Source organism: Lathamus discolor, chromosome 5 (genome assembly GCF_037157495.1).
Source record: "Lathamus discolor isolate bLatDis1 chromosome 5, bLatDis1.hap1, whole genome shotgun sequence".
In the NCBI taxonomy this organism is placed as follows: Eukaryota; Metazoa; Chordata; class Aves; order Psittaciformes; family Psittacidae; genus Lathamus; species Lathamus discolor.
The window spans coordinates 79635481-79707569 of NC_088888.1; positions in this window are offsets into that span (position 1 = coordinate 79635481).

The following is a 72089-nucleotide window of genomic DNA, read 5'->3' on the forward strand; positions in this document are numbered from 1 at the left end:
GCTTGTGGAGTATTACTTTTTCAGTACAGATTTGATAAAGCCTTTAGGGAGAGCTGCAAAAGACCTGTGGAGATAGATCTTTTCATCAGCAGACTGCCTGAACTGTCATTTCATGGACTGCAGCCTGAGGGATGTGTTCATCTGCTTCTCCAGGCACAGGCAGTGACACTGAAGGAGCAGGTTCCACCTTGCTCTCTCTTGAATCACGTCATGTGTTTTCTGAATTCTGGCTTGGAGTTCCATGCTCAGCTGCTATCATACAACTGAAGATTTCCTCAAATCTTCCTGCAAATTTTCATCAACACTCCATCACCATATGCCTCATCAGCACCGAGACTACCACAGATCCATTGTGGGAGACCCAGAATCTCCCCCAGGGCAATTTTATCTCACAATGTTAAATATATAGAAGCTGAGATGTCCATATTGACACTTCTTGTGTGAAATGTCCAGAGGCCTGTGATCATCAGCAAATTCAGTAGCTTTCTGCCCATCTCCTCTGAGTCACTGGGCTGGCGACAACGTCATTCCTACATACTCTGTAGCACAAGGAATTATAACCACTTCTAGACTCAGGCTGCAGCAACTCTCAGTTCTTTTTAAAATAAGTATAAAATGTGCCTGTGTAGTTATTGCACCTTCTGGTGGAAAGGTAGGTTGCATTATATTTTATGTTTCATATTTAGCTTTTAAGTTTACAAAATTAAGCTCCCTTCCCCATTGTGCCTCACCCTGTCCTTTCTTTTTATTCTCTCTTTGTTTTTTTGGCAAAGAAGCTCCAGATCATGTTGAACTCAAAGGATGGAAACCACAAGAATGTAAGAAAATCATGACAATCTTTGTTTAAATCACAGCTGTATGATGCCAAAAATATTTGCTGCTGGTATTTATTCCTGATTGTCAAAATCATTGCAAATAGCAGTCCATATAAAACACATATGACATAGATTTAGTCACTGGCAGAAAGTAAAGCAAGAGTCCTGTGGGCTGTATGAAGCGTGCCACACCAATACCGGAGATTTTCCACTTGCATTACCTCAAAAATTATTTATATTCATCTCTGCTTCAAAGAAACAAGACAAGATGCTGTTAACCTGAATAACAATTATCTAACCTGCTATGCAAACAATACGAGTGACTCATTTAAACAAACATTTAAGATTGGCTCCACTAGCTATTTGTTTTGGCAGCACTCAACCACAGATGAAACTGAAGTGAAATTGATTGAAGACAGATATTGATTACTCTGCTTTTCACCATTATTTGCTCTGGAATCCCACAGTCAACAAGAAATTAAATACCTGCTTGTTGTTTGTTTCCTTACTCTGAATCAGAAACTGATGTAACTCTGAAAAAAATTATTATAGGTAAAGATTTTGGTATATTTAACATTGAAAATAGACTCACCATTAAGGCAACCTCAAATGATCATGGTGAAATCAAGCAAAAAAATACAGACAAAACTAAGTGGATGAACTATCCAGAACATTCATTCTATAGGTGTACTTTCAAGGAGACTCTTCTGATCAGTGCAGAGAGAAAAAGGATCATCTTTACTTTTGCATTGTGTGAGCTCAGGCTACAGCACACTTTGCCCCCTTACTGAACCCAGGTGCAGTGTTTCAGGAGCTTGGCTTGCACATGTAGAACCTATCAGTCCTAAAATTTTGAGTGTTAATTCTTGAACTGCATCACCTGTTGCTATTCTGCAACAGGAAAACACAGAGGTATTCATCTATAAGTGCCTATACAGGTTTCAGAGCCTTAAGTTAGACTATTTGTGTAGGTGGAGTTAATTATATGCCTAAAAACTGCTCTAAAGAGATGGATTTAGATATATAAGCACTGTAGTAAGAGTCCCTGTATCCTATCTGATTGCCTTCAGATCATCAATATTTTGCATGCGTGTTTTTAATGTTTGAGAATAACCTAACATGTGGTTTATATAAATACAGAGAAGCTGTACTGCACAACATAGCAACTCTGTTTTTCTACGCAAGTGACCAGTTGAAATGGGTGAACCTGCACTACTTTTTGCATGAACTTTTGTCATGAAGCTGGATCTCCAAGACTACAGAGAACTCTGAATACAATGAAAAAAAATGTTTTCTACACTTCCTTTTACCCTTTCAGTGCTGTTCTGAAAACTATATTCTTCTAATAAATAAAACTCTATTCCTCCACTGTGAAAATACTACCACAACAGTCAAGTAGCTTTTATTGTGCTATGTATTCTCAAGTAAACAGAACCATAACAAAAGATGAAATTCTCCCATCAACTGTCTGGATTTGCTCAATTAAGGTTTGAAATATATTGTCATAAGCTGGTTTGCTTTGCTTTGTTTTATTGGGTTTTATTTTGCAAGCATTCCTGTATCAGAACTGAAAAACATTCTAAAGATGAAAAGATGAAAAGGGATTAAAAGTACTAATATCACCTCCTTTCTCGACTGCAAAACCACAGCATGCAAAAGAGGAAATTTAGTTATTAATAATGACCAAATCAAGCAAAAAGAATCAACTCTGATTTTGTGTCAGCAAGTCCTTTCTCACTGGAGATCAATATTGTCATATATTTGGCAATATTGATCTCCAACGTCCTGAAGGAGCTGCAAATGAAGTTGCTAAGCCACTGGCCATCATATTTGAAAAATCATGGCAGTCAGGTGAAGTTCCCGACGACTGGAAAAAGGGAAATATAACCCCCATTTTCAAGAAGGGGAAAATGGAAGACCCGGGAAATTACAGACCAGTCAGTCTCACCTCTGTGCCTGGCAAAATCTTGGAGCACATTCTCCTGGAAGGCATGCTAAGGCACATGAAAAACAAGGTGCTTGGTGACAGCCAGCATGGCTTCACTAAGGGGAAATCCTGCCTGACCAATTTGGTGGCCTTCTATGATGGGGCTACAGAACTGATGGACAGGGGTAGAGCAGTTGATGTCATCTACCTGGACTTGTGCAAAGCGTTCAACACTGTCCTGCATGGCATCCTTGTCTCTAAATTGGAGAGACATCAATTTGATGGATGGACCACTTGACGGATAAGGAACTGGCTGGATGGCTGCACACAAAGAGTTGTGGTCAATGGCTCAGTGTCCGGCTGGAGACCAGTAATGAGTGGTGTCCCTCAGGGATCGGTGTTGGGACCGGTCTTGTTCAACATCTTTTTTGGTGACATGGACAGTGGGATTGCCCTCAGCAAGTTTGCCGATGACACCAAGCTGTGTGGTTCGGTTGATACACTGCAGGGAAGGGATGCCATGCAGAGGGACCTCGACATGCTTGTAAGGTGGGCTGATGCCAACCCTATGAAGTTTAACCATGCCAGGTGCAAAGTCCTACACCTGGGTCAGAGCAATCCCAGGCACATTTTGTGTGCTTAACTTTCAAACACTTGCTGCAAACTTGTTTCAGCTTTCAGGTTTTTTGACCGATTAAACCAATTCAGTTGCATGCAGTTAATTTCTAGTGAAGTGTGACTAATCAATCATATACTATATCATAGAATCATAGAATAGTTAGGGTTGGAAAGGACCTCAAGATCATCTAGTTCCAACCCCCCTGCCATGGACAGGGACACCTCACACTAAACCATCCCACACAAGGCTTCATCCAACCTGGCTTTGAACACCGCCAGGTATGGAGCACTCACAACCTCCCTGGGCAACCCATTCCAGTGTCTCACCACCCTCACAGGAAAGAATTTCCTCCTTATATCCAATCTAAACTTCCCCTGTTTAAGTTTTAACCTGTTACTCTTTGTCCTGTCACTACAGTCCCTGACGAAGAGTCCCTCCCCAGCATGCCTATAGGCCCCCTTCAGGTACTGGAAGGCTGCTATGAGGTCTCCAGGCAGCCTTCTCTTCTCCAGGCTGAACAGCCCCAACTTCCTCAGCCTGTCTTCATACGGGAGGTGCTCCAGTCCTCTGATCATCCTCGTGGCCCTCCTCTGGACTTGTTCCAGCAGTTCCATGTCCTTTTTATGTTGAGGACACCAGAACGGTCCTTTCCAACCCTAACTATTCTATGATTCTATGATTCTATATATTACTCCTTTTGCTTTTTGAGTGAATAGGTAAGAATGTTTACTGAAAAAAATACAAATTGTAAAAATGATTTCTGGGATAAATTTTCTTTATAAGACTATATAAGATTTTACGTGTGAAAAATCAGTATTCTTGTGAACAACAATTTGAGAACACTGGAGATTAACAAATGATGGGCTGTTGTAAAGGTGCTGTAAGTTTTTCATGTTTATTCAGATAAAGATCTTCAATTCATTGTCGCTGCTTAATCTCCTCGGTGGTACTGTTTTGCAATAAATCAATACTCTTTCTATGAATTAGAATGCCATTTTGACATATTTGACATTGAAAGGCAATAAGAAAAAAGCTAATAATAAAAATATAATTTAAAAAAATCATAAGCTTGTACTTATTTTATGTGTCCCTATTTTGTTGTTCAAATTTTGAAGTAGGAATGTTTTATATAAATACTTATATTTTTTTATTTTCCTGGTTCTGTAATACAGGAGCAATACATAGTCTGTGGATAAAGGATAAGAACCAAGTCCTTGATCCTTGCTGTCCTAGAACAGAATACAAAACCAGGATTCGAGTCCATTTGCAAGGACATACTGCAGACCTTCTACGTCACCATTTTGAGGCAGAGCACAGCCTAAAAGCCATAAAATAAGTTTAGGCAAAGCTACAGTCACATCACCTCCTAGCGACTACTTCACCTATTTCTTTTTACTTCCTCCATAAACAAATACTCAGCATGTGTATCACAAGAAATGCAATGGCAGTGGCAGAGGGAGAAAAGGCACAAATCTGAAATACGGGAAGATTCACTACCCTCATTCTCAGGAAAAACAGAATGTAAAAGTAGTTGGTGGCTTCCCCCTGCTGGCAATGAAGAGACTCATCTGTCTCCCAGCTCTGATTATTGCTATCCAAAATGTTATTGACAGTTTGAAGAGGCACATCTGGGCTCTTGGTACATATTCTCTTTCATAGAAAGAAAAATGCTTCAGCCAGAATGAGCCTAAGCAGACCACACGTGACTGCAGTGCTCTGGCAGTGGCAAGGGTTACTCTCATCAGTCCTCGCAGGAAAAAATCCAGAGTTCAAACTGGGACAAGCATAGCCTGAGGGTGAATATGGCTATTCCAGTAATGTCAGCAGCAGGGCTTTGCTGTCCTTAATCATGGAGTCACGTTCTGTGAACTGAGGAGTGAGGATGGTCTGCCCCAACAGAAGATGAGGAAGAGTAACTTTTCACACGTGCAAATGCAATGAGGAATGTTTTAAATTAGGATTGAGGGGAGAGGAAGCAAATTACTCCAGGTAAGTATAAACAGGGCATAAACTTAAAAGTTTTGCACAACAGAATCACAAAAACAGTCAGAAGAGGGAAACTGTGATAGTGCATCAGCTGCTAATCAAAAATTACTTTATTCAAATGCAAGACACATACAAAGTAAACATCAGAAGCAGAAAGTCCTAATACATAACCCAAAACAGTATTTAACTGGCAGAGAGAATTTTAAGGGCTAATTTTTTATGCCAGGAATATTAATATGAAAGAGACAACACAAATTCCTTTAAACATGTTTGTTGGCTACTAACAAATAGTCGTAAGAAGTAATGGTCTTAAGATGCAACAAGAAAAATGGGGTTTAAGAGCATAACAAAAAAACTTGGGCATGCTGTGGGCTTTTTAGCATTAGGCATGTTTGGGAACATTCAAACATCTGTCAGGAGTAGCAAAGGCAAAACTGTCAGAGGCAGTGAGATCAGATGACGTCCTGAGGTCTCTTCCAGCCAAGAGTTCTGTGATTTCTGATCTCCATGTAAACCTAAAGTGTGATTAAATCACACAGGGAAGCACCAGAAGTACTCATTTAATCTGGTGGAGAAATTCCAGGTCTGGTATTTTTTGTTTTCCTATCAGAAGGAAGCCAAATTCACAAGACAAAAAGAGTCACTTCATTCATGAGCTGATCACACAGCAGGTGGGTGACTTGCAGAAGGCTACGTGCAGCTCAGGACAAGGCTCTGCTTTGTCTGGGTTGGCGCTATGGTTTCTTGTCTTGATTAGATCATCCTACTTTATTAAAAGACCAAAGAACCCCTACCTGCCCTTCACTCTCCCATATTGTGTCTGTTTTCAGATGGATTATTCAACTAGATATCCTGTCTACGACCTGAAGACAACTATTTCAGCTTCTGTTATTTTGCCATCTACATAGATGCAGTGCATTCGAAGTTCTGGTTTCTCTCAATTCATGTTTTCTGATATATAAAGTTTCATTTGAGAGTTTCTGTTCCACTCCAGAAGTAGGATAATATGCTCTTTCAAGTCTCTTCCTATGTCTTGTGCTTGTAGTGTCATATTATGGTGTATAGACTAAAATGTAATACTCTGCTTTCATCATTTTCTCACCAGCAAAAAGATTTCTTTGCAGCTCAGATTGGTTTAGTACTAAGGAAGCTCAAATTTTGCCCCCAGATCTTCAAAAGAAAATACAGTTTCTACAGACTCTGAGTATTTGACTTTCACAGTTTGCATTCTGCAGGACGTTAATTTCTATGGAAATGTGATAATCAGCCCCTGACGCTTGCATGTAATGACTACCAAGTTGTATGTTTGTAACATGAATAAAGAGAAATGATTCATGTGTGTGTGAGTTCCTAAAAAAGCACACAAGATCAATCAATCTTCTCGATTAATCTGTTATCCATAATAGGATTCATGGTGCAATACTTAAACTTGTTGGTCTTTTGGTTTCTGAAAACATAATTAAATAATTAAACCTCTGCTTTTTTTTTTTTTTTTTTAATAATGCTTAAATTCCTTCTGTGCTCAGTATGAAAAAATATTTTTATTTTAATTTACATTCTCTCATACCAATTTAAAAATATCTCAATATGATGGTGACATGTATTCCTATGTTGCTATTTCTCTGACCCCAAAGCACTTTGCAAACTATTGAGGTGCTGGATGTTACTGGAATTGACTTCATCAGTATATTAAAGAGACCTTGTGATCGGTGGCAACTTAGATGGTGGCTGCATTGTGATGCACAATACAATTGCTCATCACCCACTGACCAATACCCAGCCTGACCTGAGCAGTGACCTCTCCCTTCCGGGTAACTTCTCCCAGTTTATATACTGGCTTTACAATGGTGTTGTGGAGGAAAATGTTCCAAGTAAAAAAATTAACTCAAACAGTAACAATTTAGAAAATAATTTTCCCATTTTATTGCTGAATCTAATATGGTCTATGGAGGCACTTATAGCTGCTAGTTACTTCGGAAGACATATGTTTTAGTATGATGTGCTTTGACAGCCATTTGATTCTTGACATAACTTTCTTTCTTGGGCTAGGCTGGAAAATACATGCAAGGGTTTAAGTCCTCAGTATGTAAGGAAAAGTGTATACTCATGATTCCACAAAATTCACAGCATTACGCGTAACATGCACCCACTGCCAAGGTTTGAATTTTGCTTGGACATAAGATGGAGGAGACACCTATCACCAGTGTTTCATATTAAAGTTTCTTGGCTTTACTATCCCATTAGAAGAACCAAAATATAAGCATAGTTTTCAGGGACAGTGTCTTCACTGCAGACAGGATGCTGGCAGATGGTAGAGAAGGAGGAGATGCAGAATATCAGCCTGGGAACTCATGTCCTAGGCAGGCTTTTGCCATAGAACTATTTTCCACGCTTGTTCCCACACTGCCATGGGAACTCCTTCTGCTTGAAACATAACTGATCAGAGACATTTGCGACTGTCATCAGTCACCAGAAACCAAATACATTTTATTCAGGAGAGACATTCAGTATAACCATACTTTGTCCATCTCACCAATCTCCTAATCCTGCATATATCTGCATGTATCCAAATACACACCTATGAATTACCAACCAATTCATGGCCACCATGACCCTGGCAAGAGCCTCCAAAGCTGTCTTACTCCCACAGTCTGAGCAGCACTCTTATCTAAAATCTCCATTCCTCTGCTCTGTTTCTCTTCACTATTTGCCTTTTATAGCTTTTATCTTTCAAGAAGTCCTTACTAAAAAGTCATTGGCTTAAGCTTCCAGTTAAAGACCCAGGAAATTAATTCATCTGGATACTCAGTGAGGCACTGAGTTCAGCAGATGAACTTAAACAAGAGTTCACTGGGTCTACAGAGGGCAGAAGGGAAGGGGAAAAAGAAGCCCAACAGTAACAATTAATCCACAAGTGGTAAATTACCATTAACCTCAGCAAAACTCTGTGGTAGCTGTCCAAAGCCAAGTACTTCTCTGGAAACTGCGACTAGGCAGCTGTTTGCTCCTCCCTTTCCTTCTTACAGCTCGCACTCTACAGGCTACCCCGAGGAAAGGAAGAGACCAAGTTTAGAGCCATCATCAGTCTGTCCCATTTGAGGCAGAGAGGCATTGAGAGGAGAGCCCTACTGCTTGGCTCCCATCCCGATAAACTCTGCTCCTCAGCAGATGCTGCTGCTGGTTGCTCCCTTTCTCAGTTCTCCACCAATCATCTCTAGCTGAGTTTTCTTCACTGCCCATGGTCTTTTACAGCCATTTAAATTAGCTGTGTTCATCACACTGCTATAACATCCACTCCATTGGCTGGACTCCTGCTCTGCTGCTACCATTCCTTGCACAGATGCCTCTGGCACTATTTCAGCTCCTGAGAAAGGAAGCACTGATAGGCACGATTCATTCAGCATTCATGACACAGCTGACATGTTCAGCTTGGAGTATTTCCCCTTTTTTTCCGAAAATAAGAATTCCCAGACTTTGTGCAGTTTTTCCTCAGGCCAGCCTCCAGGATGCAGCTGTGGATCACGCTGCAAACCGTCACCCCAGGCTCTCTGGAAATTGTTTGCCTATGCTTTTCACAACCTGATTATGAATGATACCATATCATTATTTCAGCTTTACAACAGGGTGGTTTTTTTTTTTAATAGAAGTGTCACATGCCATTGCCAAGCTGTGTGAAAGCTGGATTTGTTTCTGCCTGTGTTGGCCTGCTCCAGCCACCACCCTGCTCTGTTTTTCACCAGTGCCTTCAGCACCCTGGGAAGACTGGTTTTTCAGCCTCCAGGGTGCAACAGCTCTTCTTGCTTGGAGTTTCAGTCCATCAGCCTGCATAGTTACATGATATAATACGAGTAACTCCACTATTGTTGCTACAATTAATTAAGACTTTCACCAGTGCATTGAAAAAACTAAAAACTGATCTAGAGAGTTTGAAACGCTGGGTTATACCTGCACTGCCAGCCTAATATAAAGACTAATTAAGGTTCGGTTTGCTACGCTCCAGGTTTGGAATAAAAGGAAACTTGATCTACGTTCTACTACCTCTGTAAATCGCACAGAAGAGCTTACTGACCCATAGACAGTGAATTTAATGGATTACAGGACTGGCTCTTAATGCCTGATGTAAGCAATATGCAGATCGTGCTCCCACTGTGAGACAAAATAGTTAGGGAACTTCAGTGGTTAAAGGTTCAGGCCCATGCAAATCCCCCTTTAGACTGCCCTTCTAGCAGTCTAAAATTAGAAATGAGATTGGTGTTTTGTAATGTTTCTAAGTTGTAAATATATGGAACATGTAAATGCACAGAGGGGAAAAACATCTATGCCCTCTGCCTGCCTCTATTTTTCTTCTGTCTTCTATTTGCATGCATTTGTTCTTTGATTCTTTATATATTAAATGGAACACCAAACGAGTTCCCAAACAAATTTTATGAAGCTTTTGAAATCTATATACATAAAATTAGAGATTTATGGTTTGACACTCTAGGAGACTTATCTGAAAATGGTTTCTATTAAATGAAAATTTATGTTACCAAAAATAAGTCTCTTCTGAAATTAGCTAACAAAAGAGTTGATGAGGGAGGGAAAAAAAAAGCAAACAACAAAAGGAAATTAAAGTCTGGGAAAATAAAACAAATTAAACCAAAATAATCAGTTTCAAGTTTCCAGAGTTGCAGTCTGTATTATTGCTATTGTTGTTCTTGAATTTCAGTTTCAGGAATGTTTGACTGGTAAAGTGGTTTCTGCATTTCCCCTCATTAGCTTGATTTTTACAGTCTTCATGAGACCATCTGTCTTTGTGTGGGTGTTTGTGTGTGGAGAGAGGTGTTGAAATGTGAAATTAAAACAAAAAAAAAAGGGGGGGGGGGAAGCATGCACATATAAATGCTTGTTGCTATACATAACATGCAATGTGTCATTCCAAATAGCAAAGATACAGAACAAAACAAAGCACAAGGTTCAGATACACTTATAAGCATATATCCAGGAATCCAAGCACTACACTTTGCATGTCAGATAGATTTGTTTGCATGGGTCACAGAAAGAAGAAAACAGGGCTGGAGCAGTGGGAGGAGATGTTTAAGTGAAAAGATGATAAAGAGGTGGGAAAAAGAAAAGGACAGAGACTGCTGCAATGCAATGGATGTGATGATTCTATGACTCTATGGATAATACAACTGTATATCCCATTCTAGTTTTGTGCCTCAAATCCAAAGGTTTTGTGGGGCAGCAAGTGGGGGATAGGGTTTATTTATGTAACAATCTCTCAGACTGTTGTACTTTCAAAATTTCCCCCATTTGGTGGATATTTCAAGTCTCTAATCTCAAGGTTCTAATTTCAAGTCACACCTCAGTGCCCCAGGCACCCTCAATTTATACAGCTCTTCCTAGGGACCAGGCAACATCTGGGCACCCAAAGGACCTGGAGGGAGCTGGAACAAAGCATTCAGGTGTTCGCTGTTGCCCAAACAAGGAACACTCCAGAACTGCATTCTTTTCTCTGCAGCAACCTTCAACATTTTCAGGATCCATCAGTCTTAATTCTGCATCTCTTAGGCCTGGGAAAATGAGTAGAAGACACTGAATAATACTGATGAGACAGAAGATCAGAAGACTTCACTCCTGTAGAAAAAAAAAAAAAAAAGACAAAAAAACCCCACAAACAAAACAATAAATAAATAAATGAATAAATAAATTAATTAATAGCTGAAAATAAATTGAGGGTATTAAAAGAAAAAATCCAACAGAAAACAGGGACTTGTGCCAGTAAGAAAATGAGTTAAAAGTTTTTCACAGTAGTAAAGGCTCAGACATCATTCCAGCTGCCTATCAACAAGTTTACGAGCCGAAAAGATGTGCCCTATAACACAAGAATGAAAAGATTATTTTTAATTTTTTTCCTTATGAAAACAAAGTTCTGAATGCTACAGTTTCAATTGTTCCTCATACTGAATGAGCTAGAGGGGAAAATACACAGGAAAAAGTCTATTATGCACTCAGGAAAGGGTAGGCAAACAATGGTTATTTTTAGTCAGCACCTTCAAGAACAAGAAGGCATTGCACATAAAATCTAGTTTCTATTCAATCTATTGAAAGATGCTCCTGCAATTTGAAACAATGTTGAGAAAAATTCTGTTAACAGGCTGTTTCTAAATCTAGACTTTGCCTTAAAAGTGAATTCTGCTTATCCCCACCAGAAGTCATCAGTTCATTTGGAGTACCACACTTCGTTGCCATGGAGCCATCTATGATGTCGCAGAAATGAATTTGAGATTGTGATGGGCTGACTACAGAAAGTTCCACCCTTTAATTTAGTTTGGATAAATATGAACATTCAGATATTAAATTATGCAAATCTTTTCCCAATTAACTAACCTTTTGGAAATTGCTTGCTCTTTCTCTTTGACCCTTCATCAGTTTCTCCTTCATTGCAATCATGGAGTCATGCCAGCAACCTGTAACACCATAGCATGCTGCAGGACCTCCTCCCTAATTTGTCATCTTACCACATACTGCCCACACTTGGATGGCTCACAAAAGCTCTGTAAGCCATGACAGCCCGCTGCAGCTCTGCTAGGCCCTTTCTTCTTTCACTGCTCTGATCCTGTACAATGCTAAGAATTTTATGTATGTAGAACTATCTTACTGTAGTTATAGTTAGATACAATTTTTCTTATTGGAGACATACACAGCATCATGAGCACTGACAATTTAATCATGACTTTCACGGCATTTACTGTCACTAAAGACCCTTGAGTGCAATGACTGCAAATGAGTCTCTATGTCATTGAGAGGTCACTGCACTTCTAATTCTATGGTTTCAAAAACAAACTAAGTTATAAGCTCTCTGAAAGGCTCAGCAGCCAAAAATATTTTTTAATATAATCCAAGATAACTTTCATTTTAAAAGCCCCTTGGTTTCAGGGTCATGCGTCCCAATATTATTTTTAATCTCCAATACTGAACATACTATAGTCAGGTTTGTATCACACAGAGGCTAGCAGCAGCACCACTACTTACATTTAATATTCCCAAGAATGTTGCGAAAGATGAAAAAGCAGCCGACAGCAGTGCAATGTAGAGTGGGCATAGGGCTGTGTTGGATTAGTTAGGCTGCATAGTTGACTAGAAAGCTAGGCAAAGGAATGAGTTAAACAAAAATAGACCCTGCTGGAACCAGAAAAAGCCAAGAGCAGAAAGATGCGCTTTTCCAAATACTTATCTGATATTTAATTAAGATGTAAATTATACTGAAGTTTTTATGTAAAGATCAATGACATCAGCAGATGAATACTGAAAACAATAAAGATCTTAGATAATTTTTTGTGCTTGAGTATTATTTATAGCTCATGCCATCTTGCCAAAATCATCAGCAGGTTCAGGTGGATGTTTGGCAAAAATTTTACAAAAATATCACCACGAAATGCAACAATGGTCAGGGCCAACGCTGATCAATATAAATGGAACAGAAAGGAAGAGTCCCAAATGTCAGTGCATTTCAGTGACTCCAGACTACTTACAAAAGTGGAAGTAGCACACTGCTTTGTTTCCCATGGATGGTGTTTGGGCTTTTTTTCTTTTTTCTTTTCTTAACAAAATCATTCAACACTATACAACTTCTGAAATAAAGTTTCATTAAATACTTTATGACACATAGTACAAAAATCAACCTGATTTTCCTCAGACACATGCTGTCGCACTTTTGAAGGGTGATGTTTTGCTTTTGTCAATAACTAGGAACAGCATTATGGATTAAAAAAAGTAGGTTTTAATATTTTCTTGCTAACATTCATATATATCTGATGCATATCAAGGGAAAATAGCTCTAAAGAACGTTTGATTTTCTTTATTCACAAAACAGACATTTTCTCATCAAGTCTGTAACATATGCATTCTGTGCCAACAAGTTTAGATGTATATTAATGGTAAATCTTGCTCTCTGCCAACGGCAGTAAGATCAAGCTAGGCTTAAAGGAAATGCGTGGGCAAACCAGGAAATGTAAAGATAATGCTGTAACACATATGGCTCAGCTCCACAAGCCAGAAATCTCAACTTTTTTCATCTTTTTAGCTGAACTATTATTTTATTTAAAGACAGTTGAAGAGATTTCAACTTCATATTATACATGGTGGACATTTGTGTCAATATGAGACAAGAATTTGGTTTCAAGACTATTATTTTCAGGACGTGGAATAATTCCTTACTGTACTTTTGGGGACAAAAAGTGAACATACAGAACAAGACACTGCCATGAACAGTGTTTTTTATTAAAAAAAACTTGTACTTAATTCCACAGGCTTTTTGTTTTTACTAATAACTTTCACCAGATTAATGTTTTCCCAGCTTTTCATCCCCAGTGTTGACATCTTTCACATCTGTGAGCAGTCCTTTTTAACCCATCTTCACTTCTTATCATATATTACACTCGTATTTTCCCAAAAGCTAACTTGTGTCTGAATTGTGGTTTCTTTCAAAATAATCTGGTCTTGCTTTAATACTTACAGATGCTATTATTTCATTATTTTGAACCATACTCACTACACTGTAAAAAGACAAATGTATCTGTAGGTATATCAGAAAGACTTCACTGAAATTCAAAAAATATTTTAAAATTGTTATTGAAAAATGTGGAAATCCTCACGCAAAACACACTTTTGCAGTTTCTTTAAAACTGGTTGTTAGATTTGGACTTGTCATCATTTAGACCCAGCCAGTAGCTAAGTACTACACAGTCGCCCACTCAGCCCCCCTTTATCTTCTCCAGGTGGGGTGGGGAGGAGAATCGGAAGAATGTAAAACCCACAGGTTGAGATAAGAACAGTTTAATAACTAAAGTACAATATACTAATACCACTACTAATAATAATAATGATAAGGGAAATAACAAGGAGAGAGAATATAAAACTAAAATGGTAGAGGAAAAATGAATAAAACCCAAGTGATGCACAATACAATTGTTCACCATCTGCCAACCAAAACCCAGCACAACCCAACCAGCAATTTGGGCCTTCTAGGTAACTCCCCCCAATTTATATACTGGGCATGATGTGCTGTGGTATGGCTAAATTGGGCCAGGTGTCCCGTCTCTGGTTCCTCCCAGCTTCCTGTGCCTTCCTCACTGGCAGAGTATGACAGATTAAAAAGTCCTTGATCAGGACTAGCAACAACTAAAACATTGGTGTGTTATCAGCATTATTCTCAGACTAAAAGGAATAAAAAAATAACTGTTACACCTGAAACCAGGCCAGGACTATATTGACAAAGTCTAACTATACAGAACGAACTACTCCATATGTATCCATTACCATTATCATTTAAAGTTCTTCAGCACTTTGACACTCACAGTTACTTTATTCTGAGTTCATATATTTTCTCTTTCATATACTTCATCTGTAGTTTCACGAACTCTCCCCTTCCCCCCCTATTTTTCCACACCTGTCACTCTCCAAGTCACCTAAACCTATCTCTTACCTACCTAAACATCCCATGGTCCTGTATGACCCTCAAGTGCTCTTTCCCTGCACCCCAGGATGTGTAGCATACAAGAGCAACCCCTCAATCCAAAAGCTGTTCTGTTGTTAAGCCACTGTAATGCACGTCACACTGGGACACTTGTGATCCTGAGACTGCTCTGGGAAGGGCCTGAACAGTATGTCCCTTATTCTGGGATCTTACTGTGGTTGTCCCCTCCAGCTCCACCAGATGGCTCCTGTGATTGATGGGCCTGGGAGCAGCGCGGAGGGTAATATTTTGGTTCCCATTCCTGCCATTGCGCTCCTGGGCACCTTTGCAGGTGTGCAGTAGAGCTTTTATCACACGACCTAAGAGCGTCTATTTCTCATAATCCTTGAAAAACTTTCCAGTCTGGAAGCTGACGTTCCCTGTTGCATCTCTAGTGACAAAAGAACAAAATGAACTTGTCTGATGTTAAAAAGTGAAGAGAAATTGAAAAGGAAATTGGACTGGATGATATGTGAGCATGTTTTATTGCAATTTCTGATTGCTGACACTGCTTTGATTCGAAATTACAGTAACCAAAGCATTTCACTATTTCTGGAACACTGAGTTAGAGTCTAAACACAGTTAAATCAAAAGGTTAGCTATTGTTTGGTCTCTTGGATTTAGAAAGCAAAATAAAGCCTAGATGCAGATGGTGTATTATAATTCAAGTCATGAAAAGAATTGGTTTATCTCCATTTTTTAAGAATGATAATTGCAGTGACAACAGAAAACTGTTACACTGCTGTGTTGTGGAATAAACTTCAGATTTTTGGCATAAACATATATATGCAGGATTTAGAACAGAACATTCCAAAAGGGTGCCTTAAACTGATAACTAGTGTGTATCAATATATTGCTTATTTTTCTTTTCTCATTCTCCATTCCTCAGTGTTTACCCTTATCATGTTTATAAAAACTGACATCTGTTCTGAAACTTTATTTTGACCTGTTAAAGAACACCAAATGTTTTTTCTCCATTTGCTCTCTACTCCGTATTTGTTAAATGATCCACCAACCCATTCTACAAATATTCAGTTTCTAGGATGAATGTGTGAGGTAAAAAAGTGTTTCCAGATGTTCAGAGGAAAATTCATGTGTGTGTTTGTGCCCACTGCCTCTGGTCCTGTCACTGGGCACCACTGAAAAGAGCCTGACTCCATCCTCTTTGCACTCACCCATCAGCTATTTATAAACATTGATGAGATCCCCCTGAGCCTTTTCTTCAATCCTTCTTTCTTTTTCTGTGGATAACTGACAATTTGAAATGGATATTCCTGCTGTATTAAAATTGTGAATGATTTGTGAAATAGGCAAAAGCAGCTGTTTCTGCTCCTTATAAAATGTGCATATTTACTTGTTGCTCTTAGGTATTAATTTTTAAATATGTGCTGATTTCTGCCTATACTGCAGATTTACAGAATGTAATTGTCAACTGAATTATGACCTCAAAAATTGAAGTGTATTAATTTCTCTCATTTGAATGATAGTCTTGGTTCCTGTATCATTTAAACATATACATTTTTTGCCTCAGGAGACCTGCTGATTCCAAAACACCAAAATAGCCTCTCTGGGGGGGCTTGTTTGCGATTGATATGTGTGTATGTAACCTATAGCTTTTCTAAGAAACATATAAACAGCATTATTAAAAAAAAAAAAAAAAAAACCACCTTTTTGGTCATTCTCAAAACAGTTAAGAAAACTGGAATATATAACTGGAGGTTAGTTAGTGCCAACTCAAAATGCTGACACATATAAGTGCAGATAATTCATCATTAAATCAAATGACCTATTGGCCATTAGGATTAGGGTTCAAATCCTAAGATATAAGAGAGCACTTCACACTTGCAAGAGCCAAACACAAAGATGCTGTGCCCATTCAGTACCATCCAGCTTGAAAACAGACAATTTTGTATAAGGGTCAAGTGTAGCAGTAAAGTCAGGCACCTGTCAGGAACTGAGGATCCCACCAGTAAACGAAGGATGGAAAGGATGCCAAGTCTGAGGAGCAAGAGAAGAGAGGAGCTTTCTGCTAAACCAAGCACATTTAGCTTGATTCTGGAAAAGTGGCAGGAGCAATGAGGAACAGGGCATGAGTGGACTTGTAAGAAAGTATTTGAGAACTAGCTGTGATTTCAACATCCAGTTTCAGAAATTGGAGCAAACCATCTTCAGCACAGCCTGGGTCAGAAGCGAATTGCTATGTGGACAGGGTTTTTAATAGACTTGCTTGCTTTTCCAATGAGCCCTATCTCAGCGAGCAAGAGGGTTTGGAAGCAAGTATATTCTGGAGATTCTGCAAGAAGAAATCACAGTAAAAAAATGCAGTTCGGTATAGTTTCCAGCATTGCCTTTGACACCCTGCTTTTTAAAAGACCTTTAGCTTTAAGTAAATCACAGACTTTGCAAAATATCTCGCAAACAAACACACAAAAAAACCCCAAACAACCAAAAACCTGTTCAAACACAAAAATTAAACCCAGCTAGGATAGATAGCTCTGCTGTTTATTCCATTCCAAGTTTTCTTTGGTTTTTAATATAAAAGACCCTATTAAAGTGTAGAGGCCAGCACATCTTTTATTTAATTCAGAAGCTAAATTTTCCTCTTCTTTCTGAAAATCATATTTCTGCTTAGTATAAGTGGGGCAATGATTCTTCCTGAAAATCATATTTCTGCTTAGTATAAGTGGGACAATGATTCTTCTAGAACTCTTCAGTCATGTCTGTTTGCTATGGCAGAGAACCAGACACTGGAACTCAACTTCACTACAGTCTTAAAATGTAATAATCTGTTGGATTGATTTTTTTTAATATATCTTTTATTTTTTTCCTTGGGACATATAATAACTATTCCCTAAATCAGATCAGGAGTTAGAATGGGCCACAGCCCATTCCAGAAAGGTAATTTAGACGTGATTTGGAATGCAAGGGAGTTTAATAGTATGGTCAGACTGTGCCAGTTGGCCTCAGGGCCAGAAAATGGGCACCAGAACAGTTAAACTAATTAGCAGGGAGTCTAACATAAGCAACAATAAAATACAGAGGAGTGTATATATAAATAATACTTCAAGATGCTAAATACAGGCAAGAACTCTTTACTGATTTTTTTAATACTAAGCAATTACTCTATATGTTAGTTTTCAAAAAAGGTTGTCCAACAGATCAGTTGGATGGAAGGATTGACTTCAGGAAGACTGAATGACTGTAGATATTGCAATTTCAGTACTGCCTTATTTAGAATGCCTCTAGTCCCCTTATTAATTCAGAATGCAATAAAGAATTTTATCATGCCTTCTTTGTTTCAACTGTATGCTTATTTATTTTTTTGTTTGGTTTGTCTTAGGAACAATTTTTTTGAAAGTTATTTAGTAATAAGTAATTGAAATCCACTTTGGGCAATATATTCTTTGTGTTCCATCTATTCACTTGCCCCAAATCAGTACATCACTCTAGACCTAAGACAGCTACAACCTGAGTGAAAATAAGAGTTTAATTAAGCGGACATCATGTTTTGTCTTCTTTCCCAGCCTGATAACTTCAAATCAAAATTTTGAGTGATTTATCTTAGTGTATCTGGAAGAATTTAAACACATTAATTCTGAGCCAAGAAAAGGTCTCCTAATGTTTAGGTTTACCTATACCTCAAGGAGACTTATGCGATATAAATTAATTTTAGGCAATAGATCTGCATATGTCAGATATAAGCAGAATGCAAGTAGGGTTATTCGCTCTTTAGGACAAAATTCAGTTATGTGGGATGGTTTCAATTTAAAAAGACTTACTGTCGACATTCAGAAAATGAGGATTTAACTACCCAGTGCATTACTATTACACGCACATTAACTAGCTGCTGGCCACAAGGTGGGATAGGGAAAAAAATGTCTGTAGCTGAATAAAAAAGTATTTCTGTAGCCTCATATTTTATTGTATGAAACAGGATTATGGGATAAGGACCTTGGACTTGAAGGATAAAACAACCTCTACAATAACGTATCTGAAGAATTATATATGGAAGGAGACTGTACTCTGGGGAAGTAGAGGAAGCAAAAAGAGGAGGAGAAGCCTAAAGGCACACATGAAGATTAAAGGACACAAGCGGGAAAAGAAGGGAGAAGCAAACTGAATAATCTTCTGCAAGAAAAATCCATGCCATTTACAACTTCGTGTATTTATTGGGAAAGCAATATATGAGCAGCCCATACAATTTCAGTTTTTTCTTTCCTTTTCTCTTTCCCTTTTTATTTTCTTTTTCCACATTTAACTGGTATTTCTTAATTTTCTTCCTTTCCAACTTTCACACCTTTCCCCCTCTGTAGATTCATCTGAGGGTTGTTTGTTCCATGGATACAAGTTAGATTTCCCTGACCTTGAATACTGCTATCTAGCATGTTTATATTTCTTATGTTTATGAACACTAGAAACAATCCTGGGGAACAACGAATTTCTCTTGTCTGACAGAACCGGCTAGGCACAAAGCTGCCAGAGAAGCCCTCTTATTCCATAACAAAACTATTTATCCCCAGTCTGCAGTACTACTTGGTCATATGTGACTTGTAAAAAATTAGGAGTCTGACAGAAGTTGGGAAACAGATTATAAGCATGTGTTTTTACTGACTATATTCAAGCAAGTACTCAAGAACATGGTCATTTATTACCTTTCCTCTAGAGTACTTTCTACTAAATAATAATTTGAAAACAATTATAAGAAAAAAAGAACAACAAACCAGCCTATGCTATCTGATACCATTTCTATTAGATCACTGGACAATGGAAAATGAACGCTGATTATGCAATTTTTATTAGCTGCCAAGCACAGTATTACCGGTAACTTGCTTTCCAAACTGTTTTGACAGTTAATATGGGATTGAGAAATGTCTAATCTAAAATGGACACGGTACATTTAACCCAAGTAACAAATGTCTCATGGAATGTATCTAGGACGAAGGAATATGATCTTAGAGTGCAAAAGTAGGCTGTATTTCAAGTTTTACTAATGATAGCCTAATTGACGAAAGCATAGGAGAATAGTCATAACGTCAGAAATTTAAAAACCTAAATGAAGATTTTATATATATATCTACAGTTCATTATTATTTCAAGCTAATGTTAAAATGATCCTATTAGTACTAGTTTATACTCAGCCCTAAAGTATTACCTAAACTGAATTAGACACTCATCTTTAATCAGCTTCCATAAAACAAAATTATTTTCAGCTCGTGTCACTTTCCCCAGGCATCACCACATTCTTTAGCACGTACATAAACAGTTCTTTGCAGGAATAACCATGTCAAGAGGGAGAAATAGTTTCCCCCCATGCACATACTTAAAAATAAGTATAATACAATAGTCCGCATAATGGGCTTCTACATGAACACATTTATATATTTTTCACAAGTGAAAAAGACTGGTAGAAAAACAATAAAAGACAGAATCTGATGGAGCAGTGAAATTGACTGAAGCGTATAACAACAGTAATGATATGAGTGATGTCAAGTATAGTGAACATCTGAAAAGTACCATCAGGTTTTAGTCAAAGTTAAAAGAATGAATGTGGAAAAGTAGACAGGAAGTTTCGATACACACAGCTTAATTTCCCAAAGTTATTTTTTCAGGAAAGGGTGGGGTTTTTTTGCTAGTGTGCTTTTGATTATTTCACCTGACTACTTTTATTTTAAGTCATTAAAAATAAAAAAAAAAAAAAAACTTGTTTGCCTGTTTTTTTTATCTCTTCCTTGGGATACACAGAATGTCTCAGGGTATTTTCTGGTGAATCTGTGTTATAGTAATGATATAACCAGGAATTGATATGAGAGTACAGTACTATGACAACTAAGTAGTTTTTCCAATCAGAGTGAAAGTATGACTGAAAGTATTTTCGTGGGAAAATTATAATATTTTCTCTATAATTCTACCCTACAACATTAAATATTGAATATATATTTGTCTTATTCACATTTTTGTACAACTGTGAATTAGGCTAGTTCAAGAAATAATCCTAGAATTCATAAATTCTCCATCAGCTTTCCAAAATTCTAATTCTGATCTGAATTAAGATAAGTCAAGAAACATGTCATGTCACAGAATAGATCTCAACCAAATGATTTAATTTAGCAACAGGTTAAGTTTATCATCACCTAAAGTCCTTAGTTCTGTGAGCTCTTGACGAGTTTGAAGTGCCTTGCGTTGTGCATCTCCTTCATGTCATGGGCAAGTTCTTTCCACAGAAGGGAAGTCTGAGTACAGTTGTTAGGGTTAATATTCAACCCCACATATTTAATCAGGAATTTAATTATCTGGAAGGGAATTCTGAGACAGTATTTCCTAGTGCTCTGTTAAAAACAAACCTTTCAGGCTCCCCTTCTGGCCTACTTTTATCATTGCAGCTATCAAAAGTCTTCATCAATCTAATTTATCCATCACTCTCCGTAGGGTGTATATAAATGCTAATACAGTTCAGCTTGTGGCGCTTTAAAAGTAACACTTTAATTTTCAAAATAGTGGATCAAGAAAGAAGGATTAGGAAGCACTGCTCTGAAAGGAAGCCAGGTATCTTCTACACAGCTTCTTAGTCATATTTGAAAAGCACTGGTGTGCTGTTACTATGTAAATTACATTAGAAATGCTGTATTTGATCCTATTAATATCGTTGATATGAAATAATATACAGAAGTGCCATAAAAGTGCATCCTTCAAACTGTCCATGACTGTCATCAAACCAATTTCCCTTCATCATGAGAAAATCCTGGAGTCCATCATGTCAGTTCTAGATGGAGCAGCACCACACTGGCATCCTTATCATTCCTTGTGACTGAACTCACCATCACTCCTACAGTTTTGAGCCCTTGACCCCAGAGGAAGAAGCTGACTACATTCTGAGAAAGACAATCCAATACACATTTAAACACTACTGAAAAAGACTTACTATAAAATAAAAAGAAACTTTTTCTTGACATTTGTTCTTGCTGTCAGCCTGCTCTTTTGTACCCCTTTTCATATTACCATCAGGCCATTACACTGGATTTAATGGAGCTGCTTATATCATATGCATACCCAAATTTGGCTCATGTTCTCCTCCTCAAGCTATGGAGAAAGGATGAGGGATGCCAAAATAAATTTTGCTTTTTTTGGCACTAGTATACAAGGATGAATTAAAAATATAATTTCAGTATTGAAAAAGAAAGCCGCTTCTGCCTAATGAGTGCTATTAAATAAATATCACCTTTTACAAGTGGATTTTCCTTTAAAAGCCGAGTTTCATCTTCTTGTCAGCCTACTAGTACAGGAACCTTTCCTGGACTGGTAACAGAAGGGGTGTCAATTCTTACAGCAAACATGAATATTTTCTCTGTTTCAAAATTCATATTCAATTTTGGAAAGCAAATAAGAATGTTCTTTTAAAAGATATTTGGATGAATATTAATCTACCATACTCACTATGGAAAGAAAAAATATTAGGTGCAGATTTGGAAATCCAAATGTGTAATATGGAACACCTGCAAAGCCTTTCTCTTCATAAATCGTATTAACAGAAATTTTTCATCTCTGTATCTCTTTCCTGTAGAAACCTTTCTTGATACAATAATTTGTCTTTATAGACGGCCTTCAGAGGAACACAATTATTAGTAGCAATGTAACAAAGAATATAGAAAATGGCTGAATCTGCATTTCAATGGCCATACTTGTTTTCCATAAGGCCTAATGCAGCTGTTTTCTGTATCTGTAGGAAAAGATGTGGTGCCTTAGTTATTATAGATTCTACCCCTTATTTTTAAGATAATTTTAACTAAAAGAACTCTTTAAAATAAATTTTACTAGCAGAGTTCATGGAAGAGCTTCTAAGGTTGGGGTTTTTTCCTCAAGCAAAGTTTTCCTTCTTAAGTCCTTGGTTCTTTTGGCCAAAGCCATGATAGAGGGGCCCTACATAAAGTATTTTAGACAGTGCTATAGCATAAATTTCCTAAAATATCCGTTTCATCTAGTGTGGGCCAGGGTAGAACCAACTTGCTTGCAGCCCTTGAGACACCAAGAATTCCCAAGGGACAAGAGCTAGGTTGAGCCTCCTTCCCCATAAGAATGCCTACCTGGGCCTAAGAGCTCTTCCTGCACTCTGCTGGTGTTGAACTGATTTCATTTAGGGTGATTTCATGGTCTCACAATAAAGACAATTTGACTGCAAAATGTTTTGCAGTCTTGAGAGGAAATGTCTCTGAAGAGAATCTGAGGTCAGAGTTGAACAGTTTAAACCAGTTTAAAAATAATTAAAACAGTTTAAAAAAATAAAAATTACAGTTTCAAGTGGATTTCCATAAATGCACACGTTTGTTTGGGATTTTCATTTTTTCCTTCTTTACAGATTTATCTTAACTTATTCATATTTTCTTTACCTTATTGACAATTTGGGGGAACAACCTTTTTATAAAAGGCATTTTTTTTTAAGAGGACTTTTTGTAAGAGCAGGTAGTGATAGGACAAGAGGGATGCCTTTAAACTGAAAAAGGGGAAAAAAACTCTTTACTGTGAGGGTGGTGAGGCACTGGAACATGTTATCCAGAGAAGTTTTGGCCACCCCAACCCTGGAGCATTCAAGGCCAGGTTGGATGGGGCTTTGAGCAACCCCGTCTAATAGCAGTTGTCCCTGCCCATGGCAGGGGGTTTGGAACTAGATGATATTTAAAGTCCCTTCCAACCCAAACCATTCTATGATTGTGAAATAAGAGCTGTGTGAAGAGCTTTTCTTGTCAGTATTTCTGTGCTGCTTCAGAGTAGTTTTCTCTGACTCCTATGAACACTGAATTGGCTGCTTAACCATTAAGATTCATTAACAATAAATTTAAATGTGCCAATAAACAGTTTCAGGTGCGCAAGTGTAGAGGAGAACTATGTCTTTATCTTATTTTTCACAATCTTCACCCTTTTATGACAGATGTATAGCATTGATCATATATCAGAAACATATGTGAGGCTTTAAAACTGACACCAGCGAAATTGAAGTCATTTGGAAAACAGCCATTTGATATGAATATTCATATTTCTCAATATTTATAATTTATATTTTAGGCTCTAACATGAAATGTTACTAAGTGTTGCTGTGTATTCTGCAACAAAACAAAGCCTGCATTTGGAGTAGTTTAGGAGTCAGATGCAGAGAAAAAAGTATGTTCAGATACTGTGCCCAGCTTCCACACCATGAAGTGTTAACATATGCAAGGAAAAAAGTCATCACATATTTTATTGGACTCCCTAGGAGCAGTGATTTTTCATAGCTCTTTAAGGTCACATTTACATAGACTTAATTTTTTTTTGTTTGTTTCTTTTCAAGGAACTTAATATCTACATTCTTTTCATATCTAAAATAGGTGGAATTTCTGATGAAAAATCCAAGTGAGTTTAGTGCAGTATGAAGCTTATTATGTGGAAATATAAAGAAAATAATTTAAATAACTCACAGATAATTAACTAGAAGAATGTTCAGTCCATTACACAACTGTATTAGTAGCGTTTATATATTGTAAGTGTCGATAACTAATACTGAACTTGGCCTCTTCAAAAACACGAATAACCAGTTTCTTTCCCTGGATGGTGATAAGCTACATTTTTTGTTCTGGAATCATTTTCTATTAATTTTCATAGGTGAGTAGCTCATCTGGTTTTGAATCTACCCCTCTGCGTGACCTTGTATCTTTTATAGAGCTGTGTTCTATAGTTTTGACTCATGGAGGTCATACCTGAATTTACAGAATCCCATTTGTACCTTCAGTCCTCATGTATATGTTATAAAAATTAAAAAAACCTCCAATAAACTCAACCAGAAAAAGCAATGTGAGAGAGAGGAGCCAGCCCCAACTTGGTTCATTTTTTAATGGAAAGGTAGCTAAAATTTGTTCTGGGAAGATCGTATAGGAACTGCTCCTTTGCTAAAGGTTAGAGGAATGCACTGTGCTCCAACTTTTGCCTTGGCCAGAACACCTTCTGTGGTAGCAGAGAAGGATTGCTGGCATGAAGATGGCTTTCATCTAGCTTGGGATTTCTTCACACTTGGGAGCACCTCAACCTCTTCCCTCCTTCACAGCTGGCTGAAGATTTTTTCACAATATTGGAATAAAGGGACAAGGGCAGTGCAGCTGACCTGGGAAATCAATACCTAATTTTTCTTGCTTAATGATGCGAAAACTGAGCTGGCTTAGCATTACTGAAAATTTACAGTCAGAAGCTCCTAAGTGCTTTTTTTTTATATCTCTGTCATCGTAGTTAAAGACATAAACCTCAGCTAAGGAGAATTATTTTGATCAGATTACAACACTGCCAAGTATAGCAAGTATTAAAAACAAAAAAAGGATTTTTTTTGGCATCATAGGGTCTCATATTACACTTAAGGCCCTAGAGCATTTATATAGCAAATGATACAGAACATTTCCATAATTGCACCAGATTATTGTATTAAATCATTGCTGATAAGCTTCAGCAATAACAATAAGACTGGTGGAAAGGAAAATAGAAAAGATGGACAGCAATTTGTCCATGAACTCCAGTTCATATTTTGCGAGCAGTAAGAACAGATTTTGTACAGTCCAAAAAAATATATTATAGTTGTAATAGATCCAAGTACAAAGTTCTAAATCCAGAAGCCAGAAAAACAAGGCAAATACCTAGAATGGAGAAAGCAGTGACTCCAGGAAGGATGGCAAACATGAAAAAAATTACTCTACAGCTCCCCATTTGATACTGTGTAAGGAGGAGCTAACAGGCTTCCTGCTTCACATGAAAGGTGGAATAATTATTTTCTTTAAGGGAAATAACCAAACATAACAGGGCACTTTAATAGAAAGAGGTAAAGAAGAGCGATGGAAGGCCTCTGTGCTCAGCTACTTCAGGAAAAACACCAATTTTAACAGTGAAGCTCACTGTCTCTTTCTAGCACACTAGGAGAGGAGTGATGGATCCCAGCAGAACTTCTTTCCAGAATTGTAGCTTTTGTCAGATATTCTGCAGTGTCTAATGTCAGGTGTCTATCCACCTGGTATCTAATCATCAAACAACATACCTTCATACCCACAATGTTTACTGGGGAAATAAAACTAAAGGTTTTCTGAGAGAATGTAGCTCTAGGGTACAGTTAGAAATAAAAAAGGAGGTAAGGTAACATAAATAACAAGTAATTCTCAGAAAATACTAGCTAAGAGGAAAGGGTGTCAGCAAGAAAAAAGATAACACAACAGAGAGGTACAGAAACAGAAAGTCATGAGGAAATATGATAATATTAAAAAAATATTAAATACAGATGGATATATGAAGAAAATTTTAAAGTCCAAGAACAATGGAAAGAACTAAAGGAATTAGTTGGGAAAGCTAACTCAAAATTCAGTGCTCTCTACCTGTACTAAGGGTTAGATTGCCCAGGCTCCTAGAAAAGTGGCATCTAATAGGACAGTCACTTGGAGTTCAGGCTGTTGATCAAAGCAAGGAACTGAGAAAAGGAAGTTGAGTAGATGTGTGCCGGCATTCCTGCAGTCTGAAAAAAGCCATGTGGTGGTGTGTTTGTGAAGATTTTGCTCTGGTACCACCCAGGTATGGGAAATCAGAATATTCCTCTTGGAACAGATATCTGAAGAGGCAATGGAGTTTTGAAGAGTTTGTTTATTTCTAATGCTATTTCTGTCATCTTGGAGTACAGAATACACCTCTATACATTGCATTTTATTGCATTTGCAGTAGGACTAGCATTTAAATACTGAAAGAGGATGAAAAGTTGAAAAGCACAGCAAAACACTGGGGATAGCAAAAAGGACTTTTTTGAATATTTTACTGACCCATTCCCCATTCCCTCTTCCATCCCCTTTGCATAAATCACCAGAATCCACAAGCATTCAGTTATATCTTTAGAAGAAAGTAGATTTCAGGTCTCTTAGCACTCTTTCTCCTACTTGCTTTGTATTGAGCTCGTGAACCTCTGTTTCAGCCGTCCAGCATGGCCATCACTAGTGTGTCAACTGCCTCCTTCACCACTTACGCTACAAGCCCATATGTCTCCACTCTGATGATTTAGGTCTTGGGAAAACACTTCTAAAACCATTACCTCAGAGCATTAGGACCTGATGTTCAAAGGACTGGTGAAAGGCTGAGAGAACCAGGTTTGTTCAACCTTGAGAAAAGAACGCTCAAGGGAGACTTATCACCATGCTACTATATTTGAAGAGTGGATATGAAGATGGAGACTCCCTTTTTAGAAGGAGGCACATGGAAAAGACATGGGGTAATGGGCACAAGTTACTCCTGGCGAGTTTCTGCCTGTACACAAGAGGAAAATTTTGCGCAGTGTGAACAATCAGTCATTGGAATAGCCTCCACAGGGAAGAGGTGGATTCCCCAACATTGGATACTTTAAAGGTTCAGCTGGACAGGGTGCTTGGCCATGTAGTCTAGGTCATGTTTTGCCAAGATTATGTTGGACCAGATGATCCTTGAGGTCTCTTCCAACCCGGTATTCTATGATTCACTACCCTGGGAAAAGTAGGCTATTGCATTTTACTGAAGGGTGACAGGAAAGTTAGCAACAAATGATTCTACTTGCACTGTCCTGTTACATTTTCAGTTCTGGTTTATAATTGCCAGGAGTCTGTAGCCATTTTCCTTACTCCCAGGTGCTTTCTACTGACTTATCCAAGCATTAGAACAATTTCATCACAACAATTAACCAAGGAAAAGAAAAGCTTGTGTACTTAATTGCTGTCACAGCTGTGAATGCTCAGCTCCATGTGAAGAACCCTGGCTACAAATCTCTGATATAAATTTAGTTGTTTTTGTTGTTCTCACAGTATTCTTATTAAGTAATTTCACTCAGAAAAGAAGTGTCTATTCAAACAAACGCTGCAGCTGTGGGATGTTGCAGACCATTCAGAGTTGCGGAAAATCTTCCTCCTAATGTGTTTCTGGATTCATTCTCACATCAGTGGTGTCAGACCAGACTCTTTTCCGTGCCTGTAATTGTTCCTCCACAGCCAACACACAATACTGTTTGTTCTAGGTTTTTATTGCTGATCTTCTCCCTTGTGCACTATTTGCAAGGATGTAAATTATACGGATGTGTATGCTTTGCCATCAGTGTTCAGCTGCATGCTCTGAAATCCATTTCTCAAATAACTTCCAAATATCTTTATTACAAATGCCATGGAGCTGTTTCACTTATTTCTTTTGGCCATGCTCTCATGTTCCTCAATTCATACAGACTGTTAATTGTCCAAAAGGCTATATATACACACAGGTCAACAGATTGCTATACATTCTAGGTTTGGCAGCTCCGTATTTCTCTGAAATTCAGAACCATTATTTACTGTGATGATCCTTGATGACTATGGACGATTCATTATGTTTTTGAGAATTATTGTAAAAGGAGGAGAAAAGACACCAATTAGGCACCTATTTGATGCTTGTATGCCACTCTTTTTACTCTTCTAGCAATTACTGCACAATATCAAAAAGTCACATGTAATTGCTAGTGATCACACAGATAAGCACGGGGAAGCTTCTCTGTCAGTGCAGTTGGAAGTTGCTCTTCTGTGAACCCGAAAGAGACTTGGACACAATAATTTTGTAGAAACCTGAGGTTTGACATCAAAATCTGCCTATTAAACAGAGTTTTATAACAACAACAACAACAACAAAAAATCCATTTTTACAGACCACTGCTAGTAGGAATATATTTGATTTTTCTTACATTGGGGTTTTTACCTTCAGTAAAGTGAATTCCTAATTAAGATTATTGCAAGAAAAGTAAGGCCCCCTCCAAATAGTTTCCAAGGGGACTAAACTACAATCTTTAGCTCAGTCTTTAGGAATTCTTAGCAACTCAGAAGATTACCAACACTTATTTTCTAAACTATTTTCATAAAAAATTGAAGCGCCCTCAGAAGGAAAATATTTGTATGTTATACACCATAAGCCTAGCATCTGCTAACTGTTTGTTTGGCTCATTTTTGCAGTTTTACTGTTTGAAAAATACATGAATCATTAAATGGATTTTTTTTTTTTGGTTGGTTGGTTTGGTTTTGGTGTTTGGGGATTTTTTTTTTTTTTTTTTTTTTTTAATTTCAGTCAGTAAATCTGTGTATGACAGAATTTTGGATCTCTAGATCATTAAGATGCTATGAGGAACTTTAACAACTTCTAATCAGAGAATGTTTGTACTTTTTCTTTATTTCTTCCCACAAATTTTGAAAACAAACCACAACCCTAACACACAATCAAAGAGATTTGCAAGATGTCCTTGTTTATTTTGCACAGAAGAGGAAAGGCCTAAGTTTACCTGTGGTTAGAAAAGATAGCAAAGGATATAACAAAAATATCTGACACTGTTTCCTCTTGCAGTAATGATAAGGATAAATAGATGGCCTATGAGAAGAAACAGCACTGTGATCTGTCAACCATACGGCATATCACTCATGCGAGAATATGATATAGATGTTGTTTTGGGAGGCTCTTGGCTAGCTGATTTGACTCCTCTGCTGCCTCTGATGTGGTTCATTGAGAGCCATCTTATAGGAGGGGAATGCAGAACTGTGTTGCATCATGGTAGAAGGGAGTCTGTCATTGTGGAGCACTGTGGGAGGGGGAAGTGCTGCAATATAGAAAGTTGCATAAACTGTGGAAAGATCCTGTCATCCTCAGACTTTTTGCAATTAATTCTATGGGAAACAATATCACCAAGGGAAACTTTGAATGGACTGAGCAGCTTCAGCACCTGGGGTGAGCGACACAGGAGTGGATGTATCCTGCAGACCAATACATGTTCGCGTAGCTGATGCTGAATGTAGTGTTGGCTTTTTTGACCATGGAACAAGAATTGCTGGGAAACATGAAATCCATCTGACAAAGGGGAATGTGAGCATATTTGCCAACTGGCTTTGCTAACGTAGGGACAAGGTTTTTAAACCAGGTGCATCAAGGATGGTGCCCATAACAAAGTGGATGACTGGAAAAGAGAGAAGAAACACTCAAAGCTGCACTTCAGAAGGTGGCATAGCTGGAGCCTATTTCAAGTGTTTGTACACAAATACACACACATGAGAAATAAGTAGGAGGAACTCAAGGCCATGCACAGTCAGACATCTATGACATCACTGGAAATAATGAGATGTATTGGCACCACAGAATCTGTTGGCATGCAGTATCAGTCTCTGTTAAGGAAGATTAGAGTTAGGGAACACTTAAGCCATTTGTACATGAACAAATCCACAGGATGAGACAAGATGCATCCCTCTGGGTTCTTGGAGATATCATCACAAAGCCACTCTCAATAATCTTTGAAAGGTGATAGCAATCAGAAGTTTCCTGACAACCGGAAAGAAGGCAAATATCATACCCATCTTTAAGAAGGGCAAGGGTGAAAATTAGGAAGTTACAGGCTTACTCATTCGAATTCCATGAAGGCTGCAAGACTAAATCCTCTGGGAAGCCATTTTTAAACACATGAAAGACAGTGGCTGAGAAGACTGAATTTGCATAAGATAAATAAAGCCTGACTAACCCAGTAGCTTTTTATGATGAGATGACATGTTTTAATAGACACTTTCACAGCATTTTAACTTGCACAGAGGAAAGGGGGTAAGAATCTTTCAGTCACAAGGGGTTAATACTCCATATTCTGCTACATGTTTGTCAGGCACAGGTTTCCAATAATTATAAAAGCCTATTGAATTGAATTTTAAACAGTAACGCTAAAATAAACATCCTGAGACTGTGGTGCAACAGAAGTGGATCCTGCTCCAGAACTTTATTTGAATCTTGTCTGAATTTGGTTCCCATGAATTTGGGGTTAGCTGACTGTTCAGATGTGAATGCTGGAAATAATGATGTCCATAGTTTAAATTTCAGTTTTCTCTTGTATTCTGGTGCATATGAGTATTTCTGAATCTACAAGTTTCTTCATTTCTTGAGAACTGCAGAACCTCAGCCACTCATCAAATACTTGCCAAAGCTTTCAAAGCCATGCATAGTTTGACTATCACCACACACTGTCTAGAGTTTTACTGCACAATATGCAAGCATTTTCTTCAAGGACTTCAAGGCATTTAAAAAAAAAAAATAAATGCAGGGGAAGGAATACATAGTTGAAAATCTCAAACAGTTCATTGATAAACTGTGCAATAATGCAGAAACACCCTTTAGTTGTCTGCAATTATCTTACTGCAACTGAAGCCTGAAAATAAAATTGTACTGCTTTAAGGACCCTTATGCAATCTCTTCCTGAAATAGTCCAGATGTAAAGTTATTCTTCATTTAACACTTTTTTTCTGAATTTCAACACTGCTCTCAAGATATTATATGGACCCTCATGCTATCTACACTGTGTCAGCAGGATCTACGCCTGTTAATTCACACATTACCAAGCATAGATGTACTACTGCTAGCAGCAGGACTGCAGAGGAAAACCATCTTCAAAAGTCATTCATATATAATGGGAATCTCTAAAGATCTTATATTTCAGAAATCGCTCATCTTGAATATTGTAAATTTTTCTTATTTCATCTAATTTTACACCATTAGTTACATTTTAATGAAGGAAGACACCACCAGTTCTTGGTGGTCATGGGGTTTTTTCCACCTGTAAGAAAGACTGAACAACGAAACATGTTTATCCAAAGCGTGCCTTAGATGCCTCCTAAGCCATCTTTGCCAATGCCAAATTAAATTTTGTTAAATTTTCTTCTTCGAAGACTTCTTATACAGCTTTTTTTTCATTTCTTTATCTGAAGCTGTTATGTTTAAATAGTAGGGAAAGTTAAATTAAATAGCTATTTCATTGCCATTTTGGTTTATTTTGTAAATCATAGAATCGGCTAGGTTGGAAAAGACCTTTAGGATCATCAAGTCCAACCATTACCCCAGGACTGCCAAAACTATCACTAAACTATATCACTGAGGGCTTCATCTATGCTGTTTTTGAACACTTCCAGGGACAATGAGTCCACCACTTCCCTGGGAAGCCATGAGAAGTTTTTCAAATTTTCTCTTGAGCTAAGATGCTGACAGTCAGTTTCTAAATACATACCCTTACAAACTGGAAATCTGTATAACAGTTCTCATAAACTGCAAAATACCTAATTGAATCAAGCAGAGGTGCTTGCTTATAATGCACAAAAATCCATTCTTTAGCATTCAGGTTCTGGATATCAATGATTTACACATATTTTTCCATTTACTAAAATGAGCCAAAAAATTTATCTTTCCACACAGGTAAATTAATATTATTGACTCTATGGAGTTCAGAGAAAAGGTACACCTTCTTTTCTGCTTAAGTTTTAAACCTAACCTTATTGCTTCCAGACTGAAACAATATATATGTTGAAACTATTGAACTGTTGGAAAGCAAACACACTATCCAAACAGCATACCAACTCACGAGTGTCCTATGTTTGGACACTTTCACCACTTTCTCTTTCAGCTGAGCTTCTGTGGAATATAAAATATATTTCAGAACTTGCTCATTTGGCCCAGTGTTCTTTTGGTTGAAAATTACCTTGGTACTGCCAAGTGGGGACATTTCAAATGTTATTTGCAGTTGAAAATGAACAGGTTTAGCACATGCAAACTATAAAGTTGATTTACATTTAAACAGTTAATATATTGATTTGGCAATGAATCCTGGCTGCTTAAAATGTAGCCGTAAATTTAAGAGTTTTTATGATGTAATGTTATCTACTTATTGACAGTTTTTCTCATTAAAAATATTACTGAGAAGCAGAAATCTAACATTGTTGCCGGTCCAATATTTTTCCTTCTTTTTGAAGTGCCACTGGTTCTGGAATCTTTTGTTGATAACCAGAATCATGTGATTTTTTTGTGTGAGCATCTACATATTCCTCACCCATGGTTCATGAACTATATTCAGTGCTGACTGGAGGATGGATTGATTTTGAATCAATGGTCAGCTGTGCTACTCCTGAATATCAAAGTTCCACTGGACTTACATTTTTTCCTAGAGATAATTTCTTGAAATTGTCACAACAAAGGATAGCGACCCAGGAGAGGTGTTTGACACATTTGGTTTTTGACAGTGTGTTTGCCATGCTTTGACTTGAGGGTAAGCCTGACTTGGAAATGCAACTTGGAATAGAAAATTCTGAAAACAGGGAGAGGGTGTTTTCTAGAACTGAGCACAGAGGGGACACTTTTGCTCCACAGAAGAGCATGTTTTAACTTTGGGCCTCCTCAGACAGGAAAGTAAGATGCCTCAGCAGGGACAAGGTCAGAATAACAAGGATTGGAAAGAACCTTCTTTAAAAAAAACATACAATTTGTTACCAGGTGATGTTTCCAGAAGAAATTAACACAATGAAGCTACATCCCTTTCGTTTTTTATTTTCCTTGTTGAGGTCAAGGGTTTGTTGCAGTTATTTTCTATGAAGCCTACCCGTTTATTTTATGAGAAACAAATGCAGTTGAAATACTTTTTTTCTCTCTACACAGCCTTTCACATGCTGAAAAGAAGACATTAATTCTCTGTGCAACAGTCAGACTGGTATGCTCCAGGGGGAAGATGTTGATAGTGAACCAAGTTGTAAATCACTCTCAAAAGTTATGTCCTATCTGAGGAACACCATGACAGAAGGTCTTAGATTGCTTTTCTGTATTCAGATAGACACATAGTAGCTCTCTAGCTAATATCTTCCTCAGCCATTGGCACAAAGCAGGTTTGCTCACCACCAGTCCTGGAAACCTCATCTGCGCCCTCCTGCTGGAGATCTAAATTGGCCACACTTGCCAGGATTTACTTCATGTATTTTAGGAGCAACTCTTTAAACTCACTGGACAGACATTTTTTGGGTTGGGAATACTACATTCAAATATTAGACAAAAGCCAAGAGACATTTTTTGTTGAAACCTTCACTGAGAACAATATTGCTTTTCCTGCAGTGCCTGTTCACAGATTTAGAAAATAGAGATGAAAAGCTAAAGCAGCCAACAAGAAGATGTAGGATTTCCCTGAATCACGGTGAAGTGATTATCAGTGGTTGCCTCTCTTCTATTCTACATCGCAGTACAAGTTACTAAGACCAGCTCATGTAAAAGGGGAGACAATATGCCCTGGTGTGACAGCAAGTTTGAATTTGTCTATAAGGAGCAAAGGAAGAGAAGCAGGAACACATAAATAATGTAAGCAACAAGAAATAAGTGAAAGAAATACAAAAATCAAATACCATGCTACTTGAAACAAAAGCATAACAATACATTTTATCAGGGTAATCCTCCACTTTCAAGATGATGCTTTCTTCTGTACCTATGTACATGTGTTTATTTTTCAATGGACACATGGATAATTCCTGCAAGTTCTTTAGTCTGCGTTCTTTTACATATTTTGCACAATTTAAGGGTCTAATTTCTATGATTTTAAAATTTATTCATTATCCCAATAGAATCCAACTGTATCTCCCTACAAAGGTCTTTTCTATAAACTAATGGGATTTTTTTTTCTATAAGACTCATGGTATTGTATGAAGACATTTCAGCTGGAAAAAGATTTTAGAAAACCTTTCTCTTTCTTCCTTGTCCCCAGGTATTCTGGTTCTCTAGTGCAGGATTCACAAACAGCAATGCTTTTATATGAGTGCTACTGTGAGAGGTGTGCTTATGAATAAATATGGTAAAATATCTATCAGAAGATTATACGATGTAGATCTCAAAGCATAATTGCTTTCATACATGTTATGAACAAAGTATACAGCAGCATTATAAACATAAAAAGAATAAAAATAAACTGTTTCATATTTCTAGATCCTTCTATTTACTTAAAAATAAACCTAACGAACTGGATCATTATGAAGTAAAAAACTCATAAGCTTTGCTGACAGTGTCAAACTGTTGTTATTTTACCTCAGATAAGAATGTGACAAGAAATTATAATAAGAGATTATGTGCCATGTTTGAGCTTGCTTGTCTAAATAAGAGTAAGGGAGGGAGGGAGGGATGGAGGGAGGGAGGAAGGGCGGAAAGGAAGGAAGGAAGGAAAGGAAGGAAGGGAGGGAGGGAGGGAGGGAGGGAGGGAGGGAGGAAGGAAGGAAGGAAGGAAGGAAGGAAGGAAGGAAGGAAGGAAGGAAGGAAGGAAGGAAGGAAGGAAGGAAGGAAGGAAGGAAGGAAGGAAGGAAGGAAGGAAGGAAGGAAGGAAGGAAGGAAGGAAGGAAGGAAAGGAAGGGAGGGAGGGAGGGAGGGAGGGAGGAAGGAAGGAAGGAAATTATCAGAGTAAAGAACTACATCTCTGCCAAACACAGGCTACAGATATGGCTGTTCAGCTCTGTCTCACAGCAAGTGTTTGTTAGATTCTACTTCAACTTTAATAAGCCTTGAAAGAATGCTGTTCCACTTCATTTCCAATATCATCACACCGGGTAGCATTAAAGAATCTGTTTTTCCTATAAAACACTACAAAACTTCCTCTTATATGTGACTGTTTTTGTACTGAGTGAAGTTCTGAATTTAAAAATAAATTCTCACTGAATGGAACAGAAGCAATCAAGACTTGATTGGATTTATAAACAAAAATCATGTGTTTCCTGATACATAAATAAAGCTTTCTTGATAGTCTTCTAAGATCTTAGTTTAGAGGAAGACTAGCTGTAAGGAATTTGCATTGGTGAAAGGATGTATGATACATAGTGTATGTCATTACATTTCTGTAAATTCTACTCTTTTTCTGTTCATTTATTTAGTTCATGGAGACTGACCAAGCTACGGTTTTCATGAAAAATACTGTGTAAATGACCACATTGTCCAAGGCCCTACCATACAGAAACCCCCTTGTCTCACTGTTAACGAAAATTTCTGACCCAAAGGGCTACCAGTTCTTCAAAAAAATGGGCAGAGGTTGAGAAAATAAATAAAAATAATCAAAGCAATAAATGCGTATGAATAAGTCTTGTCCAAAAAAAGCCTGAAGTAAAATTACCCTTCTCTTTCTTTTTCATTTTGTGTTTGGATTTCTTGTGTTCTGGATGCAGGGTCAGAAATATATTCATTTTTCTGTTAGCAAAGCAGCTATCACATATGGACCACATATTGTTTACTTTTTTTTCTCTGAATTACTATCTAATGATAAATATCTTTGTCCAGTCACACAGCATCTACTACTAATGCACTCTATAGTTGTCTACATCTTAAGTTATCATTTGCTATGACTGCAATAGGAATGCCATTCAACCATCAGCTTCTTAAGTACAGCTATTATGAAGAATTATGTTGGATTAAGTGCCTTTTTTATAGTCCTTTTCTCCATAATTATGATTGCAGCTTTCAAGCTAAGGACTTGGAAACAGAAATACAGAAGCCTTGGGAACAACAGTACCATTTAAATAGGGAAGGTCAGGCTGCTTTCTTGATTAATGGCTCCTATGTTTCAAGTACTAGTGTCATAGCTACACTTCAGTGTTTGTTCTACTGTAAATAAATATTCCAGTTGACAAATACATTACTGTCTAATAACCCAGCATATTTGCATGGATACTCAAAAGGATTACAAGCAAATCATCTACAAATTATACATGCAATTGTTTATCTGTGCAACATATACGGAAGCCATGTGTATCTTTATTTTTTTTTTTTAATGTAAAGCAAAGACAAAGATTTTTGGTGATAAAGGAACAGGACTGAAGTTAACAAAAAAGAGATTTTCATTTCCTTCTTCACTTGAGAGCTGAAAAGTAGATTAGAAAGAAAAACTGCAACAAAACTGAGGGGGAAACAGCTATGCAGCCTAGAGTTCCAGAGCTCATTTTTTGGCCATATGGCATGGGTTGGCTACATCTATATAGTCTAGCTCTTAGCCTCCAAAACACAGTGCCTAAACTGTCTCTTGGGAACGGCTCCAGCCTGTGCCAAATGCCAAAGCAGGAAACTTCTTGGGAGAGAGATACCTGCCACACCAGGGACCTGCTCCCAAGGTGTAAGTTGTCAAGCCTGAGAAACAAGGTTGTCCCTTGCTTCTGTCTGGATTTTGACAGAGGCATCACCAGTCAGCTCAGCTTGGACCCATTGTCTCCAGTGGGAGGTCAAGATCCCAGTCTTGTGTTAAAGTCCTTCCCTACCATGGTAACTATATTAGTGGAAATATTTATAGCTTGATATTAAAAAGGCTCTTTGATTCCTTTTTGAAATTGAATTGTATCCTGCCTAAGACACTGACATCAGTCATACAGACTGTTTTGTGAGGTTACAAATATACTGACAAACACTTGGTGGTTTTTAAGCAGATCTGAGCCCAGCTGTGTGGAACAGCTTAATAGACTATGGCATATTTGAATTTCTAAGCCGATGAGAGAGGAAAAGGTTATTTGCATAAGATTTAGAATGTACCTGTTCAAAACAAATGGTATTGCATACAGGAGACTGAGAAATAAAGGAAGGAAACCATAGGGTGTTTAAATAAAATATGCTGTTTGCAGGGAGATGCAGGTTCCTGTCAGTAAGCATGGAAACAAAGAGAGAACAGCGGAGAAAGAGACATTTCTAAGTGAAGCACTGTGTAGATAATAACAATGTTGCCTGGGGCTTAAACTATTTCTTAGCCTCATTGTTTAAGTAGAAAAGAGGACAGTGTCCTGAGAAAATGAGACCAACTTCCATTTTCAAGAAGTAGAAATGGCATATTTAATAGCTTTTATCACTGAGTAAAAAAAGGGAAAACAGTAAAATTAGAACTACAGAAAGCCAACAAAAGCCCAGAGCAATAATTTTGAAAGAGGCTCTCTACTGAAGATAATAGCACAGGATTAAGAATGTATTTTTGTTAGTGGCTTAGTTTGAATAGAGAGGATTTACAGTTAGGGCAAAACCAGGAATACAAGCTGTTTCCAAGCAACAGCTTTCATGTGTGGATAAACTATGTGTTTAAGATACTTGAGCAGTAGCTGAAGCAATATACAGTCAGGAAAATCCTCTAGGAGTGTCACTAGTATTTACTTTCAAGATAGGTGGGTAGGAATCCCAGCTATCTTATGGACATAAGAGTAAAAAACCTTCCTGTCTTCTGCTGAATTAAGACATACAGAAAAAAATTGCTAGATTTTCAAGAGCATGCAAGCAGAGGTGAGAATCCCAAAAAATATTTTCCAAAAGTGAAATCTAGTGAAGTTCAAATAGCCAAAAAATTCTGGCAAAAACTAACAGGAAATCAGCAGATAACAGAATAGTATTTACAAGGGTAGATAAGGGGGAGAAGGACTTCCCTTTTGGCAGGCCACTAAGGCCCGGTATTTTCTCCTAACACACATCATGAAGACACAAAGAGCTCAGCAGTCTCCTAGATTTGAAAGGAAATTGTAAGAGTACAGTTCATAGCAGAATATGGGCCTGAGGTTCAAATTCTCAGTTAGTATCACCTATAATTTCCTGAAGTAAGAGTACATCTATCTGCTGTTTTGCAAGGTCACTTTGACAGTATTCCCAGTCATCTGCATGTGGATCTGCTGCAGACAGGTAGCTCTAAAGCTCCAGTGAAGCCATTGCTGTCAAGCAGGGCATCTTACCTTGGGCTCCGGCTGAATTGTCATTCTTACCTGACGTGCAGCTACCATCCTCCGGAACCAGCTCACATCTGCCTAAAACACATACCTGTGGTTTCATCTCTGACCTTAACTGTTCTGTGATATTTTCTTATGATAAAGAATTGAGGTTGACTGCCATAGTATGTTGTAGAAATGTGTTCATCTGCAAATGTTGCTATTTTCTCATTATTGTCCCCATACATGGATGATAAAGTCCCCCCAAACCCAATAGTTCACCACAACAAACAACCCTGTTGTACAAAGCTGAGTATCAGGAGTGCAATATCTTCCTCCCTTTTAATCTCAGCATTAATCAAACAATTTCATTAATGAAAGTTTTCCTTAAGTGTCTATCAGATATTTCTAAAGACAAACTACTCTTTTTCTTAGAAATGTGTTAAAAATAAAATACTGAACGTTTGCATAAACAGACAAAAGTATAACATCCATTTGGGCTTTTTGCAAATATAATTTTCCCCTTAAACATCTTCAATTTCTTCCCTTTTCACTGGTAATATCTAACAAGCTGAAAGAAAGCAAATGCCTCTTGGAAACAAAGCTGCATGCTCTTGGCAAACAGTGTGCATGGCAAAGGAAAAGCACGTGACGCTGTCTCAGCAGCGAGAGACTAGTTTATAAACTGAGTTTCCACAATCTGCAGTATCAAAATCACCCCTGTGTCACAAAGACCTCAGATGTCTTCTTCCTCTCCCTGGCCTCTGCCTCAGTTTCCTCCTCCTCACCTCCTGCAGACCAATGACCAGAAGATCCTTCTTCTGTTCCTGCACAGAAAGGCAGTTGGGAAATGGAGAATAATGTGAAAGAAGAGTAGCAAGTATCTCTTAGGTCAAGCTGTGCTAAGGGCAATTCCTTTAATCAGATTTTAAATGGCTTCAGTGCACAAAGTTGCATACTTTGAAAATATAAGTAGAATGAAAAGGGAAAAGTTAGATAGGTTTCTCTGCCTGTGGCAGATTTCACTGCCTGTGATAAAATCCATTAAGCAAAACTGCAGTTCATTCTACCAGAAAGAGCAAGCCTGAATCTAATTTTTACCCTTTATGATGTGTCGTAGATATTTTTCCAGCATAGTGCTTGTCAGAGACTGCAGGAGAAGGAGGCTCCATGGAAGTTAAAGAACATTAATACAATGCCAGCATATCAGTGCACACAGATTTCCACAGCATAAAAAAATGTCATAGTACCCTACAGGGCCACTGCAAGCCCACCTTCTCTTAGCACCAACAAGGAGGACATAGACACACAGAACAGTCTAGTATCACAGACCTCCATTCATACATATTTGAATTATTTTAAAACTTCACCTTGTGTGAAGACTCCCAGAACTGTTTCTTAGGGAACCTTGCACGGTGCAAGATGCCACAAGCACGTTAGGAATTAACACCATCCTTATCTCCTCTGCTTTGCCTCCTCTCTGATCATAGGAAGAGCTCTTGGACAGAAAACAGGAGGATGCTAGAGGGAAGATTGTGCTCTGCACATGGTTTTGAGCAGACCTTAATCTATAGATTAGTGCTTTGCCTGGTATTTGGTTCTGATATGCTCCTGACGATTGTTACTTTATCTTAAGAGTCATTCCCTTCTGTGATTGTTACTTTATCTTAAGAGTCATTCCCTTCTGTGATTGTTACTTTATCTTAAGAGTCATTCCCTTCTGTGTACCAACAGCACCCAAAACCGTCCAAGTCTCTGACAACTTTATTTTTGCTCCAGCAGGGAAACACAAAAATTAAAGTACGAAGCTATGCCTCATGAAGAATTGCTTGCAGAACTCAGAATTTCATAAAACTTGGAAATAGATGTATCTCATTACCCAAGGCCAGCTGAAACTTCATCCTGTTCTCCCAACCTATTCAGCTTTATTGTACACATTAGGAGGAACACTGACAGAGAAACAAGGTCCTCTGAAGAACATTATACAGTATTAGCAATATTTAGAATGACATGCACAAAGCACAATGCTCACTATTGAAAAAATATATAAATCAGGTAATCCTGATTCAAGTGAGATAGTATAGTGTGTGCCATTGTTGAATTTATGTGCAGTGGTTTAGAATTAGGAAAATATAGGCTCATATGAGGCACTAGTAAAGGCTATAGTATACAGTATTAACATTTAACAGACTAAATTGTATAATAAACTTGATCTCTGCCTCTAATCAAGTGCTGAGATTTTGGGAGCCCAATGCACATGTTTTCTTATAAAATTTCTTGCATAACCTAAGTAGAGCTGACTCAACATTTATTGAATCACTAAGATATTTTCAATGTGGAGAAACTGAGAAATTCCTTTGGGGATATTGGCTTGCTGAAGACTATAAATGCTATATAAGCCTTTGCCAGAATCTGCTCACAACAGTTATTTGGAATAATATAGTGGTAACTGAAACATACTATGTCTCAGAAGCTGAGGACAATGTTAGGCTTCAACAAAATCCAAGAATGTGTTACCCCACTGAGCCTTCTATAAAATCTAATTTTACACTTTTATATAAAATTCCACAGTGCAGTTCTTCTATGCCATTGTATATTTGACAAAAAAGAAAGCATACTGAACTCTAGCTATTTGTTTTGAAGTCTGACACATTCTGGTAATAACTTTCAATTGACTAAAGTTACCCTTGTTTGTATGACCAAATTACAACAATAAACATGAATTACCATGTGTCAGTATGTGTATTTTATGAAGCTTAAAAAGGAATTATGATTCATTAGAAGCAGCAGCAAGAGTTGCATGCAGTAGGAAGTCATCTGCAGTGATTATGGAATTTGACCCCAGACTCTGTCACTGTTGTTTACGGGCCTGGCTCCCCACTTACACACTTTAGCGTGGGGAATAGCTAAGCCACACTGCTAATATCAAAGTTCCTGTCCCCTTCCCAACTTTCCTACCTAGTTTGTTTCTAACTAGAACTAGTCAGCAAGTCTGACAACTTGTTTGTTTGCTTTTGGTCAAAACAAGGAGCTGTTCAAAGCTGGGATGTCTTGGAGAGAAATATTGATTTTGACAACATTTACAGCGGGAGATTTCAAGTGTTCGGGGTAGATTGTTGGATTGTTTCCAGAGGCAAGATAAATTAATTCAGAAGTTGACCTAGAAAACAGATGTTTCACCACAGTTCCCTTTCCTGAAAATATTTGAAAGGTTTTGGGTTTGTTTTAATTCAGAGAAAAACAAAATTTCAAACATCAACAGTTGTCTCAAACAGAATTTTTCATTTCAGCCCAGCTCTTCATCTCATGAAGGTACTCTTGAAATGTAAACTTTCTGCTGGGGATGGGATATCAAAACAGCGAATATTCCTGAGTGCGTTTCTTTTTATCTCAAGGTTGAAGCTTTTGACAGATAATAATTAAGGGCAGATTATTATCAAAAGGTATTTAAGTATTCAATATTTTTGTGGATCTTTTTTGTCATATCACAACTCTTACCCTTATGTTGTCTTCAGTGATGTAAAAGGGCAAAACTGAAGTCATTATCCAACTTTTTTTGAATAAGGGCTTACAGGACCAGTGTCTCCTTTTAAAATAATGGACTTAAACTGTTATCTTTTCTGTTTGCCTCTCCTCATAGCAAGAACTACAAAGGATGTTGTGTGAGACCCTGTGAAGTGGCCTGAGTGGACATCATAAAATCATAGAATCATAGAATATTTGAAAAGCAAATACGAAACACTAATCATAATTTAGATGTTTCAGAATTACCCAAAGACTTCTATCACAGTTCCTTATTAAAGCAAAAAAAAAAAAAAAACCACCAAAAAACAAACAAACAAACAAAAAAACCAAACAAACAAACCAGCCACCAAAAAATACACCAAAATGAGTTTGGGAAATACATGTTGTACTTAGCACTACTCCACAGCAAGTAAGGAGAGGACTCTTAAGGGCTATGTACCTAAACTGGAGAGACAGCACCAAATTGTTTCTATAGCTTACACTAGATCTTTCTAGCATAATAGATTGATACTTTTCTGACACTGAGAATACGCATTTATTCACTTCTTTTCCACAAGTAAGAAAATAATGAAAATCAGTCTTAATCTTCCACTACAATATAAGATCCTGCAGTGAGGTCTATACTGAGTAAAAGACTTCTGATTAAGGGATAAAGAGATGAAAATTTCCTACCAAATATTCTTATAATAAACATCAGGAGAACAGGCATACAACTCTGTATAGAATTATCCAGGATTTGGGATCAGAATTATTATGCCATCATAGCAGGTATCAGTCTGGAACTCGCATGTTGGAAGTCTTACTCAGAGATTTTTAGTTTTAAATTCTTCTGGATTTCCAGAATATTTAAGACTATAAATATTTAGAATATTTAAGTGAGTCAGAGAATTTCCTAACCTGAGCTGAGCTAAGCCTCCACAGTAAACTAAACAGCACCATGGCCCATTATCTTGATACTATATGGCACAGTATGGCCATGCATATTCTATAAAATTCTTCAGTTCATAAATAAGGTGGCTGCTACCATACTGCTGTGTTGGAAATGTATATGGAAATTATATCACAAGAGCTGGAGAGATCAAAGTCACAGAGGGGTTGAGCCAAGGAAGAGCAAGGGCAGTTGAACCTGAACAAACACAAGCTTCAATATAAACAATGTGAGTGTCCTGAAAAGGGTAAATAAGATAGATTTCCTTACTGAAAAAGAGTAGAAGGATTGAATTGAATGTACAGTTCCCTATACTCATTGACTTCAATCAGCTTCTTTTGAGTAATCAAGCTAAAACTTTCTTGGTTTTGATTAGCAAACAATTATTTTGAATAAACAAAATAAGATTCGTACTGAAATTTCTGTTTTGTGCCCTTTTTTTCCCCCCTATTTCCTACAAAATTCACTTTTGTTGCAACGTAGTTTGATTGTTATTACTCTAGAAGGCCAGCTTCTAAAGGACAGAAGGAGAATCTCCCATTAGGGTCTCCACAGACTGTGCAGAAAAGAGCCAAATGGAAGTTAACATTTGTTATGTGTCTGTTTTGTTCATCAAGAGGCTTTGGGTTCCCCTGTGGGCTGGATGCTGGGAGTGGTACTGCCTGCCCTGGGCAGCAGGACAAAGCCTGGGAGCCAGGGACCATGCCACCACCCCAGCTAGAACACAGGCAGCTGGGGAGCACAAGGAATATCCCCAGCCCCAGGCATCAGGCAGCTCCCAGGGAATGATGGCAAGCCAAGGCTTAGCTAGGATGCCAGCCCATGGGTGGGGGTCAGAATCAGGCCCAGTGAGGGGAACAGTGGCCAGAAACTGTCTGGGATGGTGGGGAAAAACCTGGAGAAGCAGAGTACATGGGGACTGCACTGGTGAAAAGCTGCCACTGCTGTCCACCTGAACTGCGAGGGCAGCATGGTGTGCTCCTAAATCAAGGAAACCAGAGATATATAGCCTGATTTATATCTATAGATCAGATATTTAGTCTGATCTATAGCTATACTACCATCTTCTGGGAACAACAAGCTAATGATTTTAAGAGGGCAAATTGAAAAATTCTGCATGACACAGGAAATTTAATCAATACAACCCAAGACATGAAAGCTGAATTTAAAAATATAAAAATATACCTTACATGATAATCATCGCAGAATACAAACTAAGTGAAATAATTTAGGAACTATGAGGCTTTGGTGCACATCTGGAGACACTACTATAGAAATCTGAGATAACATTCAGCATTTCACCTAATCCTAAACTTTTGTGAATAAAGTGTGTGATGCCTAAATAGCCTCATTTTACTGCAAAAGATCATATTTTCAACATCATTGTCTTTCTTATAAACCTTGCCAAGTTTTGCAAGCACTAGCTACATAAAATTCAATAAACATTGGTGGGTACTTCTTTTTAAGTCAATAACGATGTTATCAGATCTATCACATTGTAGTTACTGTCTATAACCTTCCATAAATCTTTTTGCCCACAAATAATCTCTCAAGAATTGCCACTAGCCAACATAAATAGGGCTTTCTAGTGACAGCTAGTCAACAATATCTCAGTCTTCAGAAGCTACAAAATGCTCCCCTCTTTCCACTTACAGACCTAAAATTAACCAGAAGATATATTCCTCTGGTACTAAAACATCCTTTTTTACTTCTTTTTTCTAAAGTCTTCACCTGCCGTTCCCAATCTGCCTGTCAGTTGTATATAGTAGTTACAGCTGGTACTTCTATCTCAGTAACTTGCTTTTGCTAATGAGCTGTCAAACCAAATGATCTCTATCAGACAAAAACACAAGGTTTACCCAGAGCTCCTGTTCCCCAGCTTCATAAAGAATTTTACTCACTTTCAAGTACAAACCTGTAATACAGACAATGCGGCAGTAAACAGGGGGGGTATAAGTGCTGCTGATTGAGGCAGGGATAGCAAGGACTTCTGAGAAAATGGTTAATCACAGATTTCTGGCAAAAGTGGAGAAAAACAACATAAAAAACTGCTTTGTCTTTATGTAAGCATTCATTAACAAATATTTACTTACAAAATTACAATGTGGATAACAGTAGTCCTATATAAATAAATTCTCCCATTCCAGGCCATCTTCTCTCAGTACTTGCCATGAACAACTGCATTTTGGGAGCTGATAGATTTCTTCAGCTTCTTGTCTTTCCAAGGGCAACAGCTTTCACTCAGTGTCGCACAGACACTAAATATCCCCTGTATAGCCTTATTTTCCATAAACGCCTTTACTAATTCTCCAGCCAACAATATTTTCATCAATGCACTCCTCATCTCACCTCACAACCTACCATCTCTATTCTTTTTTCAGGATCTTGTGCTACAGTGCACTCCCTCTTGCTGTCATGTTTGCTAACATTTCTCCATGGGCTAATTTATATAGACAGCTTACCTTGAATGAAGAAATATGTCCACTCTGTTCATCCCCATCCACCCTCATTTCTAGGAACTAATCCCTGACCCCTCCTTAAATCCCTTTTCCACAACGCACTATGCAAAGCCTGCATTAAGTCTTTCAGGTGTTCACGAAGTACAAATACCATTTTCTCCAGAAGCTTTTTCCCAAGCTCATTTTTTATGTGAAATGAATTAGACCCATTTGAAGGTACATGGCAAGAGACACTCATATGTGGAACTACTTTTCATACTTTAATGAAGAATTACTAGCTCTTTGCAGGTTTTTCTGTAAATGGGAACATGGAAAAAGAAAACTCTGATGCCCAATATTTTAAAATACATTCATACTGTCCAAGGTACATAACTTTTTCTTCCCTGTCTACTTTTTGTCAGATTTTTTATTTTTTACTCTTTGAGGTTGCAAATGCATAAAATTTTCTACTTGTTTTATAAGATTATGACTATTACTTAATCCTTCTTGCTTTTAGAAGTATCTACTCCCCATGCTTACACCAAGGTAGAAATTTTGTGTGCTCTGCCAATCTGTGGCAAGAGCGAACAGGATGCAATTTTAGGATTAACATAATTAATAACAAGGCAGATGGAAGGGAGTAGTTCAGACAACATAATTCATGTGTTAAATAGTTGAACTGTATTATTGGTGTATTTTAAGGGATTACTATGAAAAGCCAATGATGTGTCAGAGTCTGTGGCATAATCAAGCAGTTGTACAATTAATATCCTTCCTCCTGCACATTTTCGAGGTCTTACAAAACCAATGGGAAATGTGTTCATAGTGGACATCGTATTGCTTGGAAAGGGGGTAGTTGGCTAACTCTCTAATTCGATCTACTTCCTAAGAAGGAATGTAAAACAGATGAGTAATTTATGTTCCTTTTGTGTGTCGTAGAAAATCAGCCAGGCAAACTAAAAAGAAGTTTTATGTGCCTTCTTATAAATATGAATCAGTAATGAGTTACCTGCTGATATATTTCCCTAGATCATAACGTAAGGGGAAACACAGCTCCCAGGGTACACTGAACCTTCACTTGTGTTCAGCAGTAACTAAATAGCTCTTAGACATGCGAAAGAGACAGAAGTTAAGGGTTAGGACATTTGATGATGAAAATATATCTCAAGAACAGAATGATCCTTGCTCTATCCAAGCCATGCCTAGGAAAAATACTAAGTGAGAGATAGGCAAAGTGTTGCAAATATATTCTAACCCACTGTGTTAATGATCTTTTTCCGGGTTTTCTTTGCAAATTGTCCCCGTTCTGCACTAGAAAACTAAGCTCTTGCTTGTTAACTCTTCATTAATTTTGTCTGCTGAAAGCAAAACTGCAAAGTTTTACAAGTAAAGGCTACTCTGTTTCTCCAGAAATAACATCTTCAAAGAAGGCATTGTACATACACAAGTCTTTTAAGTGTTTGAAATGTGGAACAATTTACATTTCACAGAAGGTCATGTGTCTTTCCCACCAAGTTTCTGGGCTCCATTTGTGCACTGGAAGGTGACAGTATTCAGGGAAAAATTCTTCCACATGGGTAAACACTAGTGCTCTGCTGGCAAGGAAGAATTAGTCATGAGATAATTTAGCATAATCCCATATTGTCACAGGGGGCTTCTTTATTCATACACCACTGAAACATACCAATCTTTTGGGAATGTCTTTCTGATGTTCTTCAGATAGACACAGCACTGTGCCTGACATAAAGAAGATCCACAGAAGACACTAGCAAATGTGTTCAAACCAGCCAGTGTTTGCCTGAATTATTCTTATACCTAAAAATACAACCAGATTCAAAAACCTAACTTTGAATAAAACTTCAGCCTTACAGAGGTCTAAAACTAGCAGGATGCAAGGGCACATATGGGGAAAACATGATGTGTTTAGGAGGATAGTGTTACAGTAATATATGTTTCCACCAACTGCAAGCAGAAAGGTTGAACACATATTTATACAACAGTAGTAAAAAGCTGAATGATTTAGCAGAAAGTGAAAATGAAATACAAGAAGTAGGCCAAGAAAATAGAGGGAACAGTAGTTAGAAATTCTACACTGAATGCTACAGAAAGGAAAATGTTAATGAAAGAGGAAATGCCTAGGCTGTAGTCAAGCATTGCTGACTTTTAAGCGAACATTTCAATGGCATAAGTTTTTGCGAACTTTGTGCATTTCTGATGATTAATTTAAGGTAAACCATTTGTTAAATGCATTCTGCTTACTGTGAATTTCCTGAAGTCCTAAGTAGACATAATACTATGTGAGTACATGGATATACAAAAAATGAAATGGAAAACTCTCATTTTGTTTTAAGTTTGGTTTCAGAAATTAATTCTAGTAAAAGGCGTAACATACAAAGTTTGCTAGTTTGACACGTTAGCTGAAGTTTCTTTATTGTCTTTCATTTTCTGAACTATCGTCTGAGAAAACTTTCCTGCTGTGTGATTGACCTCATGTATTTTATATTGTCTAATAATAAAAAAACAGCAGCCAAAAAAGAATTCATCTGGATGAAATCAGATTTTCTTGCAGATGTTGAAATCCAGTCTCATTTCAGTTTAGCTTGTTACACAGAATTTGAATGTATCTTGTAAAAACTGTTTTATTTTGTTTTCAAAGAACAATGTTGCTTTTTTTTTTTTTTTTTGTGCACATCTATTGCTTCTTGTGTTATTTATAAATGTTTGCAACTGACATTGTCACAGGACCATATGGCTAGGCACATATTTCAGCTTGCCTTATTCAGCTGAAATCTTAGCCTGACTTAAAACCTGAAACATAAGCAATGTCTGTGAGGACTGTTTTAGTTTATTTATTAGCTGGATATCAAAAACTTTCCACTGAAATAGCCTGCTCCAATAACAAGACAAAGAGTAATCTGTCTAATGAGAGCTGCTACTTTTCCTTTGTGACTGCCAAAACAGATACAAAAGGTTTGTACTCCACAAGCACCTTTTGGATTTAGTTAACTAAATGAGCTATGCAATACTCATTTCTCTGTGCAACTGCATCTGTTGATTATTGTAGGAATGATTGGGTTGTTGGTATGCATGTTTGTGTGTGCCTTTCAATATGTTGAAAATCCAACTTTAATTTTGGTTAATTTGACGTTAACTCAAATTCAGAGTCAAGGGTGTAATTCTCTGGTATTTCTAATGTCTTTAAAATGTGTACCCTAGATTTCCACATTGTTGAGATGCTTTTATCTAGAACAGATTATCTTGGTTGATACTCACTTGTTATTGGCTTCTTTTAGAGTAGTAATATTAGGGTTATTTATTATTTTCTGTATTTGCCAAGGTTTTTATTTTGGGTTTAAAACCTTGTTACAATTAACTGGTAGAATGCGCACTTTATGCATCGCAGTGCACCTTAAAAAGTTTATCCTTCATATCTCTTGGAAACTACACATTTGTTTATTCAGCATTCACCTCACCTGCTGGTTATTTCACTGTGATTTTGGGATTACAATTTATTAATTTTATTTTGGCTGCCATTTAAATGTTAGTCATATTTAAGGGGGGGAGGAGGGGGTCCTTTTGTTTTGATTTGTTTTGTTGGGTTTTTTTTTTTTCTTTTATCAGAATTCCTGGTTAATCTTGGCCTTTCCTATTGGGTGAAAAATCTTGAATCCTGAGCAGCTGCTTCTACAAGCCATCTTCATAACAGACATCAAGTGAGAGCCCTTGGAGAGACATCAGTTGTCTACTCCTGTTCAGCTGTGAATAAGTGGTTACATTCAATGTTTTCACTGACAATAAGTCAAAAATGAGTGTGAAATACATTTATTTTCTCTTGAATACATTTCTTAGAGGTTTGCTCAGTTCCTGCTGGGCACTGGTGGGAAGACAGTTTTTCTGAATATGAAACATCTACACATCCCAATTCCCTTTGGTTTCATTACTATTGGAAGGGTATAGCTAAGTGAAAAGTAATGCATAGCAAAGAGAAGGGGAAAATATTATTAAACAATGGTTTGAATTTGGAAATCCTGTTCTGCAACAAATTCAAAAGAATTAAAAAAAAAATTATGCTTTGAGTCATAGTGCAAATCTGACATTTTGCAGTCCTCCCAGAAAAAAAAAAGACAATTTCAAAGAAGAATCATTACATTTTTAGCATAAATATATATATATGTTCATAAATTTAAGTACAAATGTAAGGTTAAGTTCAGTATATGAATCATTATTAGCCATCTTCCTCATGTTTGAAATACACTCAAGGTCAGTGCTAAAAATTTGGACACAGAAGGTTTCTGGAGGAGTTCTCAAACTAACATTCCAGCTCCAAGAGTAAGTAGATTTTATAGGCAAGGGTCTCACAAGGCCAACTGAAGTCTATAAATCCACACTCTCACCCCAGCATGTGTAGGTAAAAGATGATTCTTCAGAGCAGTGAAGCAAATAACAGGAAGTCAGTGAAAGCTGCTGGTCAGAAAAATAACACTGACGAAACAGGGTTTTTCTGAAGGATAGAAGCAGTAGAACTATTTTTGTTCACTTAGTTTCTATCAGTAAATTTTCTGAGTTTTATTTAATTTATCTTGTTCCAGATAATTTTTTTTTCTAGCAAAATGGAACTTCACAATTTTTTTAACATATACTTCAGTCTTTCAGAAATAACATAATGAAAAGTTAATAATCCTGCAGAATAATCCTTGTCAAAACAAAACTCTTACCTTGTCTCTAGATAAATAGTATTTTCAAACACCCCACAATTAATATTTACCTTATTTGATTTTAATTTTCCCCATTTACTTATTCCTAAAAATATTTTACTTTTAAAAAGGATTACATCTTTTTCAGATTATTTTTGTCTTAGTTACTTATGTTTAGCCCACACAGCTGAATCTGAGGCATACCGATCATTCTGCAGCAAAAGACTAATGTCATCATAAATGTGTTTATGACCTCATGACTGGGAGAAACAAAAGAAAAAATGGGGTTCTGAAAGCAGCAGTAAGATCAAATAAATGCAGTGGCAAAATAAACTTCAGTATTACACACTACATACTCCAGTATTCTTTCCAAAGAGTAGATTTACCTCCTGACATTTTAACCGTCTGTATTTGCAGTGTTGTAAACTGCTGCTGTTTTCTAATCAAAACAAGTTTTTACTATGCTTTTGTATTAGAGTGCAATGAAAGATATTGGCTTTATTATTCTGTTCACTGTTATCACGTACAGACTTTTGGATCCAAGCTTTACTTTGTTTTTCATGCTTGAAACAGTTCCACCAAAACCTTTGGTATTAATCTGCATTTACATTCTCCATTACTAAATATAACACATATTTTGTCTACCTTGCAGTTAAATAAAACAGAGCCCTACCTTGCCTGCATGGGTCCCTTTCATTCAAGTTGAATGTAGTTTATGGATCATAGATTAGTTTGCAATGGTAGTTAAATCTGAAATTGTTAACAGTCTTACCACTTAAGCCAGCTTTTGTTGAGGTCTGCTTGGAGTTTTGGGATTTTTTTTCTTCTAAATTCCATTTTAAAGTTCTTGGTTTTATTTAAATATTTGTTAAAGTAATTATTGTGACTTTTTATATGGTATCTGTTTCCACTGACAGATTTACACTGAATAATGGGAAGAGGGAAACAGGATATTTGTCTTGTGGAAAAAGGACATCTAGGCTTTATCTATGTTAATAAGCTAAACAAGAACAAGCCACAGGTTAATAATAATATGAAATTGTCCACATTATGTAATTCTTAACATGTAAAGGGTTTGCATGTACCATCCACTGTAACGACAAATAATGTGTGAGTACAGCTCAGAGCTTAATATGGATCAGGGACTGTTTCCAAATGCAATATGGATGAGGCTGCCTTACACTATGTGACAACAGAAAAGGGAAGATTTAGCTCTATGTCACTGGTACTGTGACAGTTGCACTGCAAGCCAGAAAGCAAGACATTTACTCATTTAAACATGACCGTGGGTGCGGGGGTATTGCCTGGAAGACCAAGGGACACTCCAGACAGTCGTGTAACAGGTAGATGTATTTCCTAGAATTATTTTTTCAAATGAGCTCTTCAGTGCTAGACAAGTCTCTGGGTATCTATCACGGAGTACATGGGCACTGGGTAGATAAAAAACTGCACAGGAATGAAAGAAGAAAATATGTGAGCCTTGTAGTGCAGATGAGAGCACTGCTTTTTTCTAGGACAGTAAGAATCTGTTTCAAGAATTAAAGCATTCATGAGGGGTTTGCAGAACAGAAGGAGACAAATATGGTACAAATTTACCCATATTATCTCTAACAAATTGTGCAGATAAATAACAAGTTGGAGAGATACGTATCCCTTGAACTGAATTCTGTTCAGAGAGGCATGATTAGCTAACCTCAAAAAGGATCATAGAAGTGAATTAACATAGGTGCAGGGTACAATGGAATCTGATTGACAAAACACGTTTATTTGCATGACATAAATATAAATGAACTAATAGCAAAAAAAGTATCTTTTATAATTTAGGGAATTAATCTTTACAACTGAGAGAGGAAATTACACATGGACTTCCATGATATCAGCCTTCATCTTAGCTCCATGTGTCCCAGTGCAGGAAACTCAGCTGGGCTCTATTCAGCTTTTATGCCTCATTCTAAACTAAACCATATATAACTACAGAAAAGGAAATAATATTTTGGTAATGATAGACACCAACCTCTGAAGGTCCTACATTATCTCATTAGCAAGATGGCTCTACACACCTTATATTATATATCCTAACCATGATTCAACTGTGGCTCACGGCTAGTACTTCCAGACATTAGGACCTCAGACATTAGTCTGAGGACTATTTTCAATCTTTAGGTTATCCATTCTAAACCTAGTATTATGATGGCTGCTAGTATTCACTGTAGACAGAAACATATGGACCTCAATCAAACAAGACACTTTCTGAACCTTAAGTTCCCAAATCTCCCAGAAACAAAATAAGATGTGCAACATTTAATCTCTCAAAGCATCCCAAACCTCAACCTGAGCCAAATCCAAGCCATGAAATGAATATTCAACCTGATCTACCCTTTCCTGAGCCTAACTTACTATTGTTGCCCAGAAATGAAACCCAACAAGAAAAGATAGGAAGAAGACTGAAAAAAAAAAAAAAAGGAAAAAAAACCCACAAAAAACCCAACAACCCACACACAATACACAAGTAATACCATCCCCTTTCATAATGCTGAAAATGTCCAGCTTCAAGCATTAAAAGCAGCTCTTCACATTCCAACTCTCAAACCCTGTGTCCCGCTCTAATTCTAAACCCAGTAATAGTCATAGATTGTAAGTCTCCAACAGACAGGATAATAAGCACCAGCAGTCTTTAACATATTTCTTCTTAATCTTGAGACATGTAGCATCCAGCATTTAACTGCCTTCTTCAGTCTGTAGATTCCCAAAAAAACAGTTCAAACATAAGGGCTGAACCCAACCAAGGTCATGGAAAAAGCTATAAGAAAAAAAGAGCACAAATTATTGGCTTAAGCCAACTACTTTTTTCCTTATTCTGAGGGCAAGGCACCAGATGTTGAAATTGGTTCTTCATTCATTACATACCCCCAAATAACCTCGCCCTTAAAAATATTTCTACCAGAGGAACCACCCATCCAGTGAAGGGAACATAAGCTGTTGACCGCAATTGACTCCAGACTTCTCTTTAGCCTTCTCTCTGAAAGCTGCTGTCTCAAGGACAAAGATGAAGCTGAACTCCAGTTTTAGATTTGCAAACCCCCATAAGAGTAATTATGACAAGAACTATACACAAAGTAAAAAAAAAAAAAAAAAAAAAGCATTAACAAGAGGCTCCGGTTCTGTTCCAAATTCTTGTGGGCAGTAAAGATTGAACTGACTTCTTCAAGATTTTATATTACCAAAATGCGATCCAAACCTAATCCTGACTATAACGATTACCACAGGACCCATCCTTCCAGTAAGAAAACATAAATTACTGATCATAGTCAATACCAGCCCATGTTTAGGATAAGACTTACCTGTTGGAAAGAAACTATACTGTCTCACACTGGAGAGAGAGGTCAGCTGACATATTTGAGTTAAGCTTCTGAATTAGGACTGGAAAGGTGCTGTAAACAGAGATTCCTGAAAATATTTTGAGCTACACTTTAAACTACAAACACGTTTTACTGAATCAGTGGGAGGCACTTTTACTCATACAGTAAGAAGGACCCTGAAGACCACTTACAGTACTGTTTACAAGTAAGAAGCTGAGGGAAAGTTGACTTAACTTTGCAATAAACAGTTCAACAGTAGAGGAACCTGGACTCTTCTAGAGTTACAAGTGATCTACTCAAATCTTACTTAATGGTAGCTTTGTTTATTTGCAGGAGATGAAGCATTACTTCAATGTATTCTGTAGGTATTGACCTATATGGCACACTGTGCCTGCTATTCTGTGCTTTGTAGTGTCATGGTAAGTTTGAATAGTTATTCATCGTCACTGCAGGGAGTTCACTTCCACATTCTCTAGGATTTAAATATTATGTTGACTGAAAATATTTCCTCAACCAGCTGACCTGCAAGGCAAGTGGCAATGGTCCTCAACTGCTGCACAGCCGCACCAGTTTCACACTGTATATGTTGGCATAGACATAGCTGGTGTAGGTGGTGGTCATTCTTTGCTGGGGAGACAATAGAATCAAGATTAGAACTAGGATGATTTTGGAAAAGGAGATTTGACAATGTCACCTGTATGCAGTATATACTGAGCATCCTTCCAAGTTCAGGTGAGGGGGCATGAGGGGTAAGGATCAGTGACACAGGAATCCATGTCTGCAGCCAAGGACAATAGCAGTCCACCCTTGAGTGGACTCATTGTCTGGGGACCTGTGCAGTCTTACAGTTTCTGGTGATTAAGGACCTATCACAGACACTGCAGATGCAGTGCCTGTGATTTCTCCTGATGACAGCTCTTATTTTCTTTTCCAGCAACAACATGGTTTTGCTGCAAATTCAGAATGGATGTTGAGAAGTGGCTGTGGGTAGGGGTCCTTATGGAGAACATACTGGAAAATCACAGGTATATTAGGGGGTGTACATGGGTAAAGTGATATAAAGGTGCTAGAGGAATGGTGTGAAAGATGCATGCAATATGTCACAGGCAAACTAAGACCTTATGCAGGGAGCCATGTGCGGTGAGATCAGATGACAACTCAGACATGGTTAATTGTGGATGTTGCCCATGATTATAAAGAGCTCTGATTCTCTACTGAGGAAGCCTTAGGAGTAGTCTTTAGCCTAACCTGCCTTTATATAAATATGTCAGTGAAGTGTCATATTACTAACAAAAAGGTTTGAATTAAAGAAGGAACAAACCCCTTGAATAAACCCTCAATATGTTAATTGGCAGGTTATGTACAGAGAGATAATTTGAAAATACCGCTTAAGCAAATGAACATTTCATCAGTGGAAATAACTGTTCATTTGGGGAAAAATCTGATGGAATGTGGCTGGAAATTAAGGTGTGAATTGTTCTCAATGGGAAATAACATAATGAAAAACACAAGACTATATTTCTAGGGAGTTGTGGTCTTGTGTGAAAATATCATCATTAAAAGTTCATCATTCATTTTTCTCCTTTAGTCAGCTATACAGGAGTCAGCAATCAGTATTTCCAAAACCAAGATGTTGTCTCATAAAATAAGTGTGGTAAAAGGAAAATGTGGAAAACGGAAAGTAGCAAAACTATAAGCAGTGAGTGGGAAAAAAAAAAATCACAGAATAACTATGTAGTAAGTATTGTCTCTGTGATGTCTTTGCTTCCTTGGACTAACAGAAAGGAAAACCTACTCAAGACTTTTTAAAGAAACCTGTGAACATAATATCAAGCCCAAGCAAGTGACATACTGAGCTGCGACCCCTAAGAGTTCCTATGCCACACCTTCTGTCCTCTGAGCACAGATGCCATGAACTGAAGACATACTGGCTCACTCTGGCATATGCATCAGGTTGTGAATTGACAAGCTAACATTTAAGGAGGGCAAGAAGATTGCATGTTGAGTTTTATGGAAATGTTTCTTCAAGTAAAGATTTTGCAGTGTCTCTTTTACAAAGAGGGAGTGGATTTCAAAACACCTTGTGTTTGCTGGCAAGCCCCAAAGCATCAGTTCTTTGGATACTAAAAGTAACAGTTTCATATTTATTTTGCAGTCTGTGCAGTGTTATACCTGGGAGAATGAACACATCACTCCAGTATGTATTTAATAACTAGTCAACTAGTCTATGAACAAATACATCATTTTCTACTGTAAGTATTCCAGTCCCTAAGAGGATATTAAAATAAATTATAGTATACTATATAATCGCATTTAGCCACAAAATACTAGCCTCTAGCTCACTTTTAGAAAGAAATACATAATGAAGCATTTTAATTATAAAAAAAAACATGCCGTTTTTAAATTCATGCCATTTATAAATTAAGAAATTACCTTACTAACTATGCTAGAATTGTATTTACAGCTATATACATGCCATTAATTCAAGAATCACTTGCATGGACTTTGCGTTTCTGAGGAAATAAGAAACTACTCTGAAACTGACTGTGCCTTAGGTTTTCTTTAACATCCATGTAAGTTTAACAACTGTTTTTAATCTTATAGGATTCTTTTTTTTTTTTTTTGTTAATTTGTGGTTTTGGTTTATTTATAAACATGGAATCCCATCGATTGTTCTCTTCTCATTTAATATAGAGTTTAATCTTCTATGACAAAAAAAAACCCAACATTTGTATACAAATGTAATGATAAAGCTGTGCAATATAAAAACCCCAAAGTTTAAAAAAACAGCTTTGTACACTGTATTCTTTATAATTTAGTTACGTACTTTACTCTAAATGTTAGACATTGTATCCTGCAAAAAGTTCACTTTAAGTGCTAGACGTATAATATATTCTTCTTTCTGAATTCAACTTTACAAAAAAATAACAAAGCAAAATACATACTTGCCCAAGGTCTGGTCCTCATGCAAGTTTTTGGGTTTTTTTCAACATTATACATGAAGTAACAACTGATACCTTTTACATTGTACTTACAATTATTTAGACCATCCAAATTACGCAAGTTTATTCTTCAATAGGTATGGTTCATACGTTTACTTTCTTCAATGTGCTTGAAGTAGTAGACAATGTCTTGTAATGCATAAATACAATTGTATGTGAGAATGGGGTGAAATTCTACTATATCACAGAGAATTCAGTGCATTATTATCTTGTTCTACTGCTGACAGTAAGAAGTAAAACTATGTATAGTATTAAGTTATTTTAAAGCAAATATAATACTAAAGAAATATTCTTGGATTTTTCACTCAGTAAAACTCATCTTCATTTTGATACAGGTTTTGCAAAGCTGACAATTACAAGACCAACCTTATCTGTGAATCTACTCCTTGACTTACACTAATACATTTAAAGAATTTTGTTTTGCAAAGCTGACAATTACAAGACCAACCTTATCTGTGAATCTACTCCTTGACTTACACTAATACATTTAAAGAATTTTGTTCTGGATTTTTCAAAATTAAAATAAATAATAATAATATTCATATATTATCACTCAGTCATCTACTTTTAAAAAGAAGTAAATCTTAAAAAATAATAGTAGCAAAACATATGGATTCAAAGCTGGTGTTAGTGGGTATTCATGAGGTTAAATATACATACCTACATGAAATTATCACAGTTGAGGATCTGGACTAGAATTTTTATTGAGTTTTCTACTGTTTATTAATAGCCTAATTGTAATGTTAGTTAGAATCTTTTGACAGCACTTTGGCTATGTGCAAACATCTCAGTCTTCTCTTTTTAAGTCATTTACAATACCAAAGAAATTTTCAGGGGCTTTCCTGACAGTCAAAAGTCTAATGCAGGGGGGGAAATCTTGGCTCCACAAAAGTCAGTGGCAAACTATTGAATTTACTGGACCTACAATTTTCCCTGTAGTAGTACAACAAAACTCTATGAGCAAAATGTATGTTCCTAAATATATGTTATGAACAATGACAGTGCAGTTTAGGCATCTTTTTCTGGTTAACTATGGAGCAAAGCAAAGAATATTATCTCTTAGGAAGTCTGAGAAAATCTGTTGATTATGTCAGATTCCTAATACAAGTGCATCCTGAAAAAAACGCAGCAATGGTAACTGCAGGACTTAATAGGGAACCTCCAAGAAACTTGTGCTTTCCGGCAATGTTTTTTACATTACTATTCCTACTATGAGTATAAAAAATTTGATTGATAGCGTACATATATTTACATTGGATTATTTTTTTGGCTATGTGATCTCCCAGCTTTCTTTATGATCTGCAGGTTTATGAGGAAAAACCACATCTTAGAACAATTATGAGAGTTACTACAAGACAGTTGAGACCAAGAAATTATTTATTCTCATTTTTGGCTTTTCCTCAGCTAATGTCAATGACAATGGCTAAGCTTTTTCTGGATAGAAAGTGTTTTGAAGGAAATGGACAGTATGGCAGAGTAAAGGGAAAATAGAAAAAAGCAGTAGTATAGCCATGTGCCGCAGCCATGTAACATGCAGTCAGGTCATAAACTTACTTCAGAAAAAGCCAGATTCAGAAGAAGCAACTTCAGACTGGAAATCCACATCATTATTAATTCATTTGTATATTTTTTCTTTCCTTAAAAAAAAAAAAAGATTTGATTCCTAATCTCAGAAAGATGTAAAAAAATTAGCAGAGGTTCACTGGTGGGTATTGAAGAAAATACATGAACTAGAATTTTTTGGCCAATATAAGGGTACAGGAACATAAAAACATAAATTAAATATTCACTTTCAAAAACAAAGAGCAATCACCAATATAAAAAAAAAATACATTTGTAAATCATTAAAAGAAATACTTTAAGAGCTATAACTGATGACAAAATTCATTGCAAAAGTCATCATCAAAGTCGGGAATTTAGTGATATCCAAAAACCACTTTAAATACACGTCTATGACAGTGGTCCCTTTTCAGGCCATAGCAGGATTTTATTTAATCAGACTTCTTTAGAGTATCAATAGCTGGAACAAGGGGATTCACTCACAGGCACTGGCAGCCTCAAACTCTTCATCTGGTTTTACCGCTACAAAATGGAAGAAAGCTGCACATAAACTCTGAACGTTACCTGTGGGAAGAAATTTGTCTTGAGGTTTGGGGTATAACAGAAAATTTCAAATAGCACCACACACCACACTTTAATGTCTTCCAGAGGCTGAATCAAGACTCTTTAATCTGAATTTTCACTTCCAATAAAGCAGAAGGTCCTGAGTGAGACAAAGTGGTCACTGCTGAGAGAGTATTCATGGAAACATCACTCTGTTTGTGAACACCCTCTCAATATTGCATTCAAGTGGGTATTTTGAATATATTCCAGCATAATAAAACCACAAATCAAGGAAAAATTGAGATTTGACATACTATTTGTTGAAAAAAACTCATGGCATAACTGAATTCTGATGTGAAGTAAATTTGTTACTCTTGACAGTTAAGAGACTCCTCTCTAAAATAACTCTCTTTTCTTAACCCACAAGAATGAAAATGTTCTGCAAGGACTGAGAAAAGCACAGCAACTTTACTCACTACTCAGTATGTTTAACTAAGTCAGTGTCAATCCAGAGCAATGTCTTTATTGCAGCTGGTTTAAATGCTTATTCTGTTGAGGATGGAGTTAACTCCTAGCAGGTGGCATAGAAATTACCTCACACTTAAGGAAACTGAGAGATGGTTGAAAAAGTACACTGACTTCCAGAGAGACTCTTACTGCTGTCCTGGTGAAACAGAATGAATCTGGCAGAATTCACTATTAATACCAACCAACAGAAAGACAGATACTTAAACTGAAAAATTCCCACTTTTGGATTTTCAAAATAGTCTTAAAATCACAATGAAAACATATTCCTTATTTCCTACAAATACTAAGGTTGGAGGCCTGGACAATATGAGTTATTATAGATCATAGTTTGATCTGCAGCTTTAGTAAATGGCAGCTAAGTCAAAACTTTGTCAGGCTGTGTGGAAACACAACTTTTTATATTTGTGTGTAAGGAGATTCCTCAGTCTGCCATTGACATTATAGCAATGACAGTGGCTTCTTAGGTCTGTTTCTTTGGACAGATAAGGACAAATCTCTTGGTTAACATCCCGAAGCTTAACAGAACTTAGGAAAGATTTCCCTCCTGCAACACAGCAGATAATACTATATAATCATGGGCTCATGAAATCACTAGGCAGTGAATCAGTAGAAGAATGTCAAATAAAATTAAATGGCTTTTGTGTGGAAAAGATGTTCATCTGATAATGTGGTATAAATATAACATTAAACTAACAGCAGTGAGAACATGAATATTCCCATTATTTTTCTGGTATCAGCTGCATAAATACAACCATCTTCTTTCTGGAACAGCCATGTAGTACACGTATTAATAGAGTGCTTAATGATGTGGGGTAACATATTTTGTAAAGTCCCCTTTTTAAGTAATCATGTATTTCACATTCTAATAAACATGAGAATCATCTGCAATGATGTTTAAAGCAGTATACAGTGTGGGCTTCTCCATCCCTGCGGCTTTGTTAACACTACACCCATGGAAAATATTCTGTTCCAATGATTCTAGAGTATGGTTTTAATCTGACGGGGCTCAGAAGGCCATGTTAAACTGACCAACAATGATTTACAACTAGCTTGTCTTCTGCCTGGAAAATGTACAATTGAGCTATTTAAAACAGTAGCTGTTTTCCTCATTCATCTGTTTTGAATCACACTAAACCTAGGTTTGGGTAAACGATAGCAAGAAGTTAATGTTTATGGTGTTCCCAAGTATTTACTAACTATTGTACAACTGCGTTGCCACAATGGCATAAAACATTTCTGCTCTTAACAGGAACTGTCTCTACTGCATTCTGAATATGAAATCACAAGAATATATTTAAAAATTTCTATGTAGTGAGAGCCACTGCTTCAGAGACATTTGAATCTTTAGAAATTATAAATTAATGGTCAGAAAGGAATAGATACAATACTTTCCAAATTACCATTTCAAAAGCAGTTTGTAGCATGCTTTTACGTCTGTCTTCCTACAGAATCTCTATGAAAGACACAATGTTGGTGTTGTCATGCCTGTTTTACCACAACCAGTGTAGAACTCAAGAAATAACTATTTGTTTGTAATGCTCTACCAGATGGTGAAACTGAAAAATAGTTGAAGCTCCAGAAGTGGTGTGGGTGTATGGGGAAACCAGCTTTCATTTGATTCTCCTGTGAAGTTCTTTTGTTCAAACTGCATTGCATCAGAGTTAATTCTTTTTCCTCTACACGTATACCAGGAGGAAAACTCCTGTATTCTCAAGAGGATAACAAGAAATTTCCCAGATCCTCCCTAGCATTTCCCGACTTACATCCAGTAAGCATTTTCGGTGGAAATATCATCATTAAACCTTTTTGGGGGGTTTTGGTTTTATTTTCAGAAAAACAAAAAAATTATTTTATGAAGTGAGTAGGCTGTTTGGAAAAACAAAATCTTGTCATTATGCAAAACACAGACTGCGCTTTAAATTCTTTCAGGCCTTTAAAGCCTAAACTACTGGCATTTCATTATCTATACTCAGCTATCTAGAGATGTTTCAGAACAGTAAATTGAGTATCTACAGGTATTTTACTGATCTCCTGTCCTGCTACATTTCCTGAGAAAGCTATATTGACATTCAGGCAAGGTTTGGGCTTGCAGCTAATTAAAGAATAGGTTCAACATCAATGCAATTGGCTTCATGTAGTAATTTCTTGAAAGACTCTAACTTAAATAGTAAGCACTAGATGTACTCTTCAAACAGATAGAACCATCTTAGCTCAGAACCTGGAAATATATGACCCACATCTGAAGCAGAGCCAACAAATTCCAGGTCATCAGTCAGATTGTGAAATTCCAGTACATATCCAGAAATCATATGATTTGCATATTCGCAATAGGAGATGCAAAAGCCAAACTACAATGGTCCACCATCATTGTGAGTGGATTGTGGTCCATTGTGGACATTTATCACATAACCTAGCATACAGTAAAGACACTCTTTCTGTTGTTCCTATTCTCAAAAATTAGCACAAACAATAGGAGAAAGAAGATCAAAGTATCACACCAGCAAAAAGGAACATTTCACAGATATTTCAGATGCTTTAGATTGACTTGACTTGCACAGAAGAGGTTTTCAATGCTGCTTCTGTTTATCAGAAGCCCCTTTATCTCCTTATGTGTGTATATATATATATATATACTCATACCATTTTTACAGCATTTTGTGTAGTGCGTCAGTTTGCTTATTAGGAATTGCAAACCTTTTATTTCTCTTTTATTCTATACAAAAAATGAGTTCATTTTACTTTGTTCAACTTATTCTTTAGTACCATGGTTACTTTGTATTTCAGTATGGTTTCAGTATTAGTTAATGCGGTTTAATTTTTCCATTATCTCTTCCTTCATGCCAATTATGTTCCAAGTTTTTGATATACTGAGGAAATCCATTAAAATTAGTAGAATATTTACTTTGTATCTTCTCTCAAGGATGCATAAAATGTAAGGTAATATTTACCTTTCTCAACAAAATTGCATTTAAGAAACATGATTATAATGCACTTTGACTGAGCATGGACATGCTCCACATCCATGTTCTAGACATGGTCCAGAGTAACTAGCTTTTTTAAGTGGCCCTGTTTGAGCAGGAGAGGTGAACAAGATCATATCCAGACACTCTTCCAACCTTAATCATTCTGCAATTCAATGACCCTTCCCATGCCTGTGTGGAAGGATTTCTTTGCAAGTAGCAAGATAACCAAAAATTGTAGTTTAGTTCACTAAATTAATTAAAATGACATATATATTATTCATATTATTCCTAAGTATGACACATTAAGAATACACCTACTTTTCCATGTTGCTTGAGCTCCCTGTACCTTCCCAAAAAACATGCTTTATAAGCCAGGAGACTAGTTTTTCTGGGTTATTTGTGGAATTTGTTTATTTGGGCTGTTCTCAATGAGGCACAGAGCTCATTAACTTCAGAGTGTAATGAAGGCCATGGAAATTATACAATTCCAGAAAGTGTGGAATATCACACAACATTATAGAATGAATGACCAGAAACAGAACAAGCCACAACTCACAAAAGAGCTTTGCCCTGCAAGATCTCCTATGCAATGTGCCCAGTATTTGAAAACAGTTATAAGACATAGTTATGTGAGTTGGATTCAGAAATCTGTTCTTCCTATATCTATAGAGCTTTCATACTTCAGGATCAACTGTATATTTCTGCATGTGATTGTGGTTGTGATGATCTTTTCCTATTTTGAATGATCTTTTCCTAGCTTGAGTTTAGAATACAGTTAGTTAGTTTCGACTAGATAACTTCATCCTTCAGATGAACTGTACAATAGTAAACAAAGAAGCAGGAGAGATTGCAGGGATGTGAGCAAATTGGATTGAGGGATGAAATTCCATATACACCCAGATGAAGTTATAACCAAATATGTTACAGAAACAATGGTGTTTCAGCAGATATTGCACTAAATTATATAACATATCTTTTCAATTAGATACGTAATTTATTAGATGGTGCTTCATGAAGTAGACTTTGATCATACAAAACTATGTTTGGCTTTTATTTTCCTTTCAAACCTAGAACCAAGGATTCTTTTGGTCCAAATCCCATGGTTAAAAATTCAGTTTGGCTTGAGTGAATAGTTTTGAGTGATCGGTCTTTAGAAAAGCCTGTTGCAGTTATTGTATCTAACAATTCTGTAATGTTATATTTCAAAGTATATGTAAAAAGCACTTTTATACCTATACATATATGTATTTCTACAGATTTTTTTAAACTTTGGAGGTACATCCAAAATTGTTGCACAGATAACTATTTGATTACCTAGATAGACATGCCATAATGTCCTTTTGATTTTGGACACAATAAATGGTGGATAATAAAAATCTCCTTTTATTTCTAAAGTTTTTGTAAAGAAATGAAATAACGTTACAAGGTTTTAATTTTCCTTGAACATCTCCAGTAACGTGTATTGACTATTACCAGTACTTATAACTTAATATTTTTGTAGTGAAATACATATGTAAATATGAAAAATAATTAATCTCAACACAGAAAATACAGTTATAACTTGTAATATATCATCTTACCTTTTTTCTTTGTGAGAGTTGAGACTGGGACCCAAACCAGAAGTTACTTAGAAAAGAAGCACTTCTCCAGCTGGAGAAAAAAACAAGACCAAAGTAGTCAGTTGAGAAGAATTATATAGGAAAATGAAAGACTAGAAAGAGACCTAACAGTGAGTAGGGTTCATGTTACCTGTGTGATCTCATTAGGACAAGTTGAAATACCAAACAGGTGTCAGAGACGTGTATAACTAAGAGTGAACAGGAGCCAGAATTTTTGAAGTGCTGGATAAGTGAAATCCTGTGGTTGTGAAATAGGAATTATATGACTAAATATCCTTCTGGACCTTGCCTTACTGTAGAAAAATATTCTGTCATGGTATTCACAAGTGAAAAATGTATGTAGGCTTTTTGTGTATTCCTGATATTAAATGCAAATCACAATAGATGACTTAGTTAATTTAAACAACCTCGAAACAATTTTCTTAAGGATTAATCTGCTGGAAGTAGACTAATTAAAAAGGCTAAACCCATGCATTCTGTAAAGTATTTCAGGGCACTTAAATGAAGAAAAACTAGCATTAGGACAGCTGAAATAAATTAACCCATTAACCTATACATTTGCATCCAATATAACGAGACTACAGCATGCACTCAGTGATATAAACAGATGTCTAACCTAGGAAGGGTAGTGACATGACTGTATACATACTGGAAAATATTTAGAAATACATTTCCAAAAATTCCAGAAAACTGAAGGATTTAAATTTTCATTTCTAAAAAAGATAGGTTCTAATTAAAATCAAAATTATTCTTTTGCTTTTGAAGATTTCTCTGGCATTAATTCATCACTGTCTTAAGTACACAAAAAATATCAAATTAAAGGAAGCTGTTTCTAGTTTTCCCAAATGATAGAAATTCTGCTGCACACAAGGAGATGCCAAATGTTTAAGAGGGTGTTGATTTAATAAGGTATATTTTTACCTTTGCTGCAAGGAATATATGTTGGAAAGGCTTGGACAATGCCTTCGTAAATGTCTGCAAGGATTCTGTCAAAGAAAACAGCTAAAGGACAGACATGAGGAGTGTTGCAACCAGGCTTTCTTCTTGAAGCCCATACATTTTGATCATCATTAATCTATTGCTTTCCACTTTTCACATTGATGGAGTCTTCAGTTTTGTGATGCCATGGTCCCTTGATAGCATGAACTCTTGCAAAGACCTTTCATTCCATTTCATTCTGGATGTTAACATGATAATAGATTCCCAATCGTGCACACACTTGAGCTTTTTCAATTCAGCGGTTGAGGAAGTTGTCCAATTTTCTTAACACTTTAGCAGTGTACAAACATAACTATAGTTTCCCATACACTCTTAATTTGGTTTTGGCTGATAGACTCTGAGAGTATACGTTGCTTGTTACAGCAAATACTGTGGTTATAATCCCCCCTTTATAAATAACATGATGGTACACAACATTCCCTGATTCCACCATTCTTCATTTCACTGTATTCATTCCCAGCTCCTCACAACATTTTAATTATGCATTTAAAATAGCTTTGTGTAGCTAATTGTCCAACATGTACTGACTGCAAGAGCATTGTTTTAATGGAGAAAAAAGAAATTATAAGACTTTCAAGCATCATCCCAGAGCTTATCCATATTTGTACTCCACCAAAGACAGGACAGGAAGACCTTGTATATGGAACTGACCAAAAGGCTTGGTGTGATAATTTCACACTGATTTTTGCAGGCATTAAGCAAGAAGAGTGACAACATGCTGCTTTGTTTGTAACCTGATTTTTTTTTCTTTTATTGTAGATACAATGATTTTTATTTGCATAGTTAATGCTGCTTTGGCAGAATTTCTGTGACAGGCAAGGCTGAATTACAATTGTTGGGGTTTGGGTTTTTTTTTTTTTATAAAAAAATCTGCCCTGACTGAACTACTTGGCAGCATTATTAACACAATCAGGAGTGTGCTGTTAAAGGAGTGTTGTCACTAGCATCACCAGTGGAAAGACACCAAAAAGCAAAGTTTTTAGGGATACATGGTATCTTTCATCAAATAAATTGATGTGGTTTCTTGCTAGGTGTACAACAGGAAGTAACACCAATAACACTAAACATAAAACTGTAAAAAAAACCACAGTTAAGCAGTTAAACAACATGAAAGAAAAATGATATGGAGAAGAAAAGGTGCAATGTCACTAACCCTTGTTTGATGAACAGTAAAAGGGCTTAACATGCTTTTAAATGGAAGAATGATCATAAAAATTAGAAGGGACCTGTTCCAGATACCTTTACCTTGATCAAGTTCAGTTATTTTCACCAGCCATGTAGGAGGCTATCAGAAAAAAATTGTTGGAAGAATGTTGGTCGCTGAAATTATGGTGGAAGTTGCTAAGCAAGTTCATGTTTTCAGCATTAAAGAAATACAGAAAAACAGTAAGACCTATGATGTCTTGTGTGTACCGTATGTAATTTCACAGATTTGGTTTTCCTCAGTTTTGCAATAAATAAGGCACAGGTAAATTTTTAATTATTTCCTAAATCTCATAAAAATAAAAGAGGTTGAATATAACCACACTGTAGAGGGAGTCTAGATATTTTTCAGTATCTGTGGTAAAGTGTATTACTGTTCTATGTAAAATAGTGTATCTATTGGTACTGGGATTTATTTTTATATGTGATATAATTTAACTTACTGACATACTTTTATCTTCCAAGAAGATAAGAAATACAACCCACAACAGATGTTGAGAACATAGTGCATTTTTTTTCACACTCAGGAATGAGGTGTTAATAGATATCAGATTAGTGCCTCAGAAAGAAAAACAAAATCATTTAACTTGGAAATTGGGGATATTTGCATATCAGAATGACATGCACACATGACACAAATGTATACCTATATATTCCAGTAAATAAAATAGATATTTCAGTAAAATTATTATATCTGTATCCCATGTTCGCTTAATATAGTTGTTGCACAAAAATGTTTAACATTTTTTTCACTTTTGTATTAAAAGCAGATAACACCTTAATGGAAAACCCTCTTTGACAAACACCTGTCTGGCAATGACAGATATTAAAGGAATTAAGAAGAAACTTTCTGAAATTATGTAGCAAGTATAAATGGAATAGACAATAGAACAGAAAAAATAAGTCTTCTAAAGTATAAAGCAATGTGCCTTCTGACAGAAGCTATGTAGTATTAAAATACGAACTCAACTGGTTCAGACCTAATAAAAAAACCCCAAACATTACAAAGGACCTTCACTCTAGAACAAGTAATGAATAGCTTCTCAATTCATTTGATGAATTATCAGGATTATAGTGAATAACATAATAATCTGCATGATAAGCATAATATTTTACAACCAAACCTGAAGCTACAGTAAATCATGATCATGCACAAGGGCTACAGCTTTTCCAGTTCCCGTGACTTTAGAGTCATAATGTATCCCAGATTTAGTTGTTTTTATTGGCTCTTGGTGTTCAAGTATATAACCAACTTTGAACTTGAATGTCAAAATACAGAGAAAAATGTATGGAGCCCCTTTACAATATCTGGAACTGAAATATAGGAAAAGTCTTCAGAAACCAGTATTTTCCTTCTGTAAGGTCTTCATAGATTTATACTGAAGTGGAAAAATAACAGGCTTTTGTCATAGGAACCAGGCAACTCCTCTGTCATTGGGGTGAAACTTGGTAAATATGGGGTAAAGTAAGATGGCAGTCAATAATTAAGGTGCAAATACAATATATAATAATCAAACATTGTCCTGCAGATACTTTTTGATCATGTAATGCAAATTAAATATAAAACAAATTACTTAAATAGTAATAACTGTCTTTCTAAACAGACCGTCTCTGCAGTCCTAGGTTATACTACTATTTTATTCTCATTAATCTTTGCCTGTTTTATAAGTTTAGGTATACAAATATACATCAACACATTTATGTATACTTATTTACAAAAAAATATGTATTTATAATAATGTATATTCCCCATAATTCCTTTTCCTGACTTTGAGAATATTGTTTTCTTATGTAATCTGTAAATAGTATCTAGTTTCAGCTTCAAACCACCACTAGTTAAAATCATAAGTCCTAGATTTTAAAAGTGGTAATAATCGTTTTTCTGTATGTGAGACTTAGTTTAACTCTATATTAATAATTAGGAATCTACTGGGGGCCTCTACAAGCATTTGTCTACCCAATAGATCCTTTACAGCTTGGTTTTCCTTTTACTCTTAAATTTATGTGTCATGTATCTTTTTTTGCAAGAGATTCCTGCTGAACTCTTCAATCTTGCCTTGCATAAAATAAAAAGTTGAACTTTTCTGGTAAGTCAGTTTTTCACACAGGCTTTCAGAAAACCTTTTTTAAATCTTGTCAATTTTAATAGACCTTTTCACAAAAGTAATTTAGACATCTCAAAAGTTTTCTCACTTATTTCCAGAGATGCACAAACCTCATACTGTTTCCCAATATCCCCCTGAATTTGCATCCAAATTTTGTGGTCACATTTATCTATACTCTGAAATGTTTATTTCTGTACAATACTAATATTAAAAACATTTGGCATACTTTTATCTTGTCATATACTGATGAGCAGGTTTGAAATTGTATAGTCATCCTTGCTCAATTGAAAGCTGAAAATCTGTTAGGTTCTGTAAGCTCCTGTAGACCTCAGTGAAAAATAGTGTTCAGGGCATTAAATCCTTAATAATCCAAACCAGTCTTGAATAATTTTGTGAATAAAACAATAAAATGCTAGGTACAGTCATACCCCCACCTCTGATGGCCTTCTTCATGGCATTTAATGAAAGAAATAAAACATTCAGTCCCAAATGACAATAAGAGAGGCAACTGGAGAAGATACGGGGGTATGATATCATTAGTATCACAGAAACATGGTGGGATGGCTCCTGTGATTAGAGTGCTAGAATGGAAAGTTATAGGCTCTTTAGAAAAGACAGGCCTGGCAGACAGGGAGGGGGAGTTGCCCTTTATGTTAGGGACAGGCTGGAGAGTATGGAACTCTGTCTGGGGGCAGGTGAGCGGTTAACAGAGAGTTTGTGGGTCAGGGTTAAAGGGAGAACCAGCTATGGGAGACATTACTGTGGGGATCTGTTACAGACCTCCTGATCAAGAGGACTCTGAGGATGAAGCACTCTACAGACAGATAGGAACAGCCCCACACCCACAGGCCCTTGTTCTCATGGGGGACTTCAACCACCCTGACATCTGTTAGAGGGACAGTACAGCCCGGCAGAAACAATCCAAGAGGTTCCTCGATTGTGTGGAGGACAATTTTCTTCTGCAAGTAATAGAGGAGCCGACAAGGAGAGGTGCCATGCTCGACCTCGTGCTCACCAACAGGGAAGAGCTGGTTGGAAATGTGACGCTCCAGGGCAGCCTTGGCTGCAGTGATCATGAGATGGTAGAGTTTGAGATCCTCAGGACAGTGAGAAGAGCGTGCAGCAAGCTCACTGCCCTGGACTTCAAGAGAGCAGACTTTGGCCTCTTCAGGAACCTGCTTAGTAAGGTTCCATGGGATATAGCCCTGGAGGGCAGGGGGGCCCAAGACTGTTGGTTGATATTCAAGGATCACCTGCTACAAGCTCAGGAGTGCTGCATCCCAGCTAGAAGGAAGTGCAGCAGGAGGGCCAGGAGACCTCCTTGGATGGATAAGGAGCTGCTGAGGAAGCTTTGAGGGAAAAAAGAGGCTTATAACTTATAAAAGGTGGAAGCAAGGACAGGCGACCTGGGAAGAATACAGGGATGTTATCCAGGAAGCTAGGGACCAGGTGAGGAAAGCTAAGGCCCAGTTAGAATTAAACTTGGCTAGGGATGTGAAGGATAACAGGAAGGGATTCTATTGGTACATTGCGAATAAAAGACAGATTAGGGACAACATGGGCCCTCTCTAGAAACTCTCGGGAGAACTGGCTACACAGGATTTGGAGAAGGCTGAGGTTCTTAATGCCTTCTTTGCCTCGGTCTTCACTGGCAAATGCTCTGACCACCCCACACAAGTCTTGGAAAGCAGACATAGGGACTGTGAGATTGAAGACCTTAGGCCCACTGTAGGAGAGGATCTGATTCGAGACCATCTTAAGAACCTGAACATACACAAAGCCGTGGGACCTGATGAAATCCATCTGCGGGTCCTGAAGGAGCTGGCGAATGAAGTTGCTAAGTCACTGTCTGTTATATCTGAAAAATCATGGCAGTCAGGTGAAGCTCCCAACGACTGGAAAAAGGGAAATATAACCCCCATTTTCAAGAAGCGGAAAATGGATAACCTGGGGAATTACAGACCAGTCAGTCTCATCTATGTGCCTGGTAAAATCTTGGAGCAGGTTCGCCTGGAGGGCATGCTAAGGCACATGAAAAACAACAAGGGGCTTGGTGGCAGCCAGCATGGCTTCACTAAGGGGAAATCCTGCCTGACCCATTTGGTGGCTTTCTATGATGGGGCTACAGAATTGATGGACAGGGGTAGAGCAGTTGATGTCATCTACCTGGACTTGTGCAAAGCGTTTGACACTGTCCCACATGACATCCTTCTCTCTAAATTGGAGAGACATCAATTTGATGGATGGACCACTCGGCGGATAAAGAACTGGCTGGACGGCCGCACACGAAGAGTTGTGATCAATGGCTCAGTGTCCGGCTGGAGACCAGTAATGAGCGGTGTCCCTCAGGGATCAGTGTTGGGACCGGTCTTGTTCAACATCTTTGTCAGTGACATGGACAGTGGGATTGAGTGCGCCCTCCGCAAGTTTGCCGATGACACCAAGCTGTGTGGTTCAGTTGATACCCTGGAGGGAAGGGATGCCATCCAGAGGGACCCTGACACGCCTGTGCGGTGGGCTGATGCCAACCTTATGAAGTTCAACCATGCCAAGTGCAAGGTCCTACACCTGGGTCAGAGCAATCCCAGGCACAGCTATAGGTTGGGCAAAGAAGAGATTCAGAGCAGCCTTGCGGAGAAGGACTTTGGGGTATTGGTTGGTGGGAAGCTTAACATGAGCCAGCAGTGTGCACTTGCAGCCCAGAAAGCCAACTGTATCCTGGGCTGCATCAAAAGGAGCGTGACCAGCAGGTCGAAGGAGGTGATCCTGCCCCTCTACTCTGCTCTCGTGAGACCTCACTAGGAGTGTTTTGTACAGTTCTGGTGTCCTCAACATCAAAAGGACATGGAACTGCTGGAACAAGTCCAGAGGAGGGCCACGAGGATGATCAGGGGACTGGAGCACCTCCCATATGAAGATAGGCTGAGAAAGTTGGGGCTGTTCAGCCTGGAGAAGAGAAGGCTGCATGGAGACCTCATAGCAGCCTTCCAGTATCTGAAGGGGGCCTACAGGGATGCTGGGGAGGGACTCTTCATTAGGGACTGTAGTGACAGGACAAGGGGCAATGAGTTAAACAGGGGAAGTTTAGATTGGATATAAGGAAGAAGTTCTTTACTGTGAGGGGGGTGAGGCACTGGAATGGGCTGCCCAGGGAGGTTGTGAATGCTCCATCCCTGGTGGTGTTCAAGGCCAGGTTGGAGAGAGCCTTGGGTGACATGGTTTAGTGTGAGGTGTCCCTGCCCATGGCAAGGGGGTTGGAACTAGATGATCTTAAGGTCCTTTCCGACCCTAACTATTCTATGATTCTATGTTTGACTATGAAAACAAAATTCATGGTTTCAGCCATCTATCCAAGACAACAATGTCAAAATGCCTTTGGCTTTTGAAACAAAAGCTTAAGCATTCAAAACCACAGGCCAGAAGAAATGATTCCCATAAACAGATCTGGACAAGCATCCTGCCTTTTGGAAGCCTATGCAAATGGACGTTTTCATCATCTGGGTTCCACTAATCCCTACAAAACTATGCACATTTTAAAACAGCCATAAACAACTTTTCTTTTTTGATTATCCAATCAGAAGAAATTAATATTTTTGTGAAAACAGAAAGCAGATTTCATTCCTGCTTTCTGTTTCAGGGAGGGAAAGACAGAAGACAGAGTTATCTCTCTGAAATACCTGAAGATTTAAACAAAGTCATCCAGCAGCAGAATACTTTCTTTTAAAAGGTTGATTGACAACCCAGGCAAGCCTTCAAGCCTGTGTGACAGAGCCCAACTGTTATGTGGTGTTGTTTCTTCCCTGTGCAGAGCTGCAGTAGCAGTAGTCTCTGATCCCCTGCCACATCACAGCTTTAAGTGGCTGCTTTCCACACCAATGGCACTGACACTTCGCTGGCTGCACATCTATCCCGAGCCTTTGCACTTACAGTACCTGGCACAAGTCCCTATTTCTCATTCCCTGGATTTTTTCCAGCAATGCTTTTCCTGGTCATATTAGATCTCTCCAGCAGATCCCCACTTAGCAGTATTTTTTTTACTTCCAAGTTGTTGGGTTTTTTTTTACTTGTACGTTTACTGCCTCCTGCCTTATCATTGGCCTAACTGCAGACCAGACACTTTCTTTGAAGCAAAATCCAAGTATGGAATGAGCAAGGTTAAAGGACCTAGTGGAAAAAAAATACAAAAAGTGTTTAATAAAGAATGACCTTTAAACACACCATTAGACAGTTGTAGCAAGGACAAAATTGTAATGAGTAGTTCCAAGAAAAAAAAATATTATTTTTTTTATAAGCTGTA